This window comes from Anas acuta, chromosome 1 (assembly GCF_963932015.1).
Source record: "Anas acuta chromosome 1, bAnaAcu1.1, whole genome shotgun sequence".
Lineage (NCBI taxonomy): Eukaryota > Metazoa > Chordata > Aves > Anseriformes > Anatidae > Anas > Anas acuta.
The window spans coordinates 64533719-64605807 of NC_088979.1; the positions used below are offsets into that span (position 1 = coordinate 64533719).

Below are 72089 nucleotides of genomic sequence, written 5' to 3' on the forward strand. Positions count from 1 at the left end.
TTCCCCCCATACAGGACATCCTCTCTACCCACAGGACATCTTTTGCACATCTTCCCAAGGAACTCTAAGCTTCAACCTCCACACAAGTAGAACTGGTGCCACACTTAAATCAGGAGAACTGCTTGGACAAAACATCTGAAGGCACAGGGAGACAACGAGTAAGAGGTTTGGCACACACAGGTGTTGGGTAGTTTGAAACACGAGACTGCAAAAGGAATGGAGGGGAACAAGAAATTAAAACAGACTGATAATCTGATGCTACTGCTGTGCGTCATTTAAGTTGACATGCTTGTATACATGATCTGGTATGTAAGAACATCAGAAGAAGCCCTATGTACCTAAATGAATATTTAGTGAATGCTTTTATTGAAGTCACAACTTTTACTGAAATACAATATAGAGTTACCTTGCTACACACTAGTAACTTAGAGTTAAAATAGCAGAAATGCTACTTAAACCATTTTCTATAGTGTAAAACATGTCTTGTACAGCTCCCATTTGCTTTTCAAAGAGTCAGGTAAATTGCCTCAGCTGTTTGTTAAATTGAACTTGAACAAATCATACTTTTGGTTGGGACCAACTAGCTTAGTGATACAGAAGCTATCAGTGACTCTATAGAGAAATTTTGCCCAAATTTTATGAGTATTCTCGAGAAACAACGGCAAACAATGACAGTTCAAAATTACCACCGAGGGATTCTGGGGAAGCAAGGAGTCAGAAATGCACCAGTCATGGATGCAGACCGCTGAAACCCAGTTTCTAACCTGCTGTTTTCTTCAGTCCAAGAGATTTGTGTGTCTAATGCCACCTCCTGAATTGCGCTTGGGAAAACAACGACACATACAAATCACTCACAGCTATTTATTATCAGCTGCAGTGGACTGCTAGTACCTTTTGGTACCTCTGAGGTACAATATTTTTGGCATAATCTACAACAAACATGAGGTAGGGCAGCGTTCTCACACTTAGAGAAACTTAAAAAGGGCCCTGTTGCCACATCTACTGAGCTGTATTTCTTTTTGTCTGCTTTCTCCAGGCTTGAGGAATCATACTTTCTCTGCTATAGCCCCGTTCATATGGGAAAGATACAGGATATGCTTTTCCTGGATGCTCTATGTATTTGACCTCTGTCCCAGGAAGGAAGATGGAAATAAACCAAAGTTTTGCGCTTTTGGGGGAGTGCTGCAACCGCTGATCTATTTTGGAAGGCTACAATTATAGAGAGGAGGTGGGCAGCACTGCCATCACCTCCTGCTTCTGATTTTAAAAAAGTTATGACTGTTTTTGGCAAAGAGTCCAATGCTATCTTTGCACATTAGCCATATTCAGAACACGCCTCCTTGATCAGGCCCCTTGAGATTTAAAGGGTGGAGAAGATTAACTTCAGCCTAACCCCTTCAGCTCTTTCTGCATTTGGGGGAAGAAGAAAAAGCTGACTCCTCCAGAGGGTGATTCAGAGCACCTAAAATTAGATATTTGCTCTGAATCACTCCCCACTTAACCCTAGGGAGGCATCCTGGAGAAAACTGTTTCCACAGACAAAGGTTAGCCTGTGTGACTGTTCCGCTGTCAACATCCCCTCAGTTGTCAGTGTCATTCTCACTAGTTTCTCAACTCCACCATAGCTTAGGTTGGAAGTTATCACTTATCTTTGGACACCTGCAAAACAAAAAGGGAGACACTTCAAAACTCTCCAGACACCTGTCTAGGAGCTGCCTATGAAGTCCAGAATTTAGACAGCTGAATCACTGAACATACTCATTTCTCAAAAAGTTACAATCCACCAACAATTTCATACATTGTCACTAACCTCAGTACAGCTAAGATGGAAAGCTGGCACTCAAAATGCAGCATTTTGACAAATGGTGAATTTTTTCAATTTTAAATAAATTTAGAAAAAGATGCTTTTTCAACAAAAAAACACAGCAGTTATAATGGAAAGAAGTCTTTATTAGTAAATATATTTATACAACAGCTCTAACTCATAATTGTGTATCTTTTGAAGTTCTTGGAGCTTTCTGCCTTTCTTTAAATACTCAGCTTTATCGCTTTTTCCAGGTGAACTTCCGTCGTGCTCCCTCTTGACCAGGCTTTTTTCGTTCCTTCACACGTGGGTCAACCGTTAGAAGCCCAGCTACAAAACACAGAGAAGCACCATTTGTTTACTGTTATTAGTTAATATTGTAGGAGTAGTATGCGTGCATGACAATAGAGGGTTTCAAGACAACCAAGGGGAAAAGTCCAGGATAAAACAAGCTAAAAGGAATTTAATCAGATCCTCCAACACTTCAACTTTTCTTTGGTAACTGAATTTTGTTCACATTTAGAACCTTTGAGCCTTTAGAGCAGTGGTCTCAGCTTTTTTTTAATTGCACAATCCTATCCATAAAAGATTTTTGAGCACTTACCCCTATTATGTATATTCATTAATTTACAAATTACATACATATACTACTGAAGTTCTGGTATTTTCTTCCTGCATCACAGTAGATCTTGTGCACTCCTGGGGTGCACCCACCCCTTTTGAAAGACTAAGCATATTCTAAAACAGTGGTCTCCAAACTGTATTTTGCAACGTCCAAAACCTGTTTGGAGTCACGCTGACGTCCTTAAAGATACCAAATGAGTTAAAATGCCAATTTGTATTCCCAACAAGTTACACTTGTCAGTACTGAAGAACTATAATCAGAGAAACTTACTGCAAAAATACCAGCATGAATACAGCTTTACTTCCAAGGGTGGAAACAGAGTGGAAAAATAGTAACTGTCCTGCAAGTAATACATGCAGGTATTCCCTACTGGTCCAGAAATAACATAGTTAAAAGTTCATTGTTCGTAATTCTGTATTTGCTACAGCAGTATGGCACCTAATCACTGAGAGGTATCAAGTACTAGAGAACCAAATACCAAGTAATTTCTATCTTGTTTAGGTAAATTGTCAATTCTAAAGCAAGACAGAAAAGAAGCTCCTTCAGTCTGACTAGTTCCGTGCAGTATGCTTACACTCCTTAATATCCCTTTAAAGTCAACACTCCAGTGTTTAACTTTGAGAATACATATTTTTAAACATGAACAAGGTGCAACTATGAAAGTAAAATAAAATATTAACTATCCTACTGCTCTCAAATGCCTGATCCAGATTTTATAGTGAATATACATGCATGTTTTGTGATTTTATATAGATGCAATATAAGCTGGTTTATTGACCTAACAGAGGTCATGAACATATGAAAAAAATGCTTACATAATCTAAAACGCACACAGAAGAAACTAGGAAAAAAAACTGGAAACAATTTTTACATTCAGATCCCATTCATACAATAGACAAGGTTTCACTTGGATTATCTACTCAAATTTGCACTGATCCTTAATGATTCTTGTATTAATTCAGCTAATTACCAGAAACACACTAAGAAACATTGAAACAAGATTTCTATTCCTACCTTGCCTCATAGATTCCACCTCCTTCTCTGTCACAAAACTCCTCAAAGCTTTTGCAGAGGCTAAACGTATTGCGCCAGCCTGTGAGGATCTTCCTCCACCAGAGACTGTGCAAACCATATCATGTTTTCCAACTCTGTCAAGAAACTGGAAAGGGAACAACAACTGCTCTCTAAAAAAATAAAATAAATAAATAAAATTATATACATGTAGGTAAGATTATATTACATATATTTCCTATTGTAGTATATAGAAAAACATGGTTAACTTTCAGACAGAGATCCAGGAAGGCATTTATATCCCTAATGTCCTACTAAAATACACTTTGTCAGCCTGGAGAGAAGAGGCTCCAGAGAGACCTTCTAAAAGGTGTCTACAAGAAAGCAGGAGAGGAATTCTCTATCAGGACAAGGACTAATAGCTTTCAACTAAAAAAGGGTAGATTTAAATTATATATAAGAAAGAAATTCTGAGGTGATAAGGCACTGGCACAGATTGCTCAGAGAAGCCCCATCCCTGGAAGTGTTTAAGGCCAGACTGGATGGGGCTCAGAGCAACCTGGTCTTCTGGGGGGTGTCCTTGCCTGTGGCAGGGGGTTGGAACTGGATGGGATTTAAGGTCCCTTCCAACTTAAACCATTTTATGAAAAGCAAATTACTAGCAAGGATCATGTTCAAACTGCCAATGGTAAGTACTTGAAGATCAGTTTTGCAATTAATTTTGTCTCACTAATTATCTATGGCTGCCAAGATCTGAATATTAAAGACTGAGAAATCTCTCCCTCTATTCTTGAGCTTGGAAACCACAACATAAAATAATCACATAGGGTCGACAAAAGAAGCTTTCCATCCCTTTTCAGAAGTCTTTTCTATAGCAAACCACACATCTTCAAAATCTGAAGCTGTATATAAAGTGTCTTGCTTTGTTTGCTTCTACTCATTACTGTATGACAGAGTAATTACATACAAATACAATTCACAAGTCTCTCAGGAAGTTTGACACCTTTGATTATTATTTTTTGTTCAAATAAAACTGCAAGTCCTTTTTAAGGCAACCAAAATTTGAATCATCCAAATAGCCTACGTTCTTGGTTTCTGTATCCCTGCAGAAAGGGAAAGAGAAGAAACAGAGCAAGGCTTACCTATCACTTCTTACAGTGCTAACTCCTGGAAACTAGGAGGAGAGGCAAGACTAATTTTCATAAAATAGACAGACAGGAGAAAAAAAAGGAACAGCATCAACTGCGTACGATACAGAACCAAAAGTAATAGTATAGCATGACTTTTGGTGGCATATTTTCAGTACATTAAGAACACAGCATTTCATAGTGCTCTCACCTGTCCTGCAGCACTGGGAAGTAGTGTAAAACATCTATTCCATTCACTGTAATTTTTCCAGTCCCATTGTCATAAACTGTTACAGTAGCTCTTGAAGTTTTTCTTCCACCTTAAAGGAATTAAAAGCAATCTGTTACGTGCCTTCAATATACTACAAAATTTCAAAAACTTAAGAAGTTAAGCTGATCTTCAGTCTTTCAAACAGTACCAGATGTTTGTTTTTGGAGGCTAAGATAACAAAAAAAGGGGGAAGCAAGTAAATACAGACAGTGAACAGTCAGCTTTCAATACATTTTAATCAATACTATTAAGAAGGTCAGGACCACCTTCTGCACCTCGTGAAGTCAGTGTGTGAAAATACACAGACTGTTGAACACTTATTTTACCATAAGCACAGTTTCAAAGTCTTTAATATTAAAGACTTGATAAAATCATACAGAAGTTTAAGAATATTCACATGAAAAAGGTTAACTCTAAATATGCTGATATAAATAACGCTTACGCATCATTTAGCATTGTTTCCTCCAAAATTACTAGTTGCAATTCAGTTCTGTAAACACATTAGCTTCAAGTTAAAACACAACAAACTCTGTGCTAAAGCCTATGACCAATCTTCTGGGGGCAGAAAGGAAGCAATCCTAATAATGAAACACATTAGACATTTTGCTTTATTAAGGGGGTGATGGGACACAAACAAGAATGTTCTTGAACTTATAGAGATGGCTTTTCTTAAGATGGGTTGCATGTTTATCAAACTTCAGCAACTACTACTCTGAAGATACTGTTGAAAACCAACAGTGGATTAAATCCCAGTGTGGCTCTTTCACATCTCCTTGGTTTCGTATGATCTTGAAGTCAACCCAGTGAGAACAGAGCTCACCAGCTATTTTGCTCCTCAAGCTCTCTGAGGCTTTCATTCTTATCCTCCTCCTACTGCTTAAGAATACATGCTCCTCTTAAACATAGAGCACGAAGTGTGCATATGCAGACACAGACTTGCATGTGCTATGTCCAGGAAGAATCTTCAGACTTTCCTACCCATGTTTTTGATGCATTAGTTTTCCTAGTCAATCGCCCATATCATATCAGATCATTCTTCCACTGTGTGTCACTTCACTGAAAATGTAAGCCACTTGTATTTAGAAGATGCACAGGCCCTCATAGCTTCTCTCTAACATCCCCTGTCTCAGTACCAGTGACTGAATCCTGTCTCTGTAACATAATGTTAGCTACAGTTCATCAACTTGTTTGAAAATTTAAGAATTTTCAAAATCTTTGCATTTTCCTCAGCTGTTTGTAGATACTGAAATGCCCTACTTGTTATTTGCATCTTCAAAATTCTCATTTCTTGAATTGCCTACAAAAGTCATGATAAAGGCTACTTAGCAGCCTAAGCACACCACTTTTATACTATGCAACCAACACAGAATTCTCCATATGTGCTTGGGATCCCCCAGTTTCCCACCCTTTATGTTCAGTCAGCTTTTCACAGCAAAGTCTTTTTTCTTGTACAATGTGCAGTACAGTGAGGTCCTCTCTACATAGATAGTACTGTATCAGAACTAATAGCTGACAGACTGTGCCAAAATCTGACTTTGTTAAACCAATCTGGATCATAACTTAGTATGTCAAAACATAATTAACAATTATACATCCAATATACACAGAAGCATATAAGAAGAAATAGTGAAACTGTGTTGTACATACATTAATATTATACAGAAATTAGTGGGAAGAGGAAAAGAATTCTGTATCTTTACCAACCAACTTGAAATTTTTACCTTCACCGGTGCTGAAGGCCACTCCTTGCTCATCATACTTCAAGGGCTCAATAACAACTTTTTGCAATTGCGCAGAGATTTCTCTGGAAAACTTTTTTATATAATTCTCCTCAATGTTACCACATGGCATCATCACCAATTTTTGTAAAAGTTGAATAAATCTCGAATACTGTAGACAACAAGAACTTCATTAAAGGATGCAAGTGTAATTGCATTTGCTAAAAACTTTCTATTTTTATGTACTTAATCTTTCCTACTTCACTTTTATTGATGATTTCTGACAAGATGACACTTTTGCACCTACATGCTGATTTAAGAACAGCATGCAGATGCATCATTTGCTGTGTGACTAAAGATACCTGGTTCTTTCTTCAGGCAACAATGAAGCTTTAATTCAAAGTATAACCACCAACCCTTTTGTAACACAGGATTATTGTATGAGAATGAAGTTCATCTCGCTTTTCGAAAGAAAACATTGAGGGGGGCTTCATTCTTTTGTTGTCATTAAAATGGCAAAAGGAAAAGATTTTTACTTCATTTTCAGTAAGTCAGCATATTCATTGACTTGGAAATAATTTTATTTCACTAAACTGAGCCTCTTAAATGATTATATTTCATAATATATACAGGAAATACCTATCTATCTATCTTTGGCTGTTCAAGCTGAGTTGCTTTAATGTTTATGATTTCCTTTAAACCGAACAATCAAGCTATTTAAAAATTCAAGAGATACTTGACTTAAAGGGCAACCTCTTGAAATAAATTATCCTTTGCTACTGTGTGGTTCTCCTTCCCCCTTACACCTCCTCCGAAGTTCTTCAACATGTGATTAAAGAGTAAACACCACTGTGTTAACCCATTTGTGCTAAAAGCTGGGATGTCCTGTTATGAAGTGTTACTGGCAGGAGTACCAGATAGCTAGGTCACAGGATGTAAAGGTATGCCAGCTTTTAAAACGGATTTTTCATATACATATCACATCTTTATTTTTGAAGTTTTCTTAACTCACCAGTTGTTATTAAAAGTATTTTCTCTTCTGCTTCTAGAAGTTTCTGCACAAAATTAAGTCTTTTTTTTTGGTAATTTAGCAATCGCTTCTGCAACTCTTGACATCACTCAAAAAGCTACTTCTATCTAACAATCTGACACAGATCCGTGGCAAAATAATAATACAAAAATTTAAGAATTATGGATGCCGTAGATGAAGAAAGCTTATAAAAGTTCATTTGCAGAGTGAAAAGAAAAAAAAATCAATAGCTTTGATTTTGTTTAATACAGCAAACACCACAGAATATTTTGTTGCAGTGGCAAAATAATAGAATTGGAGTGGGTAACACTAGCAGCTCATACCTAGGTATTTCAAATACATTTAAACATTAGTGGCTGAGGCTTTGGGGTTTTCACATGTTGAGAGGCCAGGACATAAGTTTTTTTTGTTTGTTTTGTTTTTTTTATAGTCTACTGCAGTCTATCTTCACAGACATTTGGTGTACAAAACCAAGCAGCGAAGAACACCAAACTGGTTGGTTGTACAACTAGACCACTTTCTGGGACTCTAAGAGGAAAAACAAGCATCCCAAACACAGGAGCTAATGAAAACACTGAGATTGTAACTACTACTACTAGGAGCAAGATAGCTGAAATCTCCTGGGTAGATCAGGATGGAGAACTTACAACAGCAACTTCTAACTTACGGACATAAAACTGCTGAAAACTTTTCCACTTTACTCATAGACAATAAGCCATGACATGTTACTGTCTGGATGACAAATGAGCAAAGGGTACGTTTGCTGCTGCCATGCTATTCTGTAATGATCTTGTCCACAGGGCAAAAAAGTGATTCAGTACTGCTTCTAAGTGGAAAAAATATTTGGAATGCTCAGTGTTACATTCTCTTATACTCAAGCTTAAACTTCCAGAAGAAAACCGAAGTTGGTCACACAGACTAAACCTGCTGTTACAAATCTAATGCTATTTAGGGGATTGCAGGAAAAAGCTCTGAATAAGAAAAGTGGATGACTATCAGGCTTGGTAGTCTTATTCCCAGAGAAGCATGTAAAGTACTCCAAATCTCGATACTGATACAGCCTACTGATACTGGCAAAACTACAAAAATCCTTTTCTCTCCTCCCATACTTCATATCAAGGAGAATGTAAAAAGAGCCATCCCAGATGAGACCACAGATCTATTTAGCTTCATATCTTGTTTCTGATATTTGATTCTGTAGCCAATTGCTAAGAAAAGGAATCCTTATTTCATCCTTCTCTGTGACTTTATCACTATCATAGCCTTAAGATTTAGTCAAACACCCTCTACAGATTTACCATTACACAAATCCACCACGTTTCCCCATCTTGAACATTCACCCTTTCCCTAAAGTAAAGAGAAGAGGTTCTAGCCCTGTTTTTAATCTGTAATTAGAATAAATAACTATTTATTTCTATTACAAGCTGTCACTATGCTCCATTTTGTTAACACAATTAGATGAAAAGAGACAAGGCCTACCACAATGCTACCAGAAGAAAAAATGAACTTACATTAGCAACAATGGAAAACTCTTAATTGTTCTGTACTATGCTAGTAAAAAAGGGGCACAGGGTAAAGAGAACATGAAAATAATGTAGTAGTGCTATAAGCATGTGCATTTTATGGAAAGAAAGTTCTTTTGAAGAGCACCTGCCTCTATGTAATGCCTTTACAGTATCCAAAAATGCAGAGTCCATGTTTTTAAGACACAAGCCTCCTTAAGATTAGAAGGATTAATTACTTACATCATCATCCGACAGTTTTTCTAACAACATTTCTTCCAATTCCGTCTTAGTCAGCCATCTGCTGCCAACCAGGTTCCTGTTTAAAATATCACATATATCCTCCCTTTAATTAACCATGCAATTAGAGTTACATCACAAAGGACCACACATACAGTCTTAGCTCAGAAATATATTTTCCATCACAAATGAATACAGATCACATTCCCATAGTAAACAGAAAAAGGCCTACGCTGATTTTAAAAGATCTTTTGAAAGAAATGGTAACGTCACATATTGAATTTACCAAATTAAAATTATGTATTTCATTTACACATCATTCATATTATTGAAGTCTGATATTGAGCAAGATTACTCTTGCAAGAATAATCTATCTTCTCCTCAGCTTAAAACTTAGTTTGACAAATTTGCTGCTAGGAAGAGTTTGGTTTATTAGCAACAAAGAAACACATCAGAAGGCAGGATATAAAAAAAAAAAAAAACTTAAGCAACAAAATTTTGCCTGTGGTCTCCAATTTTTTGGCTCAATACCAAACTCTACTAGCAGTAAGTATGGTCAAGGTACTAATGCAGCAATAACAATCATACTGTATTTTAACTACTATATAAACTCGGTCTACTCAGTACAGAAACTGAACCAACAAGAGAAAAAGCAGAAGTTAAGAAAACAGCCTCATACAGAGATGTTAACGCAAAGAAAAAAAAAAACGTGTGAAGTTAAGTCTTTGGGAAATATGTATCATACAAAGTGTCTGACAAAACAGAATGCTACCATGAATATACGCATCAACTTTATCAGGTAAATTTAAGGCAAAGCACTAACTTTCTTACCTCTGTAGGATTTATTTTTTTAATTTTTAATTATTTTTTTTTTTTTAAAGAAACAATCCTAATGAACAAGCTCTCATTCAGAAAAGCATTCCTACTCAAGGTGATTTTAAGTAGTACTTCTGAAGTTTGGATTTTCATGTTTTTCTGAGTCAGGGCATAAGAAATATTTACTTAGAGACAGTGCTGGTTTTAACAGGAATCCTAAGAAGTACCTAACCCTGACAGCTTCAAGTATATAGTACACGTATAGCTACTTCCAGTGAAGCCAGTGATTTATTTAGTTTAAATGTGCAAAAAGCTATAAGCTTAAGTCTTTCAAGATCAGGTTCCTACCCCACAGTTAATTTTACAGTGTGTCCACGACAGATTGCTTGCTGGAAAAAAAAAAAAAAAAAAAAAAAAAAAAACCACAAACAGTTCCTACCAGCCCCTACCTACATTGAGGAGATAAATTATTGAGGCTAATCTCAAAGGAAGTACTACATCCCTTAAACCCTTTAAATTCTCAGAGTTTTTACAAACATAACAGAGGAAAACAAAAACTTTCAACCCTGACCACCTTTAGGTCATTTTTCACATCAGTAAATCCACTGGCTGAGCTCTCTAAGGTTATTTTTCAGCAGCATACACCAAGAAACTAAATTCATTTATTCTTGTCTGCTTAGAAACTAATACAGATCTATAATAAAACATTCTGTGGCTCACAGGACACTATATGTATACACACACATACCATGAACAAAGATGCACTTCTGTTATTTAAGAACGAAATAATCTCAACAAATTAACCCCTTCTCTTCCTAACATAAATGATAAATGGCTGAAATTAAGAAGTGACAAACCAACACGATGTGCAACTGGAACGGCGCACAAACCTGGCCAGAAAATACACAGCAAGAACATAAATCAAAATTTTTTTTCCAGTGTCTGAATTGTAACTATATAAAAATTGGTAAACACTGAAAACAAACCTTCCTAGCTGTATCCATTTCTTTAAGATACTTGCTTGATTTCACATTCCAATATATCAAGATCTTTGCAGAAAGAGTAAAATATATTTAAAAAAAAGATCAAGAATGCAGCCTAAGAGAAGTGAACAGTTTATAAAACATATATCCATTTCAAAGACAACCCTGACAGTATGCACTGAGAAACCAACAACTATAGTATTTCACAGCTTGTTCTGGTTAACATGCATCTTTTCTGTCCAGTAGCTATGGCCAAGCTAAAAAGCTTACTATGCACACCGGAGAAGTTAAAGAAAAGAAGGGAAACCAAATCCAATTACCATTAATGGTGATATTAAAACAAACCGAACCAAATAAACTTTTCTAAAATAAGTACAGCTTTGATGATTCAGCTGTACAAAGCCATTAGAACAAAACAGTGGAATTAGAACAAAACAGTGGAATTATTTTGATGCTCTTCAGAATCAACATTAGTAAGTAAAAATACTCAAGAACAGCAATCAATGAAAGACTATTAAAAAGCTCAGCTTCAGATCTTAGGATTTTTCCAACAGTTAAACAACATATTTGATATTTACAAAGGCCTTATTTTCTCATAAAAATCTTACTACCCTTTTCAAAAAACTTTACTGAAGAAATAATTAGGAAACTTCGTATATGGACAAAGAATACTGGATATTCTCTATATATTTTCAAGTCACACTTTTGAATTCTTATATAGGAGAGAACATTGAAAAGAGCTGAGAGAGATTAAATAGCAAGAGATATAGTTGGGGGTTCCCCAGATTACACACAGACCTTTCAACCTGAAATTAGCATACAAACATTAAGTGAGGGAGTAGGGAAAAAGTCTGAGAATGGGTTAATGGAATAAAAGGCAGGTAGGATGGGAGACTACGACATGTGCCAAAAACAGCATACTGAAGCATTTTAAGAAAAGTAATATCAATATGGAATCCAACTAGAAACGTACTTTTTTTCCTTCTGAGGTGGCAAGTCTTGAGCTGCCAGTTGGTCTTGATGTTTCTGAACATTTAGCAGTTTTTCATAGGTATCCTGAAATATATATGAAGAAAAATTTAAATGCATTTTTTCATTTGTTATTTGATTTTATTATGTAAAACATGCTTATGTGGTTTTGGTCTCCAAACATCGAAAATTCAAGAGGTTAGAAAACAGAGCTCTAACAAGTTAAAAAAAAAAAAAAGAGCACATTAAAGCTAAACCAATAAACATTTAGACAGTGGGTGTAATATTTTCATATGTAGTTCAAGGTAATTAATTTTGAATTGTGCTATTGTTCTTCAGTTTGTTGCCTTCTTATATGTGCTTTTACAAAAATTCTCAAATGTATACAGAAAAGAAGCTACGTTTATGTAACGGATATGCCTCCAGAACATACTGCACAATCTTTCACAGAGCATTCACATTTTAGCTTGTCTTCCTCAAAATAGTGAGGAGATTTAAAATTGCAAATTATTTCATTTAGCTAGATTTTTGTACATTTGAATTGTCAGCTCTATCAGTAGTCTGTATCAATCAGAACTCCCTCTTACCCAGGCACATCCACAAAAACATACACAATTAAATTTATCATGATCAGAATTAGTTGTGTTTTTTGTTGTTTGTTTTTTTTTTCTTTCCCTCCAAACATTACAGATATACTGGCTCTACATTTTCAGTACTTTTTTTTCCTCAACAGTTTTCTCAAAATTCTTAGCTATTTAACTTCAAATCATGCTGTGACAAGGATTTACAACTTCAGAAAACCAAAAGCAAAAACATCCACATAGCCACACAGAAGATATTACGTGAGACATGTTTTTTAATAAATTATCTTCAGTTTCTTAATTTCAGAAACTTTTGGAATCTATTTTGTTTTAAAGTATTACATCTAATACTAAGAATTACAGCAGTGATTTAAACTAGAAATAGGAATATCTGGAAAAATAATTACAAATAATATTGAAACAAAACAGAATTGCATTACAACAAAGTGCTTGAGTGTAAAATAATTTACTTTCATTAACAAGTGAAAGTACAAAGCTTCTAACCACTTTCACATACTTTAATAATTTAAGGACTTTAGCAAATACTAGGGAAACTACAGATTAGGAATTACCGGGAACAGGGAAGGATCTTTTTTTTTTCCTGTATTACTTACAAAGAACAGACTATTAAAAGAAATGCAAGACAGAAACATACTGTTAAAAATTAACCACTGAAATTCCAGTTCTTAACACAAGTAACGTTGTGACTTGCAACAGGATGCAAATTTACAATCTTTTTTTTTAAAAAAAACAAAAGAAAACAAAAAAACTCGCTTAGTTACTAGCATCTACTGTCCAAGCTGATTTATCCATTGATATAAAAAAACATTGGCTGATATACTAAAAATATGTGTACTTAAAGTACATGAACTAAGAACAGATTGCTATCTGAGCTGCACTCAAAGCATTTAAACAGGGACAATTCACTGAGGCCTTTGACGCAGGTCATCGATGACATTTTTAACAGCACCGTGGAACAAAAGTATTTTTGGAATAACTCCACAGTATAAAATCCTGCAGTACAAAACTGCCCACTTTTCCTTGAGACTGCAAAAGAACTCACATATTATAGCAATATGACTTCCAGAAATCTTTCAGTTTTGACAGAGATAACCCATTTCAGGTAGAAACTAGGAAAATTTTTCAATTTAAAAAATACTCTGACTTTACAAACATGAAACATCACATAAAAGGGTAAAACAAATCATATTTTCATATACTCCCAAACCTCAGAAATACATCCGCATCTTCTTATCTTAGAGATCTATGGTAGCACTACTTTGGGTATCATTCATATCACATCATCTTTCATAATCTTAACAGCTCTATTCAGAGCTGACTATTAGGCTGCAAAAAGTTTTCTGTGCAGGAAAAACAGGCACAAGTTTTGGGTTAGAGGGCATGAGATGTGCCTGACACCAAGATTATTTTTTTTTATGCATTTGTAGTTGGACTGGAAGAAGAATCAGTATGGAAGCTGTAGTGGGGATGGAAGAGAAGGGAAAAGGATTTAGCTGCAGGTCGGGTATCTCTGGAGAAGTCCCTGGAACAGGGGCTTCAGAATACTTTGAGCATTGGGAAATCAGCAAACCAGGCACGAAGATGATATTTTAGGAATTAAGATGATCTCCTTAAAATGTTCAGGTTAAATTATAGAAGCAACGGTCATTAAAAAAAAAAAAAAAAAACACACACCGACAACACCCTAACTAAAAAACCTTTACACAGGAGATGAAATCAAATAAAATTAGAAAATAGTATTATAAAACATTTTGGCATGGAAGTCAAATTCTAAATATAATTTCCTGCATATTTCTGGCAATTAAAGTGGACTTGAATCTCTAATGAGATAAAATTTTGGTCTTAAGTATTAAGAAAAAAAAATTAATGCAAGCATTTAATGTCTGTAGAGAGATGAAGTCAACAGACTAAAAGAACCACTCACTTGTGCAGTAAAGTACATGGATGAGTCTTTGCAAAATCAGGAATCGCATGTAATGCCCAATAATTTATCTGACAAATCTTCACTCCCCACAGGCTAAAGAAAGCGTCTGAAGACACACTTGCTTTTTCAAAGCTGGCAGGTGAAGATTTTACTAATCACTTCAGGATTCAATAGTCCAATTCATGAATGTACACATCTGTGTGTCTTGTAAACTCAGCTAGTACACAATCAAAATAGCTGATTTTACAAGATTGGCTATGTGCTAAAATGCTTCCATTTCTAATAGAGGTATCAAATTTCAGATCTGTGTAAGGATGAAGTCTTCTAAAATACAAAGCAATATTCTTCTTTTACCCTACATAAAATTTTTGGGAAGAAATTAGCAAATGGAACCCTAGAAAAACGAGGGTTTCTTGGTCCTTTTTTTTTTTTTTTTAAAATGGGAATTTAGCATTGTAGCATTTTGGTTAAAATATGCTGCAGAGCTCATATAATTTTGCCTTTTTCTTCATATTTTTTTTTTTTCACTTCAGCATATACTTTAAAAAAAAAAAAGTTAAAATGTTGTATTGCATATATTATCCACAATCTGATATTTCTAAAAAAGTAAAGCAGCAGTTACATAAAATTACTATTTTGCTTCACAGACTGGTATGAAGAGACCATTTTGTCTTGCTCTGTGCATTACTAAAATATGACATTTTCTCCAAAAAACCTTTAAGTTAAATGATGATCAAATATACGAGCAAATACTTGTGAAACTGTTTCATGCAGTAACCATTCTGTTGTGTATCAGAAGTAAAATAAATTGTCCTTTCCTGACAGCTAAACTTTATTCAAACAGGCAGAACAAAGGCAACAATGGAGTATAAAGTGAGTATCCTTTATGAAAGTTCGTTTAATATTCGAGTCATAGCAACATGTATATTGGCTGTTATAATACACGTGAATACATATGGTTTCTATTTTCACTAGGTGGGTAACATTATTCCCTAGCATTAACTACACAAACAATGCTGTGACCATTTATGCCACCAGAAATTAATAAAAGTGAAGTTCCACATGAGTCTGTGTAGTAATTAACAGCATACAAGTTTAAGCTAAATATTACGTTTATCCAATTTATGAGACTTAACGTAGCAATTTTAAGGACATCCTCAAATGGGATTGATTACTTACACTACACTGTATTAACATACAACCTTTCTTTTTTCCTAGCCAAATTAATTAGCTTTGAGACTTACAAATATGTTTTCTTAAATACACATTAGCCTAATAAGAGGTTAAAACAACATTGGGAATTTCATGCAGATTTCGTCTTTCATTTGGCTGACTGAAAAAAAAATGTTAAATCTCCTTTAATGGATTCAGGCTTACAGAACTCTATTTAATAAAGATATTTAGAAACATTCTAAGAACGCTCAAGTACTTAAATATCCTATACTAATGAAATTTGTGTTTGTCAAAGTGGCTTTGTTTGAAGGTGGTTGCCAGTGTTAGAAACAAGATGCACACTATTCTCTTTGAGATTTCCAAGGCAATCTTGCATACTCTTTCTAACTGCTTGGAAGAGCTAAAAATAAACTTGTGCTCCTTGTAAAATTTGTAATTTCTTCATTATGATGGAATGCAACAAAACATCTTGCCCTTGGGTTGCTCCGTTTCAGCCAAAACAAATGCAAATGGCTTGTCAGATGACAGCTGTTTGATAAGGCTCCTCTACAAGACCTGCATGCTTTACTTTTTTCCGTGAAACTTGGGATGAAAGGCAGAAGGCAGGAAGAGAATTAATGTAGCATACAGTCTAAAGGCAATGCTACAACCGTGATTAAGTAGAAAAGTTAAAAGGCACAGATTTTCCACAGCCTCGCTGCGTGCAACCCATCCGTGTAACAAGTTGACAGGCCTAGCGCGTCAGCTCCATCATCCTCTCCGACAGCTAAAACGCAGCATTGCATCCCTTTTCAGAGAAAATTTGCGTCTGCACCATGAAGCGTTGTACATTATTTCTTAGCACTGCAGGGGGCTCAAGTCCATATGGAACCTTCACAAATATTACCACAGATCAAACCAGCGGCGTTTCGAGGCAGATTTGACATACCTATTTAAATGAACAGCAGGGGTCCTCGGGCTGCCTCAGGCTGTGCAGGAGAAAACCTCTGTGGAAAGCCTATGCTGCAGCTCCATTACTCAGCAAAGATACACTCTACATTTATCATTCATTTCATTTCTGCCAGGGCAAGAAGCTCATTTGCCCAAGGTCAACAACAAAAAAAAAAGAAAAAAAAAAAAAGAGGGGGGCTGTTTTTTATTCTCCCAAAGAAATAAATGTACCTGACAAGTGGGGATTTTGTCCTTTGGGTACGCAGTACACAAATAAATATCAGATAATTCTAATAAAATCATGGCACTCCGTAAAACTGTGGACTGACTTCAACAACGTAAATTTTATTCTTTTGAGAACAGACTAATCATAGAAATAACTTTTTAAGACTATCTAATAAGGAAACAAAATCTGAAGTGACTGTCCAGTTAAGTATTTCTGCATACAGCATTAATGCTTTCATTTCCTATAAGTACACAGAAGAAACATGCATAAACTCTTCTAAGGAGGTAGATAATGCTTGCGCTATTGATGGTCACAGATATGAAGTGCCTATTCATAATCCACGTGAAGACTCAGAAGCTGTATCTGATAGAACATAATGAGACCCTACCATAAAGGTAAACAGATGCAGATCTTTTACTCCTGGAACCATGCTAATCAGAAAAAGCCTTAAGTTTGCATGAATGAAACAGTCTTAGAAAAATCAATTAAGCAGTTTAAATGCAAATTTTCTTCATACTAAATGTCAGCACAAATAACATTTCCTATAGCTTTGCCCTTCAAGGGGGAGAGAAAAAAAAAAAAACACAACAACTTTTTTTTTTTATTCTACAGCGATTTTTCTTAGGACTAGCTGGTTTTGTTGTTTACACATTCTCCACTACTAACTTTATGCTACTAAGTGGGTACAGCCTATAAGAAAGCGGTCAGACTATTCAGATGCAGATCATAGTCAAAACTGTAAAATAAACCAAAAAATAAGCAGGAACTATTATCCTCTGTTCTCTTAAACTTGACATAAAAACACCCCTAGTAATAGATATTGTGGCAAAAATTAGCATTTCTTTCATGTTCAGTGCTGATATGGCCTACCGTGAAAACACTGAGTAAAGTCAGGAGCTCCTAATACACATCCCTAGAATAACGTGTTCTTGACTGGGAACTAACATTATTTACTACAGGTACCATACTTACATGCATTAATGAATAGTATGACTGCTTGCCGGTATAAAAGAGGAAGTGAAATGGCCGGCCATCTTCTCCCCACTGGATTTCTAATGAAAAGCAAGATTAGACAAGAAAGCAATATACACTCATTAAAAAAAAATATTTGTATTTAATTGCAGTTACAAACCTCTTCCATAATACTGATTACCTTTTAAAATATCAGAGAACAATGACATTTTGTGGGTATTCAACCTGTCTGGAAATCTAATGATTTAGACTACCTTGGTTATAACAAACAAAAAAATCTAAACTCTAGCTGCAATTATAAGTAAATATTTAATACTTCTAAGCATCTTTTAACACAAGGGAATCCCTCATGCACATCTTAAATGAACTTTCAAAGACTGTGTAGTTGGTATTACAGATGCAAATATCGATTTTAGAATAGAAAGAAGTACAAATTAAGGGACAATTGAAATCTACATAATGATGGCAAAAGGCTAAATATTAACTGCTCTGGAAAACAGTGCTTTAAACTCTGAACAAATTACTTACTAGTATAACACATCTAAAACAAATTTAGTATTCATACAATTGTCTTTTGCAGGTAACTGCAAATATTCAGAACTTGGGAGACTTTAGGGCTTGTTCATGTTGATGCCTGTGGGATATTTAAACACAAGACCTATGCTATGCTTTACATAATTAGTACAGCAACAAAACAGGCTTTGTTTAATTCATCACATCCAGATTACTTTATTTATCAAAAAAAAGCTATTTATGGACATGAATTTCAACTTAAGAAAAAATTATGTATCAAATTTAAGTGTCTTAACATGACACCCATCTCTTCCAAACACAGAAAACTAACAAAAATAAACACCTGAGAGCTTTTAAAAGATTGAACTGTAAAGAAACTGCCAGCCATTTTATCCAGTAAGTTCAGCTGAAGCAAACTACAGACAAAAGATAAGACTGCAAGAACCTGTCTGATAAGCATGCTGGTGTATTGCACTGAAACATTAACACAGAATACAGCAGAAGTGGAATGAAAAGATGTAAAATTTTAAAAAAATAGAAAGAACACTGGGGGCATTTAACCAGGTATACTACTGGGAGAATGTATGAATTTCTCTTTATGTGGCTGTGAAAGCACGTTTAGTTGAAATCCCTATTCAGGAAACATTCTGAAGTATAAATTTATGGTTTTGTACTTCCAAATTCTTAAAGATGTAATGCACAGACAGTCAAGAAAAGCTGCCTTAAAAAAAGATATTTATTGAAAAGTGTTAATTTTAGACACATACATTTACACTAATCCTCGTTCTCAAGACAGAGTTAGAATCTCAAAGAACTCTTTGGTCCTGGAAACATGAAGTAGTAGTTTAGTTCTGCCATAAACAGTCTTTAGATTTTAAAATTGCATAATTATGATTAACTGTCTTACCCTTTGCATTCTACTTTCTATTTCATGATACTGTGAAGTTAGAAATTAATGTGTGATACCATTTAATAGCTAACATTCCAAGACTTCTAGCAATGCAGAGATCTTTCTAGAAGACGCACAAAATTCAAAAAGAATCTATTGATTCCAGAACGGTAGAAGGAAGGAAGGAAGGAAGAAAAGAAGGAAAATGATGGGATTACACTGATTATCAGAAGTTTCTAAATGGGACTCAATAGTTCAGCGAATAAAGAATTTCACATCCATGCTAAGAGTTCATGCTAAACAGCCAAAAAAATGAAAAACAACTTTGTAAAATTCTTTGTAAAATTTAATTTGGTGATTTGGATCAGGTTCTCCCCCTAAACAACATATTTGCACATCACTGACCTCTGGGTGCCTCAGGAAGCAAGGCCAAAGACTGTATGGATCAAGTGCAGATTTAAGACTTCCAGGTCAAAAATGAGACGTGATGGGAAGCGGTTCCATTCACATCACCCCCTATTCTCTCAACTGGCAATTTTAAGGCTGTAATTTCTCTGCTTTTAGAGCACCGAAGGTACCAGGAAAACTTTTGGTTTAAAATAGCATTAATGAATATTTTATGGATGTTGATAGACAGCACTGACAAAAAAGCTACTGAATTCGACAAAAGGTTTTCCAGTGATTTCAACAGATTTGGCACGTCATTCTACCTGCTGTTTATTTTTAAAAAATGAAAAACATTTATCTATAGTCAGTTCACAATATGCCTCAAAGGGCTACTGGTGTTCCAGAATCCAGCAGTATTTTTTTTTATTTATTTATTTTTTTACCCTAAAAGCTAGATCAGGCTTTGTACTGCTCATGTCTTATCAGTTCCCTCCCCCACATTGTTCCTAATAAAAATAAATCTGTGAAAATAAGGCATTCTACATATACAAATTTTCTTAATACTTCAAAAAAGATTATGAAAAAAATTATGAGCACTTACTCCTCTGTTCTGGAAAAATTTCTGTGGGATGCTGCAAATAAATAAACAAATAAATATCATCAAAAGGAAAAAGTTACTTGAAATTTCATGCTATGGTTATTCAAAAATGCAACAAGAATTCCTACCTTCATCATGGGCCTGGCTCGTTTGTCGAATAAGCCCGAAGGAAAGAGATAGGCAATAGCTCTCTGAAAGCAGAGATCACATATGTAATTTTTCCATAAAAGAAGCATCACAACATTGCTTAGGTACTTTCTCATAGAGAAAACTGAACAATTTTTGCACGTACATAAGCAAAACAGTTAACAACAACTGCCACATATCTGCTGTGTGGAAAAGAAAAGCAGTTTCCTCAGGAATCCTCAGGTGGAGTAAAATCTCATTATGAAGGTTGTGATCTAATACATCAGAATGAGTGAACATTCCCTTGCAAAGTTTATTTTTTTTTAATAACAGTACACATTTACAATGACTCACCAGAACTACTCGAGTGCAAAGACCACCTTTTTAATAAGTAAATGCAACACTCATTTTATCTTAAAACTTCAAATGCTACAGCTTCTATTACAATTACATTTTACTCATCTTTCTGAAAATATCAGAGATTGTTAATAGTGCCTCCTGACAAACTGAGCATGAGAGTTTTATTTATTCAAACACAAAACAACTGGACACAAAATTTTGCAAATTTGGAAGCCCAGTTTCTATAGACTGAGGTTCCCAAAGTCTACTGCCACAACAAACATTTCTTTTAGAAGATACTTTACATAGACTAAATAAGCATTTCATTAAACACTGCATTTGGAAACAACTGTGAATCACTGCAATCTTTGCTGAAGTTGAACTAATAGCGCAGCAAAGCAAGACTCCTAAATGCCATTTTTCTTTTTTAAAACATTAATTCTCTCACTTTCTCGATACCTAAGGGTTTGGTAAAACAATTTAGAAACAAGTATGACATTACACACCCATGATTTACCACTGTTTGTACGGAGTACAGTGTGCCAGATGCATCGCTTTCTTTTACTTAACCAATATTCTGCTTTTCCTGTGATATATAAACTTCGTATTATTTGTCTCCAACAAATAAAGTAGGAATGACAAAATTCAAAGTCATTCTGGCAAAATGCAAAGCAAAGCAGCTTACAAGGTTAAATCCAGTAGCATGTGTTTCCATTCAACAACATTTTACTGTCCCTTTTCATTGCAACTGAAACATAAATGTTTATATTTTTATTTACAGAATGGTTGGGGGTTGAGATTTCTGGAGGCAACCTACTCCAACCCCTGCTCAAGCAGGGCAGCCCAGAGCAGGCTGCCCAGGAGCATCTCCAGGCGGCTTTTGAACATCTCTGAACATTTCTGAACAGGGAAAACTTATTATAAAACATTACTAACATATGAGAGCTGTTCATTTCCATTTGTTTTCAAAAATGGAAGAGACAAAGACAGCCACCAAAACCCCCCAGATGCATGGCTCTGGCGAGTGTGGTCAACTTCAGACAGCAGGCAGTAGAACTTGAGATAGAAATCATTTGCTTGTACAATAACATGGAATAACTGAATAAAACCCTCTGGCTGTCGTCTCACTTATATTTCCACTAGACAGTAAGGAAAAGTAGAATTACAATAAAATCACAATTAAAAATCTGCTCTTAAGAAGAATGCCTCTTTGTTAGTCAGGCAACCTTAGGGCTATTATTTGCTGATCGTTTTTTCCATGGACATGGAGTAGTTTGTCAGTGCTTCAACAGATTTAATATGCATGGAGTGTATAAGGACCTAACCTATTACTTTCATTAATCCCCTACTGGTATTCTGAACAGAAATTTTGAGAATTCTGAAGCAAACAAAAGGCTTAACTTGATTTTATGAAATGGTAATTTTGTTTCTCTTAGTGACTACTGTATTCCCATTTGTTAGTCAATGGGCATTTTATGCATACACACAGTAGGTGAACACCTATTTATGAACAAATGGGGATTAATTATGATGACAATAGAGAAATCCGCTGTGAGCCAAATGATGTTAAACAAACACATTATATAATATATTAAAAGAATTTATTACAGGATATTGAGACTGACTGTGCGTGTACTTAAGAGGTAGACGTTATACAAGCATCTCTGGAATCTCAATCAAAACAGCTCCTGACACCTTAATAAATGCCAAATTTACAGCTTACCATTTATAATGGAGAGTGTCTGTCATCCAAGATGTGCTACATCTTGGAAGTTTATTTTATATTGCTTGAGTGTATGCTCATGTCTTTCATGCTAAATCATAAACAAACCCTGCATTAAGGAATCTTAACACCTACTTTTAGCTCTCTACACATCAACTAGCCAAAGAATAATACTTCTATTTTATAAGTTTCTTTTTTATGCTGTTGGGGTATTTGTTTTTCCCAAAATGAAAAGAAGTAGTCTTCCTGCCCTTTCCTTTCTTATGGAAAGTATTTGGAGTATTTCAATCAGGGAGCATTTGTCTTTACAACCTGTTCAGAACTATCCTGGGATGCAGCAGACTACAAGTGAAGTCTTGCTCTCCTTTATTCAGAAGACTTTCTTCATGTTAAATAGCTGTGCCCTCAGTTTTTACTGAATTTGACCAAGAGCTGCTTTCCTTAGGCTATCATTTCAGGTAGGCAAGATCCTGCTCTAACCTCCACAGATTCTGGGCTACTTCTTCACAGTTCAGTTAAACCCCACTATTCCCATTGTTTTCTGAAATAAAACACAGCTTTCTAGAAAAGGCACAGCCATAATTATTTTCAACAGAAATGCTTAAAAATCCTTGTACATAGTAACAGCATGGTGTTTCCAAAAATGACTATGTAAACTGCTGGACAAAAAGGTGGAATGGGTACAGTCTGCATTTGCTATGAGTTGCTGCGAAAAAAAAAAAAAAAAAAAAAAAAAAAAAAGAAGTACCTGTTTCCTCTAAGGATTTGAAGGTGCTTGTTTTTAAACTCTGTTGAGCCATTCAGAAAAAAAAAAAAAAAAGAGGAAAAAACCCTTTGTAATCACACCTGCTAAAATGCTAAATCACAACGAATACACATTAGTATCAAGATGGTTTATCTCAGACATTGCTACACTGCTGAAGGACCACATACTATTTCACTTCCAGTTAGAAAGTCTGAATTCAAGCCAGTAGGCATAATGAGAACAAGCTTCCATCCCTATCAAAAATCGGATCTGGCAGTCCTTCAACCAAATTACATGCAAAACAATTCATTAAATAAGCTGCCCGGCGCTGCATGGGGCATGTTGTGCAAATCCAACATACCTGCCACACCCTCAGCATGTGCAGCATCCACGATGAGGAGGGAAGCTGACTCCTCATCCTCGCTCCCCTTCCTACCTACAAGCAAGGAAGCTTTTCTCAAAGCTCAACAGACTTTAGTTCTGAGTGAGAGAGGTTCAGCTGGGTAAGGAAGGGTTGCTTTTTTTTTTTTTTTTTTTTTTTTTGTTTGTTTTTAGAAATACCTTGAGGAATTTGATACCTTAATTCCAATGGAGCTGACCGAGTCATACTGGGGTAGGGGAGGGACACTGAGGCACTTCAATCCTTAAATTATCCTCGATGAACTGGGGAGATTTGACAGGGCAAATTCATCTTGCCCAAGTGCCTTCCTGAGCTCTTCTCAAATACAAAACATTCTACTTTTCATTGCTCAAATCATGTGTAAATAAGCTAAGGAGCATCCACTGAAAAATACGTTTTGTAGAAAATAAATATTCAAAAAAAAACTCCACCCCAGGTGGGCTGTCTTGCAGCAGCATCTTCCTTGGCATAGAAGGCTCAAGAATCCAGCTCGCTTTTTTAAATATAAATTCTGATGTGGATAGAAAAGCAGAAAGACAGCATTTTAACCCCATCACTTGAGAAAAAAATACAGCCATTAAATGCAAAAAAAAAAAAAAAAACCAAACCACTTCTTTTAACATTAAATTATATTAAACACTTTCAAAACTAAAAAGGTGATATCTTGTCCAGAGCTCAGACAGCAAAAAGCTTTTGAAAGAAACAAATATTTGTTTCTTTATTTTCACTGTAACTTTTAAAAAGACTGAACAGTATTCGAAAGAAAAAAAAATAGCAGTCATCAGTTCAAATGGACTGATGTGGAGTTTGTCTCCACTAAAATAAAGTTTTATAAAAGTATTCTAGATTCAACTATTTAAATAAACAGTGCAAACCCCAGTGTTTCTGGTAAGGACAGTGCTGGACATCATGTTCTTACAGACAAGAGAAAGTTCAGAAACGTATTTTGTTCTGAGTAACGCTCCTGACATTTCACATATGTTAATATTCACTCACTTCTAACAGGCTGGGTTGCTAAAACTGGAATGCTACTTAGAAATCAGATGCTCTGAGCCATTTTTAAAAGCAACCGAGTATCACCCATTTTTCATTAGAGAAGTCTTAATTCATTGAAAGAAACCATACCCTCTAAGGAACAAAGCTTCTCACGTTTATAACGTTTTCATGCTGAAAATGCTGCCTTACTGGTACTTTTGCAACAATATATATTAAGTGAAGATATTTATTTCTAAATGAGTATTTTAGATTTTTTTTCCCCCATCTGCTTTACAACAATCTATTAGGTCATAGAGCAGACAGCAAAAGAAAATTAACACATTTCCAGCTTTCAAGTTTTGCTAACTTATGGGGAAGAGAACGGCTTCATGATGAACTCCTCCTATCTTAGAGAGCATTTAGCAACTGCATGGAAATGAATAATAAAAATACTGGCATATAAATAGGTCACAGAGATTAAGATGCTTTTCCTATATTAATCTTACTTAGATTTCTGGTCTTTAAAGTAGAATATCACAGGACTGACAGTGGAAAATGAAGGTGGGCTGTTTACTACAACCATAAGTTAAAGTTAAATCAAAAAATAAAAGGATTACAGCCTCGACTGGGAAAAAGCACTGGGTCAGGACTGCAATCTCTATTAATTAGGTATCCCAGCTGGGCAGTGGGTATGCAGCTGTTAACTTGATCAATGACTTACCTAAATGTCATCTCTACTGATTCGCTTATAAATTACCAGCAAGTGAGACTAATGTACAGGTGCTAATTTATTTAAACTGTTCTCTGCAGTTCTACATAGCTTTATAAACTGCATCTGGCACCTAATGTTAGCTGTCAGTTGTACTTAGACATGCCTGTCCTAACGACTCTGTTCATTAGAAATGAGCACAAATTATGAAATATTGTGAAAAATGATACATCAAATGGAATGGGCAAAGCAAATCAATTAGAGAAACTTCATACCACGTATTCACACATCGGAGAATAAAACATCTCAGCTTCAGAGCAAGGTCTGTAATACCAATTAAAAAGCAATTGGTAGACTTCTGCAGAGTTATATATCAATTTGCTGGATTTTTTTTTTTCTTCTCCAGAAATACAGTTGTAATGCACAGCTTAACTTTTCATTCCCAAATAAAAGCATCGATAAGCGGCAATTCTGCTTCCACAACATCCAGGAGAAGGATTAACAAGTCAACTTATTTTCCAGTTTAGAACTTTACAAGGTTTAGCTTCTATTAAACTATACCTAAAACTCTAGTGAAGGACAGAATCCTGTGATGCTTACTTTGGAAATACACTGCACAGACTGATTAACAGTGGAAGACATGGAGCGCTCACATGCTCGATGTAAGCACTCATCAGAAAGAATTACTTCTGTTTGAAATGTAAAGCTTGATAATTCTCCTGCCAGTGCTTAAGCAGCTTTTATATTTTTATAACAGAAATTTAATTATGCATAGCAGACACTATTATAGACTGAGTATTTTCCAACACCTGATGGAATATGAAGAAATTAAACATGCACCACAGATACTTGGTATCCCTAAACAAAATACTACACTTTTAGCTCCACTTCTCCATCTTTTAAGAAACGGAGCCAGCAAAGAGGTCACACACTTGTCACCTGCACTGCATGTGTTAAAGCTAATTTTCAGAATGAATCTGCTTTTACTAATTATGGAGCTCAGTTAATGTTGTGCAAATTATAATAGGGCTGTGGATTCATAAAGAAAGAACAACTACTTGACTAAATGGTCACCTTCCACTTGCAGTCTTGCTGTCTGTAAGCCTTCCCTGTAGGCTCCATCAAGAGAAGGAATCCAGCCTGCAGGTGAATGCACTGTCCTACCTTTAACCTTTCAGGCAAGCTATCTAAACTATCAGCAGCAGCATCTGTAGTAAAATGAGAAGGGTTTTTTTGTTGACAAATCTGTGCATGCATGCCTTTTTGAGTTACTTTCTTGTAATGTGTCATTAAACGTAGGGGAAAAAAATAAAAAAAAAAAACTGAAAAACGCAAGGAAAATAAATTCTGTGGTCTGTTAAAAACTGCAGAAAAGAAAGCCAGAGTAAAGCAGGCTTTTATTGCTGACCCAGATGGCTCAATGAATACTTTCACTGTTGACTGGAAGGGTCTTCAATGCCACTTGTCTTTAGAAGAGCAAAGTGGTATTTGTGATTCTGAAAGAAAGCAGCCACAGAACCAGTGCATAGCTTTGTCCTCATGAAGTTTGATTTCCTATGGACTTCTGACTCAAAGTCAACTTTCCCTTATGGATTTTGTAATGCCTGACAAGACTCAAGTCTCATTTCAGCTTTTTTCTCTGCAGGCCATTAACTGTGTCTCTTCTCTACTCCGCCATCTATTTCCAGAGAAGTTTAAAAAATTCATTTTGAAGCCTCTCTGTCAAATGTGGTTGAAATCATCCTGCATTACCACCTACAGGTGTAGTTCTTCTTTGGCATAAGCATGCTGTCACAACCTCCTATCTGGACGCAGCTACGCTGACACAAGTTTGCCACAGAGAGGTGACAAAACCATGCTAGCAAAACAATCCCCTGGAAAAACTAAGCCACGTACACCTCTTTTGGCATATACAACATCAACCCTAGGGGACCCACTATTACACTGTGCTGCCATGGCTCGAGTAATAGTGTCACTGCTGCGCAGAAAAAGCTCCGGCTATGAGACTTCATGCAGCTTCACCTAAGACTGAATGTCACCAAATGACATTTCTCCTCACTGCTTCTCATGTGTGATAAAAGAAATGACAGAAGTGAAGCACAAGTTGGACGTTAAAAAAAGAAAAAAAATAAAGAGAAAGCACATCTATACACAAGCCTAAGTGATACGCAGAAAGAGGAGGCCACCCACCTGTCAGTTGTCAGAGGGAATGGCAATAAAATAGTATGTTTTGAGGTACTGATATGAGCTTAAATGCAGGTCTACGTTAAAACCCCTAAGCTAAGCCAGAGTGTTAGTTGTAAAACATCCTATAAAATTTAATTTGCATTACCAGCAACCACAGTATCATACAAGAAAACCCAACCTAAATACACACAGCAGGTCAAATTGTGGGTAAACGTTTCAAAGTGCTACATAAACCTTCACAGTGCCTCTTACAACCTCAGATCAAGGGGATTATCCATTAGTACTTTTAAAAAGAACCTACTGTGCTTTAGCAAGATATGGTATATAGCTCTATACTGTGATGCCTGACCTCACTTGGTAGCAGGAGTAGAATCTCTATTCACAGTCACAGTTGCAATGTTTGCAATGTATAGTAGTAGTCTTTCTTATTCTGACAGTTTGATTAAAATTCACAGAGAGCTGAGGGGCTCATGCTGAAGTAAAGTGCTTTCAATATCTGAAACTCTACAGTAAATTACTTCTCCAACAGAGCAACTGTACTTACATCAATATCCTCTTGGGTAAAAGTTTCGGGATCTTCTCCCATCATGTTGGCTAAATGTCTCTTTCCTATGTTGAACTCTTCAATCTGTTTTTTAATAAATGCCTCTGTGTACTTTTCAGGTCCTGAGGCTGCTACATTTTTCTTCCATGCTGCTGTAGTGGTATAGATTAGCCTCAACGTCTAACAAAAACAAAACAAAACAAAAATGAGAGATTTATTTTGTATTTTTGGCACAGTGAGCTCTAAATAAAATGAATAGTAAAACAAGCCACGCATACCTATAACAGGATTGAACATATTACTGTAGTAAGTTAGAAAACGCAGGTATACTCACAAAACCACTTTCTTCCAATTGTTTAATGCCCGTAAACAGATAAACACATGCTAGAAGGTGAACATTTCTGCACATTACCATTAATCTTGGCAATTGCTTCTCTTCTTATTGAACATATTTGTATTGCACCTGCCTTTTAAGTTTTTCTTTTTTTTTATTTATTTTTATTTATTTAGCAGGATTTTTCTGATTAAAAAAAAAAAAAAATGTAATATCCCATGTTAGGAACATCCAGCAAAAGCAAGACACAGAACTGATCAACAGATGCAGTCTCAAAAAAAAGAACAACAATAAAAATAAAATAATAATAATAAAGAACAGCACATAAGGAGGTTTTGCATTCACCTAAAGGCACCCTATAGTGAAGTATGAAAAGAAGGGCAGCTCTCTTGTGGCTTTTGGAAGCACGTGGGTGCCCCATGTCCCACGGCACAGTGGACAACCACTGCTGAAGGCTCTGGAAAGGCTATGAAGCCCCCCTACTTTCTCAGTGCCAGAACATTTCTTCAGCTATTTCATTGTCTCAGGTAGAGTGATTGGAAAATGAAGCAGGGTAATTCTCATCAGCATCCACTGCTGAGCAGGGTTCCAGCTCAGAAGTCATAATTCAGGGGACACTTACCTTTTGATGTTTGTGGGATGCAAATTTTTCTTTTCTTTTACCAAAGGATGACTAATTTCAATCAAGACCTCTAGCAGAGGATCAGGAACTTCAGTATCAGGCCTGCAGTGTCCCAATTTCGGCTTAGTGCCAATAGCATGCACTATTTTGCCTCTCCAACACTAGCGTTATCAAAGTCTTCTGCAGCGTAATTATTCCACAAACTGAACAGAGAGAACTGATTATCTGCATGGCCTTCTGGGGCGAGAGGGTGGTAGGTAATCACCAGAAAAAAGGATATGGGGTAGAGAAAAGCAAAGATGGAAGAATCCCTTCTGAATCAGAAAAATGCCAACTGTTGTTCACCAAAAAGCACCCTTCAACATTTACTTTGAACCTCTTCAGCATGCCACTGCTCAGATGAGCAGTTTCAGATGGCTGAGCATCTCACAGCTTGCCAGACCTTGCATTCTCTCCCCCTGCCCCGTTACCTACTACTTACTGCTCACTCTGGCACTCAGACTCTTCCTCAAGCCAGCTCAGCTGCCTGGCCTCAGCAGAACACTAATTCCTGTGTCCTCCCCAAGAGCAGGGAGCTCTCTGCTGAGCCAGCAAAAGCAATTCAGAGAAGGCTCTGAGAAGTGCCAAAGACAACGGGGAATGCAGCTGAAAGCGGGAGAAGGAAGAAGCGAAGTCCCCTCCTTATTTGTTCCAGCGAATTATTAAATTGTCTCTGCTTCTCCTGGAGTTGTAGCTTCAGTGTATCTTTGGCCAATTATTAAAATCCACACACTTAGAGTAATGAGATCCCTTATTACGAGGGACAGAATAAGCCCTAGCATTTGAAACAAATGAACACCCTGAGAGTCACAGAAATAGTCCTCTGCAGATCACAATCACTGTTTTGACTTGACTTCTCTTAGTTAAGCTAATACAAATAGCTCGAAATCCTTACAGTCCTCCTATAACTAATACAAACACAGCAGCAATCTTCAGGCCTGGATGCAACCACAAAGACATGAACACACAGATGTTCATTTGCCACAAAAGGCTTAAAAACAGCCCCAAGAAAGAACTCAGTGCTGAAGATCCTGCTGTTGCTTTGTGTGGCTTATAAGCATCACATGCAATGCTAGTCCTGGTTTGCCCCTTTTTTTTCTTTTTAATTTATGTTTTCTGTAAGTTTATATTTACACAGAGAATTAAAACAAAACAAACAAACACACACCACAATTTTAATTTTGCACCATTTCTACTGGCAATGTTCTTATTACTTCCTTAGAAAGCAGGAAGGTATCTACATATTCCCTATTCTTCTCGCAGTCGCTCCTCAGGAAAGAATTCATCTTCTGTCCTGCTTGTCTTAATAGTAACTAATTATTTGTAATTCTTGTCAATGAACACATGATTCCTTATTACTTGGCCCAAAATTGCTTTCTGGCTGCTATGCTTTAAACAGGATACTTTAGAAAGACTGCTTTCATCTTATTCCTGTCAATTTCTATTGTAATTTTCTCATTTTTGTCCTCCTTCCCTCAAGCTATTCACATTCTTCCCTGGTTTCAATTCGTCACTAATCAAAAGTCCCCGGACACACAAACTGTTCATAATTAGAAAACAGCCTCTTATGCAAATTAATATCTATTGTATTGGGTACCTCTTCGGGGATAAGAGGCCTATTTCATGGGTGGTACAGGCGAGAACTGCAAAGCAGAGCCAAACGCTTCTGGCATTTCAGTCAAACAAGAAAGCCCGCTTCTCGGCTTTCTAGGGGAAACCACAGAGGTCTGCATTTACTTTATTACACATTTCATGAAGCACTACTGCAGACAACAGCCTCACCATTCCAGAAGTAATGATGGCCATTAACAGCACCCCCGAAATAACAGGCTGTTCCACCAGGAGAGGGAGAAGGCAAAGCCTTTCTCTTACGGACCCAGCTCCTGAATGTTATTAACCCTTCCCGACCAATCCCTCCCCAAACAACCGAGCGTTAAAACAGTCTGGCAAATCCTTATTTTCCACGGAGACAGTCAGTTTATAGAAAATCAGTTTCTGTAAAAGTTGCCTCAGAAAAAAAAACAGCTGTTTTCAGGCAGCTTCAAGTTCACTGGACTACTTATTACAAGATGAGAAGGAGCAAGGACCTGTTTGCTTACTGCTGTCCCATGAGTTTTCCTTCACTAGCGTACAGGTGGAAAACCAATGCACATCACCAATAGAGGAATCAAGCTTCCTATGCTTTTGCAAGGGAAGAAAAGGGGAAGCAGAGACAAAAGAGAAAACTTTCAAGAGGAAACTGTCTATTTTACCACATGGCATAGCTACAGAAGTGAAAGGAGATACCCCATTTACATGGCATGTTTGCAGCTGCACCATTGTCAAGCTGCTTCCATGCTGTAGGCCAGCAGATTTCAACCACCTCCTTTCCCAAAGCCATGCAGCACGCAGAGGTCACTTGTTTCGGTTTTGCGTTCACTGTCAGCAGAGAAAGGTGGTATCAGCTTCCTGATATCGATACAGGTATAGTGGTTCACATGGAGCACTGGTCCCAGGCAAACACAAATAGCGTATAAGGTACCCCAGATGTTTTTGTAGAGAAGAGAGCTACACAATCACAACAGAAGCAGTAAACAATAACAAAGCTAGATCATTTTTTCTTTATAAATTGTACGAACTATCCATGCTTTGCTTATTAGAAGAACGGACTACACCAGTAAAAGGTAAGGGGAGTGGAATTACAGTGACCCTGCCACTTACACTGTCAACATGACAAGCTTAAAAAACAAAACAAAACAAAAAAATATATTATTATTATACTGTTTTATATATATATAGCAACTTCTTGCTATCACAGTTGGGGAAACAGCTTACTGTTTCGCGAGTTGCTTTTGGCGCTCCTATAACCGCTCAGCGCCCACCCCTGAGCAGACCTCACGGACGCCCAAATCCCTCCCCCCGCGCCCCTTTCCCTTTCCCTTTCCCTTCACCTCCGCCGCGACCCCCCGGCTCCCAGCCCGCCCCTGCACCCACGGCAGCCGCGTTTTTTAATCACACCGCGACCCGCTGAGCGCCGGCACCTCTCAAATCCCGCGGGCAACCCCCGTGCATCCCCGGGAAGGGCCCGGCCCGGCTCTCACCTGCGATCCCGGCCCGCCCGCCGCCGCCACCACCAGCGCGGCGCCCCGCCGGCCGCCCGCCCGCAGCAGGCGCCTGATGGCCGCCGCCATCACCGCGGCTCCCGGCTCGGCTCGGCTCGGCCGGGGAAGGCCCCGCTGCCGACGATTGGCGGGCAGGGCCGCAGCCGCGCCTGCGCGCTGCAACGCCATGAGGGCGGGCGGGGATGGCGCTGCCCTGCGCCGGGCACGGGCAGGGCAGGGAGGGCGGAGATGGAGGTGTATGAGGAGAGGTTGAGGCCCCTTGGTGTGCTCAGCCCCGAGCAGAGCAGGCTGAGGGGAGGCTTCATGGCGGCCTGCAGCTCCCTCACGAGGGGAGCGGAGGGGCAGGCGCTGAGCTCTGCTCTCTGGGGACAGCGACAGGACCCGAGGGAACGGCATGGAGCTGGGACAGGGGAGGGGCAGGCTGGGGGTTAGGGAAAGGGTCTGCACCCAGAGGTGGGTCGGGCACTGGGACAGGCTGCCCAGGGCAGTGGTCACAGCACCGAGCCTGAGGGAGTTCAAAAAGCATTTAGACAACACTCTCAGACACATGGTTTGATTTTTAGGGGTCCCACGGGGAGCTGGGAGTTGGACTTGATGGTCCTTGGGGGTCCCTTCCAACTCAAAATATTCTACGACGTGGTGATTAACAAGCTAAAGCCGATACATGGTATAATCACAACATACATCATTAAAACAGGTGGAACTGCTCTTCAAATAAAAATCAGAAAGTGTTTTTTGTTGTTCATTTGTTTGTTTTTTTCTGGTTTTATGCCTCCAGACCTGTTTCACCTGGAAGTTGCAGTCAGGTGTGACCCTGCTGCTCTTGGCAGCTGTAACAAGAAGTTTTATTTCATACTCACCTTTAGTTTTTCTCAAAGTAAAAAATGCCTTTTTTAGAGGTATCACAGCTGTCTTGCTGATTGGGGTTTTGGGATGGATGCTGTCACCTTCCAAGGTGGCATTAGTCTGGATACTGAACCTCGAGGGCTTCAGAGGGTGTTCGTTATTTCCCCAAGTTTTATGGTGTATATGTACCTCTAGAAGTGATTGGATTTTGTCAATAGTGTTTTGTGCCACAGGAAAAGTGGAAAAAAAATAATTTTTTAATTCAAAATATATGTATATATACTCTAGACTTTTGGGGGCCTTCTTTCTAGAAGCACTTGTTATATGAGAGGACAATGGAAGCCGATCTCAGCTTTTCCAGGTTTGCTTTTGTTTTCACCTTTTCTCTGGTGGCCTTTGCTTCCTCCCATTCAATCGTAAGTATGATTTCCTTCCTGGGATTTAAAAGGGGGTGTAAGAAAACTGGCAATGGGCAAGGGCAATCACCCATGCGGGGAGGTCAAGGAGAAGCCGGCTGGATAGGTATTTATTCCTAAGGTTACCAACAGTGAAAATGAAACCATCAGTGTTTTTATTGACACGGATATATATAAGCAACTGCTATGAATCCTGTGCCAAAGGCAAATGATGAAACGTCTCTGTTTTGCACACACCTGACCAAACCCTGGGAACAGCAGACTGCTTTCATTCACATGGTGTGTAGGGATTGTGCCTGTTTAGCAGCTGTTTCTCCAAAAGAGAACAAAAGTGGGTCGGGTTAGGGTCACGGTCCTACTGATGTGCTCGTGGAGAGGCCAGCAGAGCTGAAAGGTAGAGAAAGCCAAAGGTGCTGCAGCCTCTTGAAGGTCCACAGCGAGTCTCATCCGCCACCTGTTGCCCCCTTGCTTGGCTTTGCTCAGCATGGAGGAGTTCCTCAGTCCTCACCGTGCCAAACAAGCGTCACCTCTCACCGCTGCCAGCTGTCTAGAAGCAAAGTGCCGCTGGAGTGAGCTGCTTTCATTCTCCACATACAATTAATTGTCAATTAAATCCGAGGAGCAGGGCTGCCTATGCAATATTGGCTGCTTGCACTCTGAAGCTGGTTGATGTCAATCCAACTCCCTACACTCCTTAAGCCCATTTACTCCTGTGCCCACTGTGAAATAAAGCCAAATGCTACTGCAGTCCAGAGCATGTTTTCAAGGACGTGGGAGTCTATATACCATCCATGGTTTTAGTCTGAGGTTGTAAAATCATTCCCATGAATGAAGAACTCGATATACATGGAGTCCAGTATTTAGTGAAAAGGACCATGTTGTGTCTCTTGTGGATTTTCAGAGTGGTCAGTTCTTACAAATTAATTGCTACCCCTTCAAGATAGAAAACTTTTGCACAAATTGTTTTGAAATCCCTTGATTCAGGTACTTTTCCAACCATCCTGCTACTGCCAAGGACTTGCTTGTCTCCCCGGAAGACATTTCTCCAGAGATGCCTGGGTTATCACCAGTTTCTAGACTGATCATGCAGCCAAATGCAAATGAGTGTAGTTACTTCTTGGGATGCTTTGAAGGAAATGGCTTTTGTGGTGGGCACGGTTCATGTATTCCAGTGGGATTCCTTCTGCTGGAAGGATTCCCACTTCTGCTCAGATGACACGACTCTGCATTTACCAGCCCCAAATCACGTTTTAGCACAAGCCAAATTAAGATAAAAATCAGTAGAAGTTATTTACATGCTCAGCTCCTGCATCCCCGTCCCTCTGTCAAAAGTTTATTAAGACAGAGTTAAGGAAAAATGCAAGAAAACCATGTTTAATCTACTTACCCAAGTCTAATTCCAAAGGGCTTCTTTTTCTATCTCTGTATTTAGTTGACAGATTGTATATGCTATACCTAATCCGTGCAAACTGTCCTGATGCTTCGCTAAGCCCTTGTAGATCTTCAGTCTTATGTGTGGCAGGAATGTCCTTTTGAGCCCAGCTGGGCAATGCTCGACTCTGGGAACTTGTTCAAATGTGACCCTTATTACCCATATACTGGCATCAACTTGTTAATTGTGCTCTACACAATCACACAACTGGGAACTGCTGTTTGCAGCACATTACCTGCTCTTGTTTAGAGACTAGATAATGAGGGTTAGGATATAATTGGGGATAACAAAAGCTTTGGGGTCTGTCTTTCAGGGACAGCCTGAGACTCAGAAAACTGGCATTTCTGTGCAAGGCTTGAGACTTCTGCAGTGAAAAATCACTGAATACAAAATAAGGAAACCAGTCTGAGCGTAGCATGTACGTGGGTCAGGGGACAGCCTGAGGGGCACATCTGTAGTGTATGCAAATTCTGGAGTGCAGACCTGAGGCTGTGCTTCAGTCCAAATTTGCTGATTGCTTACATTACCAGCCCACACTCACACAGTCCTGCAGTGAGATTCAGGGCATCCTTTTGTAATCAAAGATGAGGTTTGTAGCTAGCCTGCGTACAGGTTACCGGTATGGATAATGTGAATACCACCTGCTTGAGAAACACGTATCCATGTGATAGTTACATGCATGGTAAAAATCAGGGCAAAAAAGCACACCAAGTTTCAGCTCCCTGCCCCACAGATGCAGACAGAAGACAGCAAGGATGGCAGTACTGGGTCAGACCTCAGGTCATTGAGCTTCACTCTAGCTGTGGTCAATGGTAGATGGAAGAGTTGAAAGACGAGGAAAATATACTGGGATATTTCCCTGATACAGTCTCCAGACCTGCAATGAGCCAAAGGCTTAGACACACAAAAAATGTATGCAGGAGAAGAGGGCAGGTCTTCATGGAGGATGTAGCAGGATCTGCTGTCACACAATCGAAAGAGCTAATATGTAGCAGAGACAGTGGGACTCGATGAATCAGAAGACCAAAGAAATTGTTCTAGGAGCATTAAGACTTCTCAGGATACTATAATTTAAATCCACTTCTGAAGAGGTGTCTGAATTTTGTAGTGTTTTCACTTCTGCACTTCTTCACGTCTTCAGAAATAAAAGAGTAGATTTGCTTTTGATTTCTGAACCGAAGTTTTTCCTAGAAACTATTTTCTCTTCTCTTTCACCTGTGCTTTTCTTCCTTAGTCTGTGAGTATTTTGGCTGAAGTGACACCTGTGCCAGAACAGACACCAAACACCAGTGCTCGTCCAGGGACCAATTAGTTGGGTGGCAGAGACAGAGCATCCACATCCAATTCAACAACAGCTTGAGGTTTTGGCTAGGGAAAGCACTGGAGAAGGGTGGCTCAACCAAAAACTTTGTATTTCAGAAGCTGATTGGTATGTGTTTGGAAAAAAAAAAAAAAAAAACACACAACAAAACGCGTGTTAAAAATGCAAATAATTCAGCAGTATTTTAACTCTGTTCCAGTTAAGTAATTTCTCAATATTTTATGGCACGCGTGTGTTTTTTGACATTGAAATTGTTTTGCATTGATTTTTTTCATCACTATTGGAAGGCTTGAGGCTGATATATCCAGAAGTCATGCTTTCTTAAATGCAAACACATTAATTTTACTTTTAAAAAATGAATAATAAGAACAGCTATTTCATTGTACCTAGATTTCTTCAAACGTGGACTGAGCACACTCCATTTTGTAGACTGCATATGCTAGCTACCTAAGGGTTGTCAATTATGTTATGCTATAAAAGGCACAGCACTTAGGGGGCTGTCAATCAAGTCTGTTGTGAGAGAGGCTTCAAGAATCATTATTCCAACGGTATTTATTGAATGTAAAAATAAAACAAATTTACGTGAAAACACTGAGTGCAGATGGATCATATTTCATGTTATTGTGAGAGGGGTTTGGAGTGAGCACAAAAACAGGAGAGGTGACACCACCAGAGATCTGTGCTTGTGAAGCAGTGCCCTCTGGTTTCTCCTTCAGACAGCTTTCCTTCTTCCTGGAGGAAGGTGGTACCCAAATCCCACTGATTTCAGTGCACTTTGGATCACAGCCCCACATCTGTTTCATCTTTTCTTCACAGTACGAGCGCTGGTGTTCTTTTTATTTTCCCTCCACACACCACTCACACACACAGCTGATGTGTATCTTTGAGCACTGCGAAGCTTTTTGGGGAGTGTTCTTTTCCGTAGCGTTATGTTCCAGCTCTACCATAATTTATGTGCTCGAGTAACCCCCATTGAATTTACAAACAGTTCTCAGAAGGAAAGAGAACTTGTATGGATGTAATTTGGAGGCATCTGAAGACAGTTTTATTCCACATGGATGCCAGAGTCAGCCCAAAGAGATCCAAATGCAGTGTCTGGGCCTATTTTTAGTTGGCAAGTGCTTTTAGACTATGTAACGTGTCTTTGTCATTTGTCTACCATACGCTTTGCCTCCATATGTTTATCACTGTTGCTATTGCTGATTCAGTATTTCAATAATAGAATCACTCAGAGCTATGCTTTCGACTTGGTTTCGCATCAGACTTTTTATCCCTGTATAATTAGACTAATGTCACTACTGATCCTAGAAGCAGCTCGGAGTCAGAGCTGACATTAGACCCATAAGCTGCATCTATACAGCTAAATAAAGGAGGCCTTAGCGCTGGCCCAGCAACCAAGTGACCTTGATTGAGTCACATCAGTGCTGATTTTAGAGCCATCTTCCCTGAGCAGTGATGCTGGCTGGAACAGCCCCAAATGGAACCAGAAATACAAATAATCTCCCTCGCCCGTAGACAGAGCAGTTGTAATTTTATCTCTTCATCACACAGGAGGAAATTTATTGCTCTTCCCATTACTGAACCTTCTCAGATTTATAAACTTTCCATTATTGATTTTTCTAAGTACTGCAGACGTACATATATTCAGAATAAATGGAAGAAAGCAGTGATTTCTCAAATTGTATATGCTTCCCAAGATTCACTTACAGATAGGGAGCAGACACTGTTAAGTCCTGCCTACCTCACAAGATAACCAGAAAATACCTCTTAAATTATGCCCTCCTGGGACGATGCAAGGAATTTGTCTGTGTGCAGTTTACGGATGCTATTCGAGGTTGGGGACTCCATACATATATATCTTTGTCAGGCTGCAAGCTCCGTCTTGGCTTTAAGGCTGGGATTCTCCTTACTGTGGTCTCACATCTTTCCTACTGGACTGAAATCCATGCAGGGTGCAGGCACGGAGCAGCAGACAGTTGATGCCCAAGTGCTATCTACCCCATGGAGCACTGTATCCCTAGGCACCAAGTTACTCCCGTGGAGGAGGTCTGGTTATTGAGAACGTGGTCACCTTGGCCACAAACTAATCTGGCAGGAGACTGCATTTGCCCGCTGAAAGCTGAACAGGAGCTGACAAGTCAAAAAACAACACAAGTGTTCCCTGGGCCACCTTCAGCAGCTCAATGTTAGAGGGAGGAGATGCCACCTGCACAACAAGGCAAGGCAAATTGCCCTTCTGGTGTATTCATGTACTCTGCCAGGAGCTTCCAGCAGAACTGGGCTTTAGAACAAGGGGTCATCATTGTTGCTTTTCCAGAAGGTGCCTTTTCCAGAAGTGCTTTATCTTTTACAGAAGGAAAAGGTGTCACCTCAAATGGCGTAGATGGGCATTGCATTGGTCTTCTCCTGCATTCCTCCAGAAGAAGAAAGCATAAGCCTCACCTTTTAAGAGAGTATCAGAAAAGAAAGCTGTGCATTCTTTATCCTTGGAGTATTTTGGAGCTTGGGAACTGGCAAATACCGCATCTGACATTTTCCATGCTTCTTGGAGATGCTCAACAGAGGTCAAAATGGTTATTCAGGGGAATTAAATCTCTTCTTCTTCTCAAAATGGGAATGATGACCAAAGTACTGGCCAAATCAGAGCTGAAAATGAAGCTTTGCAATTATTTTAACAAGCTTTGGACAAATCTGTGAAGTAATGAAGCCCAAGAAAGTATCACTTAAAGATTTCAGGTTTTAAAACAGCAGTAGCAGCAGAAGCTTCTGAGTCATCAGGGCTTCCACTGAAAGTCTAAAGAAATACATATGAAGCATCTTTCACAGAGATAACAAGGAAGGAGAATGACAAATTGAATCTGGATTAGGGAAGAATGAAAAAAGCACCAAGTACTGATATTACTTTCTGACTACTATATTCAAATAATAACAAAAATAATAATCTGACCAGTTTTCTGCTGTAGAACTCTTTCCAGAAAAAAAAAAAAAAAAAGAAAAGAAAGAAAAACAAGTTCATGTGTCTGTATTGAATCTATTTAAAAGCTTTGGGACCATTTGCTTTCTTTCATGATAAAACAACTAAATATGATAATAAATAATGTTTTTATACCTGCTATAATATTTTTAGGTACTTCATTTTATGATTTGAAGGCTATAGAGAGTCCGGCAAAAGCAAGTATCTAACACAATACAGATGTTCTCCCCAGATGTTCTGATAAAGGAACTGCTGGCTCTTTTTGGCTTCTCTGTTCTTACAGCAATGAGGCACTACACACAGTCTGCCCTGTGGATGCCAGCACCTGAAGAGCCAGCCAGAAAAGATGTTTCCCATATTTATTTCTGCACCAAAAGAAGGGTATAGTCCACAATAATCTTCTGTTGGTCTCTTTGGAGGTGAAATTCATGCAGGGTGCAGGCACAGAGGTTGAAGTCACTCGCAGATGGAAGAGCAGGCTCTGTTTTGATATCTCTTACTCTTACTCTGCCCTCTTCAACTAAATTTGCTTGGCCCCTTCAGCTTAAGAGGGCAAATGATCCAGTCTGGAGCTAACTCATGAAATAACACTCATAATTGATATTATTCTAAGCATCAGTAGAAACTGCCTGAATCATCACCTCCTCACATGTGAGAAGCCAATACTGTACGTCAGCCTAAATCTGAACATCTGCAGCAAGCAACTGCATTTCTTAGATTATGGTAGCTCTCTTTCAAAACAGGAGGCAAAACAGAGGAAAGTTTTCAGGGGTTGGGGGAAAATAGAAAGGATTCTGCAACTTCTGTGAGCATTGTCACGGACTGACAAATTTACCTGCATGTTGATGGCACAAGTCATGTGTCATTTATAATGTGCTGTCACAACCTAGCTGAACATGGTTGGCTGGCAGCAAATTATCCTGAACCTTGCAGAGGTAAGTAGGCTCCAGCTTATTCAAAAGGATGCCAGACATTTTGTCTCTTTGGCCAAGTCTTCCCAGTCATTTATAAAGTTACATGCAAAGGTCAAACTGTACTTAGGTATAAAATATGGTTAAAAGAAATCACATTAAACCATTTCAGTTTACTTAAATAAAAGCAAAGCAACATGGAAAAGCTTCTTAAATATCTCCTGGGAGAGGACTCCACTGTCCCCTACTAAGTGGGCTGTGATCGCTGTTTTTCCACTCTTCTGGTTAGACTAAAAATAAGAAAATAAAGAGGAGTTTCATCAGGAGTTTCTGTTGGGGTTCTGATCAAATGTGTAAAGAAGCATAAGCTCCTTATGCAAAGAATCTTTGGAAAAAAAAATCTAGAGTGGAATTTTCAAGGAAAATATGATGCTATTCAAAATTTAAATAATAATAATAATAATTTTAAGCACCGAAAATAAAAGGGAAGGGAAGTCAACCATGTGAAACTCCTTTCTGGGATCAATGGGATAGATATTTTTCTTTGCTTTTGTTTTGTATTTCTGTGGGACTCTGCTATCAGCACACATTCTTCTACGTTCCTATAAATCTAGCATGGAATCAGAATTCAAAGGCAAGCCTAACTTGACCACAAAAGATCACATCATTTGGCATTACACTCTTGCACATACTTCAGGGACAGCTCCATGCCTTACTGATCCTGCCCACAGACTGGCTTGACCTTATTAATGTGATTTGCCTATGGCAGTTATGACACTGATCAGATCCTGTCTAAATGGCTTTTAGATGTTCATTTTCTTAAGATTTATGTTCTGCTACAATAGGAGAACTAACAATGACTACTTTCCCTGGAGTGTTTAGCAGTCTTGGGACCAGAAGCCATTAAGAGCAGGACATCAGTCACACTAAAGGCAGAAGTCACCACTTGTGTAATGACTAAACAGTAGAATGATAAGGAAGGTTACTTTTGATTTTACAGGTGCTTTCCTGAAAAACTAGTAGCGTTGTCACTCTTCACAGGAAATTTTTTTTCAATTCTAACACTTGCTAGAAAAAAACTTTTCCATAAGTGGAAAAGGGTGAGCTGAAGAAGGAGCCTGAGAGGCTTTCTGTCCCAGACGTAATGCTGATTCCAAGAAATCGCTTCTCTAGCAGACCTCAGGCAGTTCTGTGGCTCTGTGCAGATGCCACTTAGGAGAGAGCTCAAGGAAAGAAGTGGGATTTATCCTTTATCTTCTGTGATTTTATTGATCAAATGCTGTAAATGACTGATTCTCAAAAGTGAAACAAACAAACAAACAAACAAAAACTACCTACAAATAAACAAGCAAACCAAGATCCACCTTTCCTCCATACCCCTCAAACCATTGCAGCATTATTTATGTACTCTGTGCCAAGGTGCTGATTTGCACTGGATAAGGCCTTTTGATGCATTTGTCATAATATGTCTGATTCTGAAAATGCTCAAGCAGATGAGTAACTTTACTCCTGTGAATAGTATTTACAGTTCTTTTATGGTTAGGCATTTGGCTATTTCTTCTATATTAGAAGTACTTTCTCTTGATATCTGGGTAGAGGGCTGAGAGACACAGCAGGTAGAAATGTTCCTTACATGTTTGTACCTATCCTTTTCCCATCACTTTTTTTGATAGGGCTATTCTTGTCTTGATATGGACATTTTCCTTCCTATCCTGTCAAGACATTTCTTCATCTTTACCTGATAATGATACCTCTTGCTCAAGCTGATGGAGTGTTTTAAGAAATACAGATGTGTACTATACTTAGAAATAAGAAAACTCTCTGGTGAGGTGCTTTGTCACAATGCCATTTCATCCAACGAGACATACAACAGAGAGTATGAAATGAAATGGTGAATTATTTGGTAAAATATTTCTACACACGAGATAGTATTTCTACACTCTGGTCACTTTTTGAACACGTTTCGGTAGCCTGCAAGAAGTTGGCCTCACAAATGAGGACCAGGAAAAATGAGGACCTGGGGAAAAAAAATTTGTTTTGTTTCTTTCTGTTTGAAATTTTCTGCAAATGATATGTAGCTTCATTGTTATTTTTAATTGTTTATATAGGTTTGTTGAAATGGGTTTTTACACTCTGCCAGAATATGATAGTCAAGCACCCTCTAATTATGTAGAGAACGTTTGCAGGCATACATTCATTTTCATATTTTTTTCAGATTAATATAATCATTTGATGCACAAAATTGGAATTGTTTGAAATTCTTAAGAGAAAGCAAATTTTCATCTCATGTTCACAATGTAAATCAGATGTGAAATATTTGGATCCTCTGTTCCAGGAGTAGAACAGATCTGGCAAAATGGATTGACATATCTGAGTGAGTCTTCTGCTCACTCATTACAAGACCCTCATTGATTTTCCAACCTTCTTTGCAATAATCTACTGAATTGCCAGCTAAAGTATTAGGTAGTGGCAATGTATGTGTTTTAGCTTTTGCAATGTGTAAAACAGGTTGTGACTATCACAGAGTAATTATATTGCAGTTACTGGTAGTGAATTCTGAAACAGGTACAATTTAGAAACCTCCAGAAGTTAAGTGTAAGGTCAAGAAAGCAAAATAATGGAAATGTACAGTCAAGGATTATAGCAAAATTAAACACAAATAGCAGAGCATTTTTTGCATCTGAAGAATCTGAATTGTGAACAGAAGCTGAAGAATAGCTTACTCCTCTGGGAAAAACAGATGCCAATAAAGAAGGCAGAGAATAATTGGCTGAATATATGGCAAAAAATAAGGGTATTATGTTCTCTTGAAATTCTATTTAGAACTGAACCAACTGCAAGATTCTTCTCCATGTTTATTTAAAGACCTCCTCACCTGGTGAACAAAGCTTTTACCATCAGTGGCACATCATTAAATGACATTATTAAATGACCCCAAACCAGGTCCTAAGCATTTCCAGGACCAATTCATTACAATTTTATTTAGTTTTAGGCCAGAGACTTTGACTGGGTGGTAGATGATAGCAGCTCTGCTGAGGGACTGTTCCCAGGAGCCCTGGAGATTCCACCCATGACTGATGCCTGCCTGGCCAGCAAAGAGTCTTCAGATGCCTTGTCAGTGTGTCAAGCTTAGATGTTAAATCCTAGCTTTTGTGTGTGATGGACATTAAACAACTGATTTACACTTCAAAGATATGCACATACTTCTTGAAGACCCTTTGAACCCTACTCTAGACATCTGAACAAGCTGGCCCAAAGGAGGAGCTGTAAGGATGTATGTGTATTCACACCTCTGCTGAAAAAAAAAAAATTAAGAGATTCCCAAAACATAATATCAGAAAGCCAATGTGTTAAGGGTTGGTGCTTTTTAGAGTAGTAATGTTTAATTAATTTATTCTTCTTCTCCTTGTAAAACAGGTATTAATTTATCTCATATCAGAAACTTATTTCAAAACCTTATTAAGGGTTTTTCTTAGTGCTCTCTCCATTCCAGTCAGAGCTGTGGCCATACATTTAACTATTATGCTATTATTGCTATACCAAATTGCCACCAGGAAAGAGCTTTTCTTACAGTCCCTTACATTATTTGTTGCCATGCCTTTCTCCATTACCTGAGCTACATTTTCAAACTGCATAAACCACAAGACAGGACAGGACTAACAGTCAGGAGCGTTTAAGAATTACCAGCTGTACATTTGAAAATATTTTCAAAATCTCTAACATTATTAGAGGGGAAAAAAACATATTACACCTATCATACAAATGTTTAACACACCATAGCCAATGGAAATCTCCTTGGTAGGCTCAGTAGAATTGCTTCAACTATTGTTTACATGCCTTTGGAAGACACTACTTTATTTTTCAAGGTGTACTCTGGATTCATTATATTTACTGCTATCATCAGATTTCTTTTATCCCTTGGCAAGAGACTTCTAAAAAGATTCTGGATTTCATAGTCAATATACTTAGTCTCTCTTATCCTCAGTTTATGATTTAAAGCAGCAGCACGAGAGTCATATGCTCAAAATGAGTCAAAAAGTACTGTAATGCAGTTGACATTTGAAAATTGATCCATTTAATTTGAATTGTTTCTTTTCAAACCATTTACTGTCTGTCTTTCCTTTGGTTGGTCAAAACATTTTAAAATACAAGCACATTTTTCATTGAAATAAAGCAGTGGAGACCTAGAAGGCACACTCAGAAAAGAAAGCTTAAAGCCAAATCACATAGACTGAGGCTGATGGGTTCAAATGTGTGATGAGAAGTTCAGTGCTCATGGTCTTATTTAAAATACTATTTTCTATAATTTTCCAGGGGGAAAAAAAGCTGTCCACTAGCTTTTAACTTCCTACTTTAAAATGTGCTGTTTACTTCAACATGTATAGTGCTAGTTTATGCTAACACAAGTATGATCATATCCATAAATCAAAGACAAGAATAAAAAATGTAATTAATATTCTCTCTTTTATACCTATTCTGTGCTTGTTTCATAATTTGTAGCAGATGGAAGCCAAATGTTTTTAAAGAATCAGAACCAGTTTTATAAGAAGATGGTTCATCTTCTCTAAATAACTTCCCCTTAAACTGCCGGTTATACTTATAATTTTAATCTATAAAAACATGATTGTTGGAATATATTATATTATTTTGGGTAGCTCAAAGTAAGTTCACATTCTTGAACTTTCTTCCCTATTCCATGGCTTAATTTTAATACTAATGGCTTATTGTTTTATTTGTCTTTGGAAAAATCTAGAATCCTTTGTGACATAGCGATATTCTCACTCTCTGTTAACAAGCTGTTATGGTATTATTTATGGTAGATTTTCTTGATATAGATCAAAATCTGGCTTTTAAATTTATTTTATTTCCATGACATATATAGTACACTATGAGCAATTCCAACACAAAACAATAAAGATGTCTGTCTTTTAGTTAATATTTAAAGAATTTGTAAGCCAATGTTTGAAGAAATTAAGATATAGAAGTAAAAGAAACAGATCTGAATAAAGTAGAACACAGAGAGACATTAACAAAGTAGGCTTTCTCTTAAGTGAAAATTCCAAATAGGAAGGAATGAAGATAAATGGATGATGGTGAGACAGAAGCGCACCATTTAAATCCTTTATTTGGGTTATCTGAGTCACAGAATCACAGAATGTTAGGGATTGAAAGGGACCTTGAAAGATAATATAGCCCAATCCCCCTGCCAGAGCAGGAACACCTAGATCAGGTCACACAGGAACATGTTCAGGTGGGTTTTAAATGTCTCCAGAGAGAAGGAGATTCCACAACTCCCCTGGGATATATATCCATAGAAAGAATTATAGCATATTGTTAAAAGAAAAAAAAAAAAGTATAGATCTAGTGTCTATCCAAAACATTTGAGTAAATGCAACCAAGAGGAAAAGCTCTTGTTCATAGAATTTATTGAATAACTCATTTACTAAGTAGGCCATCACTTAGAAGCTGCAGAGAAACCATTATTTCTTGGAAAGCATCTAATGCCTTATTATTGCTGGGAGCTATCCTGGTATGTCAGTATCACTGTAACCCTTTCAAAAATAAACAAGAAGAAAGCTAGCCAAGTGGAATGAATATATCTGTAGATAGAAGACTTTTGTTCAAGAAGGTGTTTTTTTTTTTTTTTTTTTTTTTTTTTTTTATGTCAGTCCTGAAAGAAGAGTTCACAAAATTACCTGTTATTATGATTACAGGAATTTCAATGAGAATTTTTCTTAAAATTGAGAATACAGTTTCTGAATAGTTACCACAAGGAAGGAGTATAGTGTTTTTGAAGCAAATTAGTGCTTTCCCTTACTTTGGTAACAGAGAAGAGTGCATAGCATTTATGTAATTCCATGTCAGAAGTACAAAAATTGTATGGAGCAAGGAAGTAGATACTATTACTGTTAAGTTGTTCAGAAAAGCACATCATATGTACTTTGCACTTCACATTTTATGATGCCAAAAGTTAAATGTATAATATGAAATTTCCAGAAGCTGAACTTTATGGTAATTATGATAATTAGGGATACGTCTCTCCAGGGAGTGAGCTCTAATAGATAAGGAGTAACTTGATGTTAAAATAAAAATTTCCCTATGCATTGATTAATTACATAAAAGGAATCCAGGAGGTTTATTCCGTAGCGGTAAGGCAAGATTGTACTTTCTGTGGGCCACAGTATGTGTTTATTATCAAACATATCTGTGCTTATTGGAAGTTGAGACTGCAGTGAGACATATTGCCTCATCTGAAACATTATTGCCCAGGACCTTTTCCTGATAATCCTTAAATTATTAGTGTGTAACCCTAGAGTACCAAAAGAACCAAAGCCACCAAGTGCTGGTCCAGTGGTCTCTGTGGCAGCATGCTTCCTTCTCTAGTTCCCCCAGGCACTCTTCTATCCTTCCCTCTCCATCCTGATCCAAGCCTTCTTCTCCTCTTGCCTCCCTCTCCCCTGCCCTCTGTTGAAGTAGACATGGGCCTGGGAGTGTGACCTTCTAGGCCCTGGCTTCAGGCATATGGAGGAAAACACCTCCTCTCTAAGATTCCCTCTCACAATGACACTGGGTCCCTTTACACAGATATTGCCTCTGGGGGAGATGTCCTCCTCACACTGGGCTTGAAGACTGGGTGGCCTGGCCTTAGTGTCCCTTCGAGGTGCTGAGGTGGCCAGCACCAGGTGAAGGAACATTTGCCTTGATCCATGGGGAGCTGGGTGGCAACACACGCTTTCAGAGCTCATTCTAGTCAGATGAGTTCTGAGTTATTTTTTCAGATATGGCTACAAGAGACTCAGTTGTTTGTTGATATATTTAAATAACATGCTATAGTTCTAGAATGGGATGAATTCAGCTGTTTCTCATCAGGAAGTGATGGTGTTCTGATCAGTCATGAGCCAGCTTAGGTAGCAGATTGGAGTGTTTTCCTCATGATCTCTGAACTGAGGATGTTGCTAGCTGCTGGATGTGTTAGGTGATATTTAGAGTAAAAAATAGGCTTTTTCAGAGCCTCACTGTCAGGCCTGGTAGAACAACCGGTTTAACTGACTCATCGGAGTTATCTTAGTTATATTAGGTTGTAGAAACGTGATGACGGTGTAGTGATAAAACCTGTTGCTCCTAGGGAGTTCACCTGACAATCTTTTTGTTGTCTTTTTAAGTACATTTTATTAATGGCATATATTTTTACTATGTAGATGATGCAGTGTTAAAAGCCGCTTTCCATGCCGTTTATTCTGTGATTGTATGCCATAGCATTGCTTAAACTGATATGAATATTACTTCAGTTTACACTGACAGAGAAATAGCTATCTCAACAGGATAGTAAAACAGCTGATTACTTCCTGAAGCACCTCTTTAAATCAGAAATCCTCCCAATAAAATGCCTTTTAAAAACCTTTTAATATTAGAGCACACAACAGTTAATCACCTTCAAAAACTGTAGGTACAGTGGTAAAAGGAGGAAAACATCCTTCTTCTTTCCACTGGTACTTCATCTTTGTTTAAGTTCAGAGCAGCTTTGGCTTAGTATTTTTAAATGCCTTCATTTAATGTGATTTTTTTTGCAAAATTGAGAATAACGCAAGGATGTCAAAAGCCTCCTCTCAGTCTAGACTGCAATGTTTTGCCTATGGAGGCAAAACATTTGATGTCATTCCTGAATAATGTTGAACAATGTTTTATCCATCAGACTTATCCAAATACAAGCAAAGGGCAACTTCATATTTCAGTGACCTCCTTGACTGGTACTTTTGGTGGATGGTCAGCTTCACATGACATAAAAGTGTAAGGCATCACCCAACTAACAACAACAAAAAAAAGTACTGTAAACTCTGGGACTTTTTTTTTTTTTTTTTTTTTTCCCAGTCTGTATTCATATTTGCTTTTGCACTTGATCTTGTCCACATTAGAAAAGTTTAAAAAGTTTAAATCAGTTACTTTGATATGATCTATGTAAACCTGAAAAAAATCTCAGGCTGAAACTTTGAATAGTTTAAATTTGTTCAGACTAACTTTTCTTAATTAGCCATCTAAGTCAAAAAATGCAAGGGTAAAATCACTTCCTGTGCACTGTAGATGGATGTGCCTTCAGTGAAGAGTTAAAATGAGTTATCAATGTATTACTTATTCTATTTCTATTAGCTCTGTTTGAGTGAAAGCAACTACAGTCTGAAATAACACTTGAATTTCTTTTGTCTGTACTTTGCTGGCCTGTAATACCTGTGTATGGACATCCTATGGATTTCTTTACCAGAGTAAGCTTCAAAACAAAACGGAATAAAACAATAAATAAATAAAAATAAATAAATAAATAATAATAATTAAAAAAAAGATCCCCAGTTAATTGTTCATAAGAAAAGGCTGACTTCTTTACATAAGCAGAAGGCACTGAAGGACTACATATCCTTGAGGCTTTCCCATGGAGTAAACCATGGAGTCCATGCTACAGGGAGAACTGTTAGACCGCATCCGTTATTGGGCCAGCCATTTAGTGCTAAAAGCTTCATCACACTGAAGTTTGGATCCCAGCTACTTGAGCAACATTATGGCTAAAGTCAGCTTTTGGGTTGCATTTGGGATGTGTGCTCCTGCAGACCACCTGGTAGAGCAAGACTGCTGGTGCTGCTCAGATCTGCTGAGTGACAATAGGATGCCCCGCACCTCCTGGGCTCACCCGGGTGCACCCTGTCTGCAAGAGCTTTCGAGGCCAGATGTCTGCTCAGGGTGGCAGTCTGTATATTTTTCCAAGCCTCCTTCTATGGCATACCCCTTTCTACCTACCCTCTGGCATACGTATAAAACTTAGTAATTACATTAAGCCATACATTTCCTCCCACAAAGTGAGAAAAGAAAAAAAAAAAAAGAAAGAAGGTAACAGTTTGCAGCACAAGTCAGCAAGCCTGGCAGTTCATTACTGAAGGAAATCGAAAACACTAGCCAGCATTTTCAAGTGGGAATCTATGGGAAGCTGAATGCGCATTTGCTCACTTAAATGGATGGCCTGAGATTTGGAGGTGCTGGATTGATGCAGGCTCTGAATGTTTTTCATCCTCAAAGATCAGGCCAATTGCTTTGCTGTCTCAGTGTGGAATGTAGTCACCCAAGTCTGACAGTTTTGGCTCTAAGGTTTAGCTTGACTGAAAACAAACTGGCTTCAAAACTGTAGGGGAGGTTAGCAGCAGCTGCTCAAACCTATGTATCCAAGAAAGTAAATTTTAAAATGTCAGATGGATTTCTTCTCATGAAGTCAACCAGCAATAGGCAGGAACAGAGGCATACCTGGGAGGGTAAAAACAGACCTCATTCTTCTGCTTCTTGGTAGGATGATATTTCTGAGCAGCCCTGCCCTGGGTCAGGGGCTCAGGTGGGCTGACATACAGGAAGCTGAGTCTTGTCATGTTCATAACATCTATGATTTAAGTACTGCTCTCTTCAGTTCTCACCGGAGGAGCTGTGAGCTGGCATGATGATAACCTCTGCATCATCCTTCTTCAAAACAAATTAATATTTCTACAGGAAACAAGAGCTGCCCAGATTGTGACAGACTGGTGGAGAACTGCTGTAAGACATTTGCAATGCCTTGCTTGTGCATCTGCAGTGAGGTTCAGCGTAAAAAGATAAAGGTAGTTAACAAGCTTTCCTATTGAATTTGGTACTGCTGAAAGTCAAAAGCTGAGAACAGAATTAGTGAGCCTTTTGGATTTAAGTATTTGAAATTCTAGCATAAAATTATCTTTCAGTAATGGAAAAAAAATAGAAATTAATATTAGAATGATTCTGCATTCAAGAAGTGCAAATCTGTCTTCAAGTTCATTTAGCAAAGTGACATTTAAATTACTATGAAGAATTGTGTGCACTATATGTTATTTGTAATTTCATAACATGTTGGGATGAGATTGTCCTGGGATCAGCATGTGATTAAAATGATTATATACCTTTATATACATGGTATGTTTCTTATTCAGTCACGATCAAAACACAATTTACTTTTATTAATATAATAATTTAGATGTTATAAATGAAATCTCAGTTAAATATTTTTTAATTTCTATTCATAGCCTCCTAATCTCAGCAATATTAACAAATCCATTCCCCTCACCTAGAAAAGATTCTCCTTTTCCCACCACCGCGATGGCTGACATCTGCTGGGATGACCCCTTGCCCCTAGCAGCAAAGCACAGCTATGTAAAGACGGACGACAGACAGATGCTTCTCTCTGATTGTAAAGATCTTTAAAAATATGGATGGGTGCAGAAGAGGGCACCAAATACTAACCAGCAAAGCAGATGCTGTTTTCCTCTCCTTAACACCCATGCTGAGTATTTTTCTTTTCCTCCCTCTCAACCTCTGTGTACGCGTATGTGTCTTAATACTAAAAATAGGTCTTATTATTTAAGTTTGAGTCCCGGAACACTGAAATCCACCATCATTCAGGCCTGTTGATCTTTCTTTTCTGCTCTGAAAATAAGAGTGTGAGCAGTTACAGCAGACAACGAACAAATATGTTAGCATAACCCATGCTGGCATGGAGTGCATCTCGCCTGACTGGCGTATTTGGTGTGGAGCAGCAGAGGTCAAATTTACTAAACTCAGAAGCCCACATTTCAGTTCCTGCTACGCCTGCTGAGCACATCCTGGGCATTACGCAGAGAGGACTTTTAATATAAAGTTAAAGACATATGGTTAAAAGAAAAAAAGAAAAAAAAAAGGGCAGGAAAATCCAAAATTAAGATTTTGTGTGTGACATGTTAATGGGACTGCACTGCACAATGAGTGCCCTTTGCATTTTTTATTGATTTTGTAGTTGCGGTATCTTCTCTGTTATGCATGCAGTCTGACCACTTTTTCCAAGTCAGAACTGAAGGTGTAGTCAAGGTTTTGTCACAGCAACCCAAGGACTATCTAAGAATTACACACTGAGGATAAGATGCAGGGGCAGGGCAGGAGTCAGAAGTAATGACTTCTGTACCCTCCCATGGGCTTCCTGTTGTCACTGGGCTACAGAATCAGACTCCATTCTTGTTCTTTTCTTTTGGCCTTGCATATATTGCATATTTTTTGTATATTGCGGCTGCATATCTATAGCCTGGTTAATTCATAACTCCCGTTGAAAAAAGGAGTCAAAAATTAGGACTTTGGACTCAAACAAGTGCAGTTTTCTTCTGGATTAGGAGAGCACTGAAATATGTGGGAATTAACTGCCTACCTTGTGACGTATGAAAGCAAAGCTCTTGAGCTTGTGCAGAATGCTTTGTTTTGGTGTCTAGGAAACTTCATGTCTGAAAGCAAAGGCAATGGTAGATATTGGACATACAAAAGGGAGTTGTGCTGTGCTTTTTCAGAGACCCAAGAAACAAGCAAACAAACAAATGCTGGTGAGAAAGAACTGAAAAAAATACAAATCAGGAAAAAAAAAAAAGTTAGTATGGAAACAACTTTACTGACATTGGAATATTCTGGACATACAATATGTGGGATGATTATTTTTATTTTATTGTCTGTCAGTCTCTGTGTCTAATGATATATGCCCAAGGAGACATAAAAGTGTATTCACGCTTTTCCATACATGGGATTAAAATCTGTTTAATACCTTTTCATCAGATCTGCATGCTGTTATGGCTATGTACACACATAACTCAGACTATGGAAAGGCTTGGGAGGTGGCATGGGAGCTAATAGCTCAACATCAAGATCTCTCAAAATCTAGAAAAGGCACATAACATATACCTGCAGTAGACTAATAGTGGTTCTCAGAGACCAATGACACTAAAAACTTCAACATGTAGTAGCCGTCTATGGGGTTTATAATTCAGCGACTCCTCAGTGGGGTCACTTAAGGATGTCTTAGGGTCTATTCCAAGTTTGAGAAGGGAAAGAAGGCTCAGATAAAAGTTGTGCAAGTATGACAGTCAAATCATGAAAATTTGAGTGCCACTCAAGCCTATTCTGACTGCTATTGAAAACATTATTCTTTTAGTTTGCAGCTTGATCATATTTTTAGCTTCTCTCTACTGTTTTCTACTCTGGTTCCTGTATTGCAACTGATGTAAACTGCTTGTTTCCATTTTTCTGAAGTTCACTGCCTCTTCCTACTTGTCCCATCACCACTGCCATTAACTGATTCTTGGATCTAACTGCCCCATTAAGCCAACCATTCCTGCCCACCTATCATACTCCCAAATAAGCAGTTTCAGCCTTTTGCTCATGCTTCACCTTGGGAGGAACTCCCATCAGATGACTGTAAATTTACCTCATTTCATGCTTTGAAAGTGCCAGGTTCACCAAAGCTCCTGACCATGATGTCAAACAATGTTGGCTCACTCTTCCTTTGCATTCCCTTATCAACATCCATTTTCCCACTGATGTCTCTAGCTTCTTTATGCAAGAGCATCGTTTGTTGGCATGGCACCTCACCTTGCAGCACAATGTAGGCTCCAGGTGAGAGAATAAGACAATGCACCTGAGCCAGATGGTCTGAGGCAATGACCATCCTCCCCTCTGTAGAAGACTGCTGGACAATTCCTGTTCTGGATCCCCACGCTGCTGGTGGAGGAGGAGAGGGCCAGTTCAGGTGGCCCTTTTATATGAGGATTTCCCAGGAGCAGACGGATGTGAAGGCTGAGTAGGGTCAGGTCACACTTTCTCACTGCTATAATGGCTTTTGGTCTGTGAGAAAAGTTAAATTTGCCCTCCACAGTGTTTATTGGGAACCCGCTGCCTGGTGGTCTGCCCCATCTGCTTCATCCAGGCTGTGACTTGATCCTGTTGTTCTCAAACCATTGTCCCCTATTCTGAGAAACACCAGAGAAGAATAGACTTTAACTAAATCTTTCACTAGTACCCTCTCCACTTATTTTTCTCTCTCCTCCCCATTGTTTTGAAGCCAAGTCACTTTTTGTTTGCTGGAGGAAGATTAAACAAAGAAACCCACTAATGTTCAAGAAACAGCATCGGTCATCGCAAGGCCATTCTCTTTTCCATCCTGGCTGTATGATTCTTGCAATTTTGTGGATGTTCCTGCATCAAAGATACTAAAATGTTTGTTGCATTTTGACACCACAAAACATTGAGCAATTCCCAACCAGGTAATCGTGAGATTTTCCCTGTAGAGTGTCTGAGACACTGTGGAAAAGATTATCATGGAAACTGTGGCATTTGAAGCTGCGCTGATGCCTTTACAGGAAAGAAATGGGAGGGGGAAGAAAGCCAAAAACAACCCAACAGCTAGCACTCGGATTATTATTTGGTAGCTTGGCACAGTTAGTGGACAGAAGTAACAATGTCTTCTGCAAGCCTGTACCTAGTTCATCACCCACAGATTTTGTTCTCACTGTTCACAGACAGTGAACTGTCTTCCTCAAAAACCTTGCCAACAACTCTCCCATCCAACAGTGCATGAATTTCATTTGTAGCTGATTCTCAAGGATATTATATTAAAAGTAATTTGAAATGATACCTGGCTGTGTCAATGCTAAGCCCAGGGCCTCCCTACAAATTACGATTTTGGCTGTCTCATAATCATATACAGTAAAAAGATGTATTTCTTCTCTGTCTGCTCAATATTCAGGTTACATAGCTAGCCAAACACAGTTACCCAAACATCTTTGCTTTCACGTGGAAAAAGTGTATTTAATTATGAGAAGCCCAGTCATTTTATCCAAAGGGACAAGTTGTCTTCTCTGTTCTCTTCCTTAACCAGTATAAGTTTCATCTGAAGCCATAGTAGATTCAGACAAGGGGAAATAACCTCTAGGCTCCTAATTCAAAGGGCACAGTGATCAGTGAGATATCAGTGAGAAATCAGGGAGAGGTGATCTCCCATTGCCTTCAGTGGATCTTGGATCATACCCCAGCAGCTGACCTCTGACTTTGTAAAGATGGTTACTAGCCTTTTGTTCGCTTTAATGATGCTTAATGAACTTGTCTAAGGCATGTTTGAGCAATCTGAGCATCGCATGAGCAGGAAATATGCTGAGTACTAACATAACTTAAACAGATAAAAGTTATCTGGCATTTTTTAAAGATTAGCTCACACCATCCAAACTTTTTATCCAGATGCAGCTAGCTGTTACGGTTGTGTTAGCCATCTGGTACTATCGTCTTTGGCTGAAAACAGAAGCAATACGTATCACCGCTGGTTTGTGTTTCCAGGAAAAAAGAACACTGTTTTTATGATCATCCATTCATTTGGTATCAAGCACATTTCACACATGAGTTAACTGGAGACCTGCAGTTGATGTATTCTGTGGTAAGAAGAAGAGCTTTGTAGAGCTAATGGTAGAAGCAGAGATTTAGGAAGAAAGGTTGTTTTTCAGCATAACAATATAATATCATTGGTTTGTGTTTTTTTTTTTTTTTTTAGCTTTCCCTTCACAAAAGATTCTTTACTCAGTGACACATTGTCTCGTATAACAAAAGGTTTTGTAGTAGTTTCTGGTTTTGCAGCTCAAAGCAGAGAATATCTTCAGCCATACTGTTTACTAAGCACAAAAACATTTGTAATTACTTTTCACTATCCTGCCCAACAAGCTACCAGTAACTTATTATTGTATATTTACACACTTGAAAACAGCATTTTATTTTATTCAAGTACCAGACGCATGAAAAAAAAAATTAAAAAAAATGCCAGTAATAGAGAGCAGAAAGGAAACCATGAAGTCAGAGGACACAGTTGCTGCTCCTGATTCCTCTCCAAGGAGGCACAAAGTCCTTACAGGAAGAAAAGGAGTGCTTCTGCCATAACACACAGTAAGGGACTCCAAGGTCTCCTTTATCCTCTGTCTCCCAGATAGAAGCGGAGTTGGAGCAGGTTTCTCTGTGTCTCCTGGAATAAAATCCAGAACGCCAAATGATGGTAGAATAGAATAAGTCCTGGGATGATGGTTTGTGTCTTTGACTGATGCATAGATTTAGGAAGTGACACAGCCCAAAGAGGTCACTCAGCTATTGACTGCCCGGCAATGCTTGCATCAGCTTTCTGGAAGATAGATTACAGACCCCAATGTGTAGCCGTTAAACACAACCCCATACTGTATTTCAACCGAATCTGAACTTCCAGCAGGTTGATATGAGGATCCCCCCTCTTCTCCCAGTTATGTCCACACTGACTTGTGGTGCTTACTCTTCAGAGAGCTCAGGTCCCAAAAAGCTGGCTTAAGAGGAGATTTTCTCTGTGCCATGCCTTCTGTATCATCATAACAAATTTCATACCCCCATGGGCCCGTCTGCACTTACTGCCTGACAAGTTTGCCCCTGGTGCTCAGGAGATGCCTAGGAGGGCCACACAGCTTTTTCCTGAGCTGCCACTCAGCTAAGGATGATCCTGCATCCCACGGTGCTCAAACGTCCATCTTTATCTTCTGTGTGTCATCCAGCTATTGTGCACCTTAGGTACCTGTCACCTCAGTATCTAAATCCCAAAGGAACAACTTACATGACTATGAGGAAACTGGAACTGGGGGCAGACTTCAGTGGGAGCTGGTAATCCAACCGCCGAGGTGCCTGAAACACTTCCACGTGGGTATATATATATCTATATACACATGTATCTAAGTACTTGAATAGCTTAAAGGATCTGGGCTTAAGTGGTGATGCGACTGTTGAAAATGGCTCCTACGTCACTTACGCTTTATTGAAAAAAAAAAATAATAAGGTGTTAAATACAGAGAGGCTTCAGATATGCTACAAATATATATAGCTGTGCAGGCTTCTCTGAGCAGCAGCGTGTTATAGCAGCTAGTGTAACTGCTCACATGTCTGCAAGAGCGAGCAGATCAAGCATCCTGGTAATCCACACACCAAAGGCCCCACACTGGAAAAATATTCTGTGCATTAGGAGCTCATGTAATGACAACGGAATTTGCTCTTAGGATTAGAAGAGCCCACCACGTCGCAGGTAGATGAGCAGCAGGCTGGGTCCACCCTGTCTGTTAAGGACATGTCTGCTAGGACATTCTGCTTTGTAATGGGACAAATGCTTCATGCCCTGACTTCAAAGTGGTCTTGTGACAGGTCCAGCATGGCCAAGCTGTGTAGAAAAGCAGGGCTGTGCCTGCCCTCCTTGGAAGTGCCAAGCTCTGTTTTTTGCTGTCTGCTGGTGGCTTGCTCATGGCCCATCTGAGTGCCCACAGACTGGATCTGTGGCACACCGTGCCAGCATCCTCGGGAGGGATCTGGTGGGATCTGTTGGTCACAGCCATACCTGCACACCAGGGGCTGGTGCAGTGGGTGAGGACAGGTTTTGGTACGTGGAGAGACCTCCCCTGGAGGGAGACTCCGTGTGTTTCATGGGGAATGGAGCTGGCACACAAGTGTTCAGCATGCTCCCACTATTGCCACTATATATATATATATATAAAACATATAGGTTATGAGTACCAAGGGAGTGATTGTCTGGCAGTGACATACCTGAAATTGTGAAAATCTGATCTTTTTAATTTTTCTATGTCTGTATTTGAGCTGTGTTCATCCACTGTTTGTGCCTGGAGAAGACGCGTGCTAGTGGCACCAGGATTAAAAGGAGTCCCCAGCCTGTCCTCTGGCTGGCGGAGCTGGGAGCCCCCCTTGCCTTGATTTCTGTGCTGGAAACCCAGGGCAGCAGCAGCAAAATCTTGTGCCGAGCGCTGGAAGAGCCTGGCAGCACTGCTAGCTCTGGAAGCAGCACCACTGGTAATTAAAAAAAAAAAAAAAAAAAAAAAAAGAGAGAGAGAAAGGGGAAAGAAAAGAGTGAGAGACTGCAATCAGCAACATCCAAAGCAAATAAGGGAAGCAGTGGCATACGGGGAGGCAGCAGGCAAGCTCCGTGCTTGGTTCTGCTCGGTGCCTCAGCCCTCCACCTCCCATGGCCACGGACTGAGATGGTGGCACTGGTGTGACGGCTGCATTTTGGGGCTGACACACACCCTCTGTCCTCCCCATCGCAGCCGCATCTGGCCCTGCAGTGGCTTCTCCTACCCCTCCAAATGCTCAAGTCATTATCGGCTTGACAAATCCAATATATACAGAAAGATCTCCAGGCAAAATCTGTATTTCCAGAAAACGAGATTTCTATACCATCTGCAGCTAATTGTTTTGTACCATATTCGTCTCTGTCCCGCTGAGCCCACTCAGGGCCTGCTGAGCCCATCACTTATGCTGGTTTTACACCGGTGGGGCTCTGCTGTCTGCAGCAGCCGGGCACCACGAACACTTCTCTCTGCCAGAGCAGGACCGGGGACGAAGGAGCATCCACTGCCACATCATCCTCCTGGCACCCCGACATCCACGGGGATGTGTTCTGGTGGCGAGCAGCCATCCATCCCCTGGGTGGTGATAAGGGGAAGGAGGTGCTCACTGCCCCTGAAACCAGACCCAAAGCACAGGGCAGGGAGATGCCCACGGCAAAGGGCTGAGGAAGTGACCCCGCTCTCTCCCCGGCGGTGATTGGCAGACTTTCTCCTCATTCAAAATTAGAGAAAACAACAGAGCTCAGCGGCAATCCCGATTCTAGAGCCTTGTTGAAACTCTAGACACACATATCTGACAGATACAACAGAGATTAATGAGCCATGACCAGAAGTTTGATTTTTCTGTCAAGTGCTCCCATCCGTTTTTAATAAACAGTGGAACAACATAAACTCCAGTGCCTGCTGAAACCGGGCAGGTTGCTTTCGGTGCCACGTGTGCCTGAGCTTAGTTTTGACTCCAAACCACTGATAAATGCTGGAGGGGTGAGCGTTTTCTCTCCCTCCCCCCCAAAATTGCCCCTTTTGTGGACACTTGTGATCAGCTTTGTTCCTTGCCCAGCGTTTCTTCTCTCCCCAGCATGGACTGTCTGGTGTTTTACCACTGGAAACTGTCAAGTGTAATATCATGTTTACAACTAAACGGGCTCAATTTAGTGTCGCTGGTGTGTTATCTGGAGCACATGAGTGCTTAGAAAGCCCAGTGCTTTGTTTCAAACAGCACTCTGCTTGATTTTTTTTATGGGTTTTTGGAACATGGTCTCCTCATCCCTTCCAAGCACAGTAGGCTGAGCCAGATAGCGTGGAGCCCGTAGACCGCATTGTGTGCTCTCTGTGCTCCTGGTTACTTACATTACAATCAGGCGACGCTCTCATGAAATAATAATCAGTACACAGCCATCTGAATTTGTCAGGGATTCGTGGCAAAGCAGTCCCCGGGGATTTTACGCCACATAAATGTGTTTGAGAATTCCTCTGGTTTCATTTCTCGCAAGGCGCAAGAGAAGCCACAAACAAAACAAAAGGCTAGCAGAGGATGGTTTTATACCCCGAGGTATTTATGGAGAGGGAAAAAAGGCAGCGCAAGCAAGCTGCCATAAATCTGACTGGCCACAGAATGTCACTCTTGCTCCATGCAAATGAAGCCGAAAGGAAATTTACCTGGTAATATAAAACCTGAGCCTTAAGGAAGGAAGCTCTTTGGTGTAGAGGAATGAAGCACAGGTGTGCAGCGCCCATCCCCGGTCTCATCCTGCAGCTGGCTCTTCTCTCAAAGGTTCTCACCAGATTTGGGGAAGCCCCAGGATAATAACAGCCCTCCCTGCATTGGGACAGGCGTGCACAGCAAGTCCCAGCCTGTGCTTCAGGCACCTCAGCCTCCCTGCCGAATCCCCCCAATTTCCAGCAAGGTGCTGGCTGTGAGAGGTCCTTCCTGCAGAGGTGAGCCCCTGGGATTAGGGCCATGGAGACACAGGCTGTGTTATTTCAAACAAAAGCTGGTCTTGAATAGAAAGCACTCTTGCTTTCCAAACACAAAATAAATAATCGTTTTGCTGGTGTGAAATTGAAATTGTCCTTGTCTTGATGCTGCCTACAACTGAAATTGCCACTAAATTTAACAGATTGATGCTTAGTATTTAACTGCCTCTGAAAAGAACTCACCATCAGAAGGGAAGAGTATCAAAAACAAACAAACCCAACCACAAATCTTTTGTTTTTCAGTCAGGGCTTCATTTCAAGCGAGAAGAGGCCTGTAGCAGGTCCCTGCTTCTTCAGGCCATGGCCTCAACTGGACTCAGACTCAGAGACCACCCTGTGCAAGGTAGGGACCCCACCACGGTGCCACCTCTTAACAGGGAGGGGAAGCACCAGCTCCAGAGCACCTCCCTGTTGCTCCTCAAGGCAAAACCTTGCCCTCAAGCCCAAAACGGGACCGTGGAAGCAGAGCAGAGGTGACCTGGCTGAAGGGTTGCATCCTTTCCTTTCTGCCTTGGTGAAGCTTCTCTGGAGAAGATGCTGGAGCTTTGTGTGATCGTTCTGTTGTCTGCTGGAAATACACATCTGCATATTAGCAGAGGTGGAAGCAAATGGTTTTCTGCTTTTATCGTACTTTGCATAATTACAGAACTTCTCCAGTCTCAGTTGGCCCCCAAAGTGGAAATCTTGTGGAAAAATTATAGAGTAAAGAATAAAATACAAAATTTTAGATTGGGTCTAAAAGAAGTTAGTTCTGAAAACTTGCTCTTTGGTAAGCTTTGAAGTGTTTTTACTTAAGTGTTTTTTATTTTTGACACTTTTAGTGTAAATTTACTTCAATTTCAAAACAGAGGCTTAATTTCAGCATAAAGATTACAACTTCTCTTTTGAAAGTACAGAAAGAGAATATTTTGATCATTTTTAAAACATTTTTCGATTGTATGTGAATATGGCATATTCATAAAAAAAAAAAAAAAAAAAAGGAAAAGAAAAAAGAAAACCAGAAAACCTTTCCTCCCTAAGGCTTTGATTTTGACAAAACCACATTTTTCAGTGAAAAACATTTCCCAGAACACTTCCCAATTTGCTCTGATATTTACATCTGTTCTTCTCTGAGAAAGCGTCACAGCTGTAGATCAACAGGAATCACACAGAACACAGTTGATTTATGGTCAAAGTAATATTTCTAAATCAACTTGCATTTAAGAGTAGTGAATAGTACATGTCCATATACCATCAATGTATCATAAGGATTTTGTGCTGCTTTTATATTTTTTTTACATTTCTTTTGCATAATTACACATGATTCATGTGTAATTGTCATTTTTACAATTATTTTACATAATTACATGTTATTAAGCTGAAATTTGGGCAGAGTTAAAGATTGCGAGCCAGATCCTTAGTGTTGCAGGCACCCACCCTGATGCCATCATCCGTCTCCGAAGCTGGGCAAGTTGGATCAAAAGGGACTACTGTCCTCCAAAAGCAGGACAGCCCCGCAGTGATGCACGGCTCTATTTGGTCTCTGCCACTTGTGTCCTGAGCTGCAGCCTTGGCCTTTTATCACTATTCTCTCGTGATCCAGACGGGATGTGCAGTTTCCAAGGAGCCAGAAGAGAATTGGCAGCAGGTTGTGCACTGGTCTCCTATCTCTGTCCCTGCTCTGCCTTCCTCTCCAGCCCCCAAATCGCAGGCACTCAGGTGCAAGCCCGTGCACCAAGTGGCTTCTGTTTAATCACAGAAATATTGATTCCGCTGGCAAAAAGTCAGGTTTTTCCCTGTGCTTGGTAAATAACCAGAGGAGCCATCCAGCAAGCCACGACACCGTTGCATTTTCCCCACCACCACCTTCATCAGGACGGCTCCTCCTGCGGAGGTGAAGGCTAACTCCAAATTTACCTCCCCAGCTTTGCTTTCACCCACTTTTTCGCCTCTTTTTCTGCTTCTGAAGGGGCTGCTGAGACACGCTGGGTGGGTGCACCAGCACACCCCGGAGCATTTTAAGAGAAGCAGTGGGCCCGCTAACAGTCCCTACCTGTCCCGAGGCCCGCGGGCTGAATGGCTCGCTTCATGCGGCGCTGACATGATTGATGCAGATCCTAAAAGGTGGCGCGGTGACCTCACGCGTGCCCAGCGCTCCCCACGCACGTCCCCGGGCAGCGGGGCTCCTGTTTATAAACAGTGTCACATTCATGGCTGGGTAACCTGCTCTGTTTACTCTGCCAGAGCAGGACGGCTGCCACACAAGCGAAATATTATTCCCTGCCGTGTGCGCACCGTTTTTTCCGTCGGCTGTGTGTTTTCTTTCATGCTTTGCCCTCACTGACGGTGAACTCGTCGGCTGCTGTCCTCAGGCAGGGGCTGGGGGGTGTGTTTGCTGCCATTTCCAGGGCAGCGTGGTGGAAAACACCCCTGGGACCCCGGCAGCCTGCTGTGGGTCACCTGGGTATTGCTAAGCCAGGCTGGGTTTTCCACCAAAGTCATCTCTCCGACATTATTTTAAGGAGATCTTTTTAATGCAGTCTCCAAAGACCTTGTTTCTGGCTCATGAATTGAGAGAAAAATGTCTTCTCTCCCAAAATAATCACGGTAATGAACTCAATAATAAAAACAGCTTATCACCCTTCTGGGTTTTTTTCTTTTCATATTTTCTTTTTTTTGCTACTAATTAAAAAAGAAGGAAGGAAGGTTTAATGCTTTTTAAAATATCTTGTTTAAAGTTGTGTCTGGTTCATTATCTCCCCGGCTTCTGCTGTTTTGAAAATGTCGTTTCTTTTTTTGAAATTTCTCATCGAGATGTTTATGGTAAATATTAACTTACGAGCAAGTCGGGAAAATCAATAGCTGGAACCCTGTCAGTCTCGAAGGAGGCTGCGTGAACTCCCCGGCCTAAAGCTCCAGAGGAGAAAGAGCTCTCTATTGCCTTCGCTGATGGGAAGGGAACAGCATCTCGTAAAAAAATCTGTTCCTGTACACTGCAGGCGCCTGCTTCCTCCAGTGGCACTTGGGCTATGTCTAAACCACAGGGTCCCAGGGGCAGAACAGGCCTTGGGCTTTATCCTGCTTGCTGGGCACCCCAGGAAGGTTGAGCACCATGCCCAAAGATGGGAAGTGGGTGCATTTGGGAGCAGACCTGTGGTTTGCCTCTGCAGCCCAGGCTCAGTGTACCTGGAAAAACATGCTGTGAGGGCCATCATCCTGGGACCGGGGCAGCAACGAGCCAGAGGACTGGAAAACTTGCACAGGGAACCTGTTTTTCTCTTTATGTGCTCACGTATCCTTTTACCTGGCCCCCCAGGTTTGCAGCTGCATTTGCTTTCCCCTCGTAAAGATTTCCTTTTCTGCTGTCGCTCCCAGTATGCATGTCGGAAGGGAATCTGGGCTTGCTGAAGGCATTCAGAAAGACTGCAGTCTGCCTCCCCAGTTTTCTGTTTGGGATCATCAGGCAGCTCAGGTATTTGCCAAAATGCACTTGTTGAAACACATGGGTCTTTTTGCTTCTCCCCATCTTTCAGATGGATTTTAGGAAGGGTCCAATTCTTTCTAGGCTTCCTTGTAGTAAAAAACACCTTTTTCCTAGCATCACTAGGATTGCCTGCACACAGTCAGTGTAAATACAGGCGGCAGAATCTGGCTTCAGGAAATTTTCAGTGTTCTTGAAGTATATAATCAATTATTTCAAAACTCAAAACAGTACCAAAATGAAAAATTGCCCCTCTGAACCAAAGGGAAATTTGGCTGGGGAACCCCCCACGTTTAGTATTTGATATTTTGGAAAATATCGGTATTTTCTTCAGTTTCTAGCTGAGGAACTGAGCCCACATTGTAACGCTTATAGGATGGATTTCCTGCTCACACTCAAGGGGTTTCCCCTATAAAGTTTGGTAAGGAAGTGTGTTGAGCCTCATTAACTCTCCTCTTGCTGCTGAAACAGCGCTGGAGATTTTTGGAGCTGTGCGTTAAGAAAGCTATCCTGGCTGTGGGGGCAGCAGTGAGGAGCTCTGCAAGGTGAAGGGAACAAAGGCATGGGGAATAGCAAAAATGACCGAATATGATTGCAGGAGGAAGTTTGTCTCCGGCAGCATATACTGTATCCCGTTCTTTTTATGTGTCAGTATATCAGATTTTCTTTCCAAAATCAGAGACAACCGAAACGGGAATTAAGCTGTCCTTTGAGGTAGCTCCTCCTCTTTACCTTTCACATTTATTTCCACTGTCCACAAAATCTCCATAATGTCTCTGTAGATCCCAGAAAAAAATAGTTTTCTCTCACTGTCTCTGTCATATGTTTTTCACAGGCCCTGCTCTGTTGGCTTCTATATTGCTGCTTCTGACTTACAGAGGGACTAGGAAAGCTGGAGACTTTGCACTTCATTTTTTTATAAACCATCTATAGGGCTCCTTTGTGTCCCTGGAAGGACCAGTCTGGCTCTCAGTGACTAGTGGCTCTGAAAATACTTTGGCACTTCCTAAAGAGAGGACAGCAGGAACCAGAACTGTGCAGGACGCTGCACTCGGAGTACTGGGCTGCAACCTTGCTCACACTCTGTGTTAATACTGTGCATTTTATTCATTGTATTGCTGCTGGGATAGACCATGTCTGTGAGTCCAGATGCTAGCAATACAGAGCACACTGAAAGCAGCATTGGGCCCCTAAATGTTCTCCTTGGACTTCCTCGGGGCTAGGGGAAAGTGCAGATAGAGATTCAGGGTGTAAGCTTTCATGGTGGGGAGACTGATGCAGCATGATTTATACGTGGAGGGAGAAATCTGGGGAGAAGCTGTTCCCCTTTGGCTTCTTGTCCTCATGTTGTGAGCAGCAATGCTTTTTAACATCCAATTTCTGTCCGTGGTGATGTGTACACTACACCACTCAAAGGAGAATAGCATGCTATTGGTGTCCAATGACATGGGCCTTAACCTTTGAGTCCTGAGGGACCACTGGAAGCTGGCTCTGAAGAGCACCCGTAGGGTCAGGGCACAAATTTGCAGGTGCGATGCAGCATTTGCAACTACAGATCACGGAGGTGCAAATGTCACGCTTGGGGCCTTCTCTCTGCCACCTGCAAGACCGCAGACAGAAACCCAGGTGCCACACAGAGGCCCATGGAAACCTGTGATCCTAATGGTTTAGCAGCTTGCCAGTCAGAGGAGTTGCGTCCTCCTGTTTCTGTGAAGTGCATTTTCATTTTCTGGCTGTGCTTGGATGCCGCCTCTGCTAGACTAGTCACAGCCTTCAGAGTCTGCGTGGGGCTTCACTGTCTGTCTGCATCCCATCCGGGTGTCTTATGAACCTCCCACGGAGGTGAACAGCCTATTTTAGGCCATGCTGACACCTGCCTTCTTTTACCTTTACACGTTCCCAAGGAGCTGTAATATTTACCAGTGAGAATCTCTCCTCAGTCTAATGCAGTTCACATGAATATCACATGAGGCTACCTCTTGCAAGAGGCAGCCTTACGATGTAATGCTTGTTTTTGTGCTTAGTCTTCCGTCCCTTGCCCTTATTTTGCCTTCAAAGGGGCTTTCTGCCCAAGAGGGACAAAAAGGCACAGGTCCTGGAGTGCAAACCTGTCTGAATTAACGTAGGCGAGAGCGTAGCCAAACATTTGCTATCCAGAGAGCGTGCGGTACAGCAACTGCATTTATTAAACATGTCAGTGTAATCTCCAGGCTCCGGCACTGCCACGGCGCTGTGAGAGAAGGCTTGTATTCCTGCATGAGTCCAGCTTGTCTGCCAACATGTCTACCCTTTCTGCAGGTGTATGCTTTACAGCCCAAGGCAAAAATATCCATGCCTTCCCCAAAGATCTCATGGTGCTTCTGCAGGCCAGATGGTTCCAATTTGAGGCCTACACTCGGTGATGTAGCTGTATTGAGTTTCTTCCCTGAAACCAACAAAACCTGCTTTAGCATTTTGCTTGGATTAAAATATTTGTCCCTTTTTTCACAGGGCAGAAGAGGGACTCCTGAAGCCACTGAAGGAAGGAAATCATTACAGGGTTCTACAGAAGTAGGTCATGTGCTACAGCTGCTCATAGTTTAAGAGGAAGAAACATGGGACCTCAAACATGGAACATGACTCCTTCAAAATGCTTGAGAGCAACCCAAGAAAAACATCCTCAGAGGCTTATTTAATAAACATTATCTATAATAGTCTCAATGTGTGCTCATGTTTCCTTAGGAGTTTGCACCTACTTCCCAGAGCTAACAGGATTCCAAAATAGAGCGCAGAATAATTTAATGAAAAGGATTTAATAGTTTGTGTTAAAGCTAATATGGTCCATTAGGAGCTGTCATTTTATAAACAATGAAGATATGTTACCCTCTCTATCGCTGCAAAGCCATTCCAAGCAAGGTTTGTAAACAGTCAGTAATGATCTATAGAACACGCACAAAAGACAATTAGAGCCACATTTGAAAAATGTGCTTTCCCTCCCATTTGATTTCTTTTTAAATAAACCTAAGAGTAGCATATATGTATGTAGATGGATAGATGCATAGCATAAAGACCGCATATATATATATATATGTGAGTATGTGGATTTCATTAGCAATCATACAATGTTCATTATCTTAAAAGCACTGCTATTTCCACAGCCCCAAAAATGCCTAAAGTGAACTGTTAAATCAACTGAAAAGTTTTTAATTATAATCAAAGTGTCACTTCACTGCAGCTTTTTTTTTTTCCAGCAAACTAACATTTTTTGTGAAGACTCAGCCTGCTTTCTTTAACAACTGTGAACACAAAAGATGATGAACCAAAATAGTGCCAATTTCAATGTGCAGAGTTTATTTCTCCACAATGAGAGTTAATGTAACTGCAAAACATTTACATAAGTTAAAAAAGGGCCTCTCCAAGGTTTGTGGCTCCTCTCCCTTGATCCCATTTCCCACGGGTGTGATGCCAGAGGATGGCAATGTTGTGTGGGGCTATGGAGAGACATGGCAAGGGGAACAGATGAACCCAAACACCCCTCTCACCTGTGCAACTGGCCCATGTAAAAAAGGTGTCACTGCTGCTTGCTGGCCCCTTTTTCCAAGCTCTTTTCTGGAACACATCTCAGTAGGCTGGGGGAGAAAGGATGGGCTACCACAAGTGGTTCCTGTGTCTCTGCCATGCTCCAGTGCCACCATGGCCCCCTGAGAGCTGGTAGGGCAGCCACAGCCTAAAGAGCCCAAGAAGGAGAGGGACAAAAGATCTCCCCAGCCCAGGCCTGCTCCCCACACCCCAGTTTTCTGGAAGCCAGGCAAGAATGAAGTATGAGAGAAATCAGAACTAATGACTGCAGGGGAGTTACTTCTGGTGTACAGTGAGGTAAGTGTTTGGAAAATCAGGTCCATAAAGTGCCTTTATTTCTTATTACTACATGATCTAGAAGCAGATGGAATAGTCAAAAGATGACTAACTTGGTAAAAAAAAAATGGATAAAACCTTATTATTTATAAAGTGAACCCCTCATTAAAAAGCCCAACTTTTTCAAACAGCATTTAGATTCTTACTCAAGAAAACAGGCAAGAACAAAACTTCAAGCTGAGGTCACTCTGTTATCCATTTGCCTTGTAAAGATTTACTTCAGCTACTTCTGCAAGGTTTGTGCAGTGTCTTAGGACTGCCAGGTGCTTAAAAGCCACTTATGTGGAAATCCTGCTAAAAAGCTGAGTAGAAACATATAGAAAGAGATTGAATCAAATCTGGTAAGCACTTGCAGCAAGTGTTAAACAGGTTTTTCAGAACGTTCTGTTATTCAGTTTATGTTGCTGCTTCTTTTTATAAATGGTCTGTTTTTATATGGACATAGGGTTGGTCTGAGAGCAAATACTGAACAAGACAAAAGATCCTACTTTAAATCCCATATAAATGGTAAGGAAAATGAGGCAATAATTTCTGTTTCTTCACATGAGTGCAACACCAAAATATGCAGGAAAAATACAAATGTGCTGTTTGGATACTCCCTTCTTTCCTATAACATGTTTAATTTTTCAGGCGAATAAGAGAGGAAACAATGTTAATCTGCATTCTCAACTACTCTCAATTGATTTGATTGAAGTTAAATTAGTATTGCTGATTTACAGTGATGTCTTGGCTAGCTTCATGCCAGCACAGATATGAGACTCAGACCCATCTCCCTGCTGGTCATTGGACATCCTTCAGAGATTTTTAATGGGGACTGCACTGAGTCAGATCTAGCATTAAATCTATTTCTAAGATTATTCAAATCTGCTGTTCAAATGCTGAGGAAAACTGGAAAAAAAAAATCACAAGTACCTCTAAACAAGAGAGACATTCATGGCATAAAAATACTTTGTCAAGTTACATTATCATCGTCACAAGGGTAAAAGAAAAATCAGTTGTATTCTAACAGAAGACACGAATGCTAATGGATGAAGGTAAAGCATAGCAGGAGATGGTAAGTAGGCTTCTTTTGAAGTCAGTACAGAAAAAATGGGCATTTCTAGGAGGTTCATCATCTTCTAGGGCTGACATCTACATCTGAACAGATGAAATGAGTCTTCAGAACACCTATTTCACTCCACTGACACTGGAATCATAGAATCACAGAATGGTTTGGGTTGGAAGGGACCTTAAAGACCACCCAGTTCCAACCTCCCTGCCATGGGCAGGGATGTCACCCAATAGACCAGGTTGCTCAAAGCCCCATCCAGCCTGGCCTTGAACACCTCTGGGGATGGGGCACCCATGCTGAAGGGATCCAAGGAATCTACCTCAGGTGTATACGGTACAAATGTCTCAAGTTAAGGACCAAAGGAGTCCATCCCACAACCTACAGAACTACTCTTGCAGTTCAAAAAAAGGAGGTGGGGAATGCCTAGATTTTACCAATCCTGAGGCTCTCTTGTACTGTTTTTATTTGTCCTGGCACACATAACATATATGATGGACTTGTTTTAATGTTGTTGATAGATGCAGCATTCGTCTTTGATCTGGTGAGCACAGAACCAGTCTCATAGTTCCAAAGGTAATTAAAAAGTTTCCTACTACCTGATGATTTTTAAATGAAAAATTATTAAGGAAGAGATAATTTTAGTTTTTCACCCAAATGGGTATGTTTCTAATGTTTACCTACTTTTGGAAATTTCCCTACGGCTGGAGAGGATTGAAAGAGGGGGAAAAGATGGGATGGGAAAAGAGATTACTGCATTCGTGTTCACATTTGCTTTGCTTTCAAGGAAAATTTCAGTGCTTTAGATTTCTTCCCACTTAAAAGTAGAGAAAACAAAATACTGGTGCCAGGGACAGGTGCCTCTAATGTATTCTTGTCAGACATGCTGGGAACAGGAGAGCTCTATTTTTGAAATACTACTGTTAGCTACATTACGTGGAGGTCTTGTTAGTGGTAAGCAGCGAATTGGTGTTTAGTGATGCAGGTGACAGCACTTATTAATTTGGGGGAGAAGGAAAGAAATCTCCAAATTCTCAGGGAGACAGGCATAGTCTTGTATGTCAATATGAGGAATTTATGCAAGCATCCTCTCATTTTAATGAGGTAGAAAAAGCAGTACTGAAGAGGCAGTGGTAAGATACCAGCTTATGCCTTGATTCAGGAAACATCTACTTAAGCCATCTTTACGCAGGACAGCACTTAATCCTCTGCTTAACTTTGATTTACATGGGCGCTTTTGTGGTATCTCAGGTAAGGATGGCTAAAGACCAGGATGAACAGTGTCTCAGTTAATAACAAACTCAACTCTAGGCTCACCTGGTAATAATAATAATAGTAATAATAATAAATTGCAGCTAGGTAGCTACTTGTTTTTTAATTTATTTTATTTTTTTTTATTTTTATAAAGATGAAGTGTTAAGTTGTATAAACAATAATGGTTTAAGACTCCCTGCATTCCCAAGCTGGGAGGAGGTTTGGTCATTCTCCTTCTATGGTGGCAAGCACCTGAAGATGCCTGGTAGCAGCATTATCATCACTCTGGTGTCTGACATGGAGAGAGCAATGAACTCTTGGTCTCCAGTAGCTGCCTCCCAGTACGCTCGGTAGTCAACCTGAACAAAGCACAGAAAGTGAAACCTCCTGTCCACAAAGACAGCCCATGGCAAAATGAAGAAATACTGGGGGATTCCTGAGCCCCCCAGGCCAGCATGCAGCCACAAGAACATCCTTTTCCTTGTCACTGTCTAATAACATACAAGGGGGAATTTAATTTAATTTACTGTCTTCATTTGAAACAAAAGCACTGAAATTTGCATCACTAATGCAAAATCTTTCTTTTAAAATGAACCGACTTGGAAAGAATGGAAGCATGAGCTATGTCTGGTTTGGTGTCTGGGTTATACTCCAAAGTTTGATGATCACACCCAGATGACTAAAATAATGAAGGTGATAGATTAGTGTATTGATGCATAATCACTGTCTAGCCTGCAAAACTTATGAGCTGCATGGTTTTGAGAACAATTACTTGTAATTAAAGCAACGCAGGCTGCCCCCCTCAAAGAAATATTTTGTGGATCACACCAATTAATTACATTTTTCAATGAGAATAGCTCTTAAATGCCTGTGCTGCTATTTATTTCTGACCACATTCAGAATTCTGAAGAGATATGAATTATGTATTGTTTAGCGGTATTATTTTGGTTTGGGGATTGTAAAAAATACCTCCCTCTTTTTTGATAGCATCTCTTGAATGAATTAAAAGCTAACCATTTCCACAGGGTGAGGATATGAACAGACTCTCATAATGATGAAAGGGTGTTTTTAGGCATACAAGCATTGTCTGATGAAGTCAATATATCTATCCAGCTTAACTATCTGCTTATCCATCTCTTTTTGATTTTCCACACCCTTCAAAGACAGATTTGGTGAAACTAAAAGGCCACCTCATGCTCTGGAAAGAAGAAATCTACCATTGTGCCAGCTCCTTTACTAAATGCTACTATATTTGCTCTAAAAAAAAAAAAAAAAAAAAAAAAAAAAAAAAAGCCACATTGTAGCATTTTCAGACTAACATGGTGTAGGCCTTCCTTCCACTGCGGGTTGACTTCAATATTAGAGATCACCCGCGGTCAATCTCACTATAAGAACAGTGCTTTGAAAAAAGGTTCTTGCAGTATTCTCTCTCTCCATGTTTGAGATATTAAATATGAATTAAAAACTGAGCTTGGTATCTTAATCCTGGCTCAGTATTTGAAATCTCACATAGACTTGAAATAGTTGTATGAAAGAAAAGAGGATAAGAGCCATCCACGGTTTGTTTTTTCTAAAACTGCAGCTTTACCTCATTGATTCTGCAAAAATAAACTCTACAGTCCAACTCTAAGTGAAATAAAATACAAAGCCTGAGTTTTGTTCTAAGAGTGATTGTGCATACGCAACTCCCATTAAATCTTTTCCCCTTCATCTCCCCTTCCCTAGTTACAACTGAAGCCTCCTAGACATTGGGTTTGGTAACCACATCTCTTTGACACCTTTCCTTCTGGCAGCTGAGGTTTACTGAAGAGATAGATAGGTCCCACACTCTTTTCTGCCTTGAAATAGTGAGTTCTCACTTCCTAAAAATGGCTGGGCTTCTCCTGATAAATCTTTTCCCAACTTTGTATCCCTGGCAGCTGCATGAGGGGGTGTTTTCTCCCCAGAACCTATTTTTCCATGCGAATTGCCTTCCTCAGCTTGAGAAGTAGTCTGCTAAACACGTCCGCTGCAGCTGCCAAGAGAGGAGCAAGGACTGGACTCCTGCTGCCTTCCCAGCTTGCTCCTGCCGCCCCAAAATTTTGGTTCGCTCAACAGATGGGAAAGAGAAGCATCCTCTGAGAATGCCCAGGCACCCCAGCAGCATGTGAGCAGCCGTGCCCAGAGAACGTTTAATATATTGTATATGTCACGCGTGCCTTGGGAATGAAAAGCAAGACAAAATGTCCTTTAAAACTTGTCCCCGTAACCGCGCACTTGCTTGTGAGTGATAAAGATTGAAATCGTAGCCTTGATTCATTTGTGTTTTTCCGATCCGTCACACCGAGGTCCCTGCAGCAGCTCAGCTGCTCGGGGAACAGCACACGTTGGCTCTCATACTTTCCTTTTGACCTGCAGAAACGTTCGCCGTGTCTGTTTTGGCAGCTGGGCGTAACTCAATCTGCTATGGTAACCACGCTTAGACAACTCTACAAGTAAGCAAAACAGCTACTGTTTTCATCTTACCATGTTTTTTCGTAGTATCTGGATGTTGAAATAACACTGCCAAAAAATCGACATCTTATGCTTTGACAATGGTTGCTACTGATGGCGTGCAGCAGTACACGATCTCCGGCGCAGCGAGGGGCCCACGCCGTGGGTTTCCAACACGTCAATCAACCCTCAGCACCCATCGGGCTTGCGCGCCCCGCAGCCAGCCAGCAAGGTCAAGCAGCCCGGCTTGAAAATAGCTGCAGCCACCCTGGAAAAGGGGGCATGTTTTCCACGATGCCGCGAACTTGTGAAAACAGCTCTGCGAACGAACCTGAGGATAGCCTTCGCGGTTGCTACCCTTCTCGAGCTGCTAGCTCGCTCCCGGGTGCTATAAATACGTGGTAATAAAGCGTACCAAGAAACCATGATACAGTAATGTTACAGTAAATTCTGCAGGAATTGCTTTTGAGGTGCACCGGCCTGTGAAAGAGGAAGAGAAACGGGAGACACTCACATGTTAGAGGGAACGGAGAGGAAATACCTTCGCAACCTCATTTCCCTACCTCCGAACACAGCTCTCCTGTACTTTGTCTGTAGCCTATGGTGCCCTGGCAGCCCATTCATGCATAGAAAGACTTGGCAGAACACATGGTTACCCTTACACTGAATTCTTTTGCCATGTGTGTTTAATATATCTCTGTGATCTGATTCAAGTCGAGCAGATTTGAATATCTCATTATACAGAGACCAATATGTCTTCATACACACAGTAATTATATTGTTTATTCTGATGTTAGAACACTGGATCTCTTGCTGAAAGTCAGAGGACTTGCATACATTTTTCAGTCACTTAGACATAAGTGACTACTCTGACATTCAAATTCTAAACAAATTGCTAATGAGTTTCCCCACTTTTTTTTTTTTTTCCCCAAAAAAACAGATTTCTCAGCCTCAGAGAGAAACAGAATGGAAGAGCTTAAATGAGAAGACGTGCACACTTGACTGGAGTCTAAGGAGTAGAAGCCCATTTCTCAGCCAGGGTGAACTGCCAGAGCTGCGCTGGCTCCTTGGGGAGAGGGGAAAAGGCAGGAGGAGCCAGGGGATGGAAATACTTTAGCCGCATGTCAGATGTCTACCTTTGTACTTGGATTTTGTAACTAAGATTTATCTAGATCTTAGCAAGTGTTTTCCCCTAATGGAAAC

At 39.6% G+C, this 72089-nt stretch overlaps 1 protein-coding gene across 1 annotated transcript; it reads right to left on the reverse strand.

Annotated features, from left to right (window-relative positions):
• Nucleotides 1-1929: 1929 nt before the first annotated feature.
• MRPS9 (mitochondrial ribosomal protein S9) lies at nt 1930-32337 on the reverse strand. The gene is made up of 11 exons (XM_068679833.1): nt 32134-32337; nt 28059-28238; nt 20439-20501; nt 20314-20344; nt 17924-18003; nt 12101-12183; nt 9332-9407; nt 6560-6728; nt 4779-4887; nt 3444-3613; nt 1930-2134 (listed from the first exon to the last, which is right to left on the reverse strand). Exons 1-11 carry the CDS (start codon nt 32320-32322, stop codon nt 2043-2045), a joined length of 1242 nt encoding a protein of 413 aa, XP_068535934.1. The 5' UTR covers nt 32323-32337; the 3' UTR covers nt 1930-2042.
• Nucleotides 32338-72089: the final 39752 nt, after the last annotated feature.

Bases quoted from the DNA above. Each gene is read 5' to 3' on its own strand.
- MRPS9 (XM_068679833.1), bottom strand. From the start codon at position 32,322: ATGGCGTTGCAGCGCGCAGGCGCGGCTGCGGCCCTGCCCGCCAATCGT. The intron at 6,729-9,331 runs GTAAGTAATTAA...TGTTGTCTACAG, and splicing joins AAAAACTGTCGGATGATGAT to TATTCGAGATTTATTCAACT. The intron at 4,888-6,559 runs GTAAAAATTTCA...AATTCCTTTAAG, and splicing joins GGCCTTCAGCACCGGTGAAG to GTGGAAGAAAAACTTCAAGA.